The following is a 56,149-nucleotide window of genomic DNA, read 5'->3' on the forward strand; positions in this document are numbered from 1 at the left end:
TCCCCCCCTCCCCCGCCCCAAGGACACTTCAGCTATTTTTCAAGCATGGAGAGGCATGGAGCTCATCACATCTTTCAGGGTTGAAAAGAGGCAGAAATGCCCTGAAAAGAGGGAACTCTGAACACGGGCCAGCAATTGTGTCCAGAGCTTCTACCTCTTTCCACACTTTACTCCCATCTTTACAACTGAAAAACAGGTGGGATGGCAGCCATCAAAGTTTCCCCATCCTGTTTCATTGCCCAACTGCCTGCAGTCTCTTGTATCCTATGGGATTTGAGGCAGAAGCATAGGATCCCATGGAAAGCAATGGTTTTAACCTGGATCACTGCCTTGCTGGTGCTCCCAGTGGTGCAGTGGGTTAAACCCTTGTGCCTGCGGGACTGAAGACAGGTTGGAGGTTTGAATCCGAGAGGAGTGTGGATGAGCTCCTGTCCATCAGCTCCAGCTCCCCATGTGGTGACATGAGAGAAGCCTCCCACAAGGATGGTAAACCATCAAACATCTGGGTGTCCCTTGGGCAACGTCCTTGCCGGTGGCCAATTCTCTCTCACCAGAAGCATCTTGCAGTTTCTCAAGTTCCTCCTGACATTAAAAAACAAACAAACTGCTTGTTGTATCCTATGGCTTTTGATGCAGAACCATAGGATCCTGTGGAAAGCAATGGTTTTCACTTGGCTTACTGCCTTGCTGATGGTCAATTCTCTCATACCAGAAGCGACTTGCAGTTTCTCAAGTTACTCCTGACATTAAAAAAAGACCTGCCTCTTGTATCCTATGAGTTTTGATGCAGAACCATAGGATCCCGTTAAAGAACTGGTTTTAAACCTTTAATGTATGGGGCTTTGGGCCTTGCTTGGTTTTCGGATACTGTTGTTTCTCCTGATTAGAAACAAAGTAATACTGACCTTGCGATGAATGTCTGATGAAGGGACTCCCAGCTCTTCACTTTCCATGTGTGAGTCTGATGCCTCCAGAACTCCAAAGTGGGGGGGGGGGGGGGGGGAGAATTCTCTCCCTTAAAGGGACCGTCACCCATTCTTTCCCCTCTCAATGGGATGAGGTGGTTGGGGAGTCTAAGCCCCCGCTCTCCCGCGCGCTCTTGTTTTTTGGGCCGCGGCGCGTGGGCGGCCGGAGAGGGCGTGGCTTTTTTTGGAGAGGGGGCGCTCGCTATGGAACGCCATTGGACGGGAGGAAAAGCAGCGCCCCGCCCGCAGAGAGAGAGAGGGAGGGAGGGAGGGAGGGAGAGGGCTTCCGTGGCTTCTGCCTCTGGGCCCTTTTCGCGCAAAGTGAAACTTTCCAAAGTGGGGTCTTCTTTGTTCGCGGCTCTGAAGGGAAGAGTGGCGCGCGGGGGGGAGACCAAACCAGCCACGACAAGGGAGGAGGAGGAGGAGGAGGAGAAGGAGCCGCGAGGGGAGGCAGGGCGAGCGGAGGCTTCCCCTCGGCATCCGCGGCGATGCGCCTCCTGGCCCTGGCGGTGCTGCTGGTCCCAGTGCCCGGTAAGGAAGGAAGTTGCGCCCTCTCTCCTCTCTCCCCTCTCCCTTCTTCTTCCCAGCGCTTCTCTCTTGCTTCTGCCTTCAAGACCATCCCAGAGACCCAGCAGAGGCGGGGGCGAGGTGCCAGGCTTAGAGTGGTAGGGCAAGAATGCGATTGGAGCCATTGGAAGGCAAGATCAGGAAGCACCCACCCTTGGAGGGGCAAGAGAGGCAAAACAGCCCGGCCCTCCCTCTCTTCTGCCGCCCCTCTCTTCTTCCAAAGGGCTCCTCCCCAGGCAGTCCCCGAGTTACGAACAGATAGGCTCTGTAGGTTTGTTCCAAAGTTCGCTTTGTACGTAAGTCGGAACAGGTACATTTTAAAATCTTAACTCCATCTATCTATCTATCTAGCTCTATTATCTATCATCTACGCCCTCCCCATAGAGGTAAGATCAGCCCCCTCGCTGATGGTGTTTCGAAAAAGACTGAAGACATGGATGTTCGAACAAGCATTCGGTTAACTCGGTGCAATGAATCTGATGATCAAGGACTGGTAATCACAGACGATGAAATTGGACTGCGTTTTTAGTTAAGAGATGCATTGGTTCGATATTGGTGGCCCAATATTGTATATTATGTATGTGTTTTTATGCTTTTTATATTGAATATTGTTGACTATTGTAGTGTTGTAAACCGCGTTGAGTCGCCAATGTAGGCTGAGATACAAGCGCAGTAATAAATAAATAAAATAAATAATAAATAAATCTATCAATCTCTACCTATGTATGTATCAGGCATGTAGCCGGGGGGGGGGGGGGGGCTTGAGGGGCTTCAGCCCCCCCCCCCCCCGAAATTCTCATGGTGGTCCGCGAGAAGGCCTTACTGGTGCATTATTTAACCTGTTATGTTTATTCATATGATCTGATCACCATACTCAATATATCCCATATGCATGGGGGTATTGGGGTAATAATACAAAAGGTTTGCTAGGGTAGACCCTCTTTCACTCAGACTCAGCCCCCCCCGAAACTCAGCCCCCCTGAATCCCCCCCCCCGTGAAAAAAACTCAGCCCCCCCCCCAATCGAAATCCTGGCTACGGGCCTGGTATGTATATATCATCTATATATCATTATCAATCTCTTATCTATCATCAATTCATCACCTATCTCTCATCTATCTATCTCTATCATCTATCTATGTATCATCTATCAATCTATGTAACTATCATCTATATATCTCTATCATCAATCTATGTATCTATCATCTATCTATGTATCCATCATCTATCTCTCTATCAGTCACCTATCATTTATATGTATCTATATCTATCTATCTATATCTATCTATGTATTTATCTGTCGTCCATCTACGTATCTATCTATCTATTTCTATCATCTATCATCTATCTATCTCTGTCTATCTCTATATATGTATCTATCTTTTATCTATCATCTATCTATATCCATCATATCTATCTATCTATCTATCTATCTATCTATCATATCTCCATCCATCTATCTATGTATCTATCATATATCCATCCATTTATCTATCTCTATCTATCATCTATGTATATATCTATAATCTATCTATGGGCCCCCTGGTGGTGCAACAGGTTAAACTGCTGAGCTGCTGAACTTGCTGACTGAAAGGTTTGTGGTTTGAATCTGGGATGAGCTCCTGCTGTTCTGCCAGCTTAGCAGTTCGAAATGTGAGTAGATCAATAGATACTGCTTAGGCGGGAAGGTAACGGTGCTCCATGCAATCATGCTGGCCACATGACCTTGGAGGCGTCTATGGACAACAACAGTTTTTTGGCTTAGAAATGGGGATGAGCACCAACTCCCAGAGTCGGCCATGACTAGATTTAATGTCAGGGGAAATCTTTACTTTTACTTTACCTGTCATCTCTATCTGTCTTATCTAATCTATCTATTTATAATCTATCTATCTATATATCTGCATAACTTAGGAAGGGTTAACACTCCTCCTGTGTTTCCTTTGGTGCCTTTGCCTCTGTTCACAAGAGTTCATCTCACTTTCTGTCCCTGTGAGAACTGGATTTGGAAAATTCGGCTTGTTGTGGAAATAAGGATTTGGTGAGAAAGCTCCAGTAGAGACAGCATTTCCCCATCATGACTCTTACAGAAGTAAATTTCCCTTCCAAGGAGTAGATTTCTCTCACTTCCTGTTGTCTCACCCTCATTCTGAATTATGAGTTGTTTATAAGTCAGATGTTTTCCACATGAAAACTTTTTCAAGAGTGAATTTTTCTTCTGAGGGGCAGATTTCTCCTACTTCTTGCTGTCTCATCTGTGTTCTATAGAATAATAGAGTTGGAAGTGACCACGTGGACCATCTAGTCCAACCCCCTGCCATGCAGGAAAAGCACAATCAAAGCAGCCCCCACAGATGGCCATCCAGCCTCTGTTTAAAAGCCTTCAAAGAAGGAGCTTCCACTGCACTCCGAGACAGAGAATTCCACTGTCGACCAGGTCTTAGAGTCAGAAAGTTCTTCCTCATGTTCAGGTGGAATCTCCTTTTTTTTTGTAGTTTGAACCCAATGCTCCTAGTCCTTGTTTCACCCATCCTGTATCTTTGCATGGCATTTTTTTCTGCTGAAGTGTAGTATCCAACATTTGTCCTTGCTGAAATTCATTTTGTTAGTTTTGGCACAGGTCTCATCTGTTATGGTCATTTTGAATTCTGATCCTGTCCTTTGGAGTATGTCAGACAGATGTTTGTAACTCGGGGAGTGCCTGTAGTCAGAGGGAGTGGTAGGGAGAGACAGCATAGCTGGGGGCGGCCCCTTGGGATCTATCAATGTGGAGTTCACAAGCTCAAAGGATCAGATACAGATGTACATTTCTGCATCTGCATAGCATTTATTATATGGACACATTTTGCATGAAAGCAGCATGTAAATATCTCATCTTTGTTTCAAATTCATTTCCCATCTTGTATAAAGATGTGAGGGGAAGTCATAGGAAATTGCGATGGGTGGGGATGAGAGACAGGGCCTTCTCAGTGATGGTTCCTCGACTATGGAACTCCCTCCCCAATTTATTTATTTATTACTAGCCATCCCCTGCCACACGTTGCTGTGGCCCAGTCTGGTGATCTGGAAAAAAAAGTAATGAGAAAGTGTTGGTTTCTAATATCTGTAATTTCTTTATGCTTGTGGGTAAACAGCATTTGATTACATTTTCTTGCCCTGGTGAAGGGAGTTGGACTGAATGTCCTTAAGTATTTTCTCTTGGTTATGGAGGTTCTGTGTGGGAAGTTTGCCCCAATTCTATCGTTCATGGGCTTCATAATGCTCTTTGATTGTAGGTGAACTATAAATCCCAGTAACTACAACTCCCAAATGTCAAGATCTATTTCCCCCAAGCTTCATCTGTGTTCCTAGTTGGGCATTTGGAATATTCGTGCCAAGTTTGGTCCAGATCCATCATTGTTTGAGTCCACAGTGCTTTCTGGATGTAGGTGTACTACAATTCCCAAACTCAAGGTCAATGCCCACCAAAACCTTCTAGTGTTTTCTGTTGGTCATGGGAGTCCTGTGTGTCACCTTTGGTTCAATTCCATAATTGGTGGAGTTCAGAATGCTCTTTGATTGTAGGTGAAGTATAAATCCCAAGAACTTCAACTCCCAAATAACAAAATCAAAACATTTTGAGTGAAGGACATACATAGGGTTGTTAGGTGTATGCTGTCCAAATTTGATGTCAATTCGGCCACTGGTTTTTGAGTTCTGTTAATCCCACAAACAAACATTACATTTTTATTTATATAGTTATATTTGCGCCCAAAGGGGATACAGGGTGCCCCCCCCCCCAATCCAGCTTTCAGAAAAAAAGTAAAAACCTTGTCTATGGGACCAACAAGCCTCTGGGCAGTAAGCAATACAAGGAATGATCAGGGATTATGTGCAATTGAGATTTGATATTTGGAACGGCCTTGGACCATGATTTTTGAATTATGTGATTTTAATGTTTATATTCATATGCTTTTAACTCCACGTTTTAATGTTTAAATGTTGTTATGTTTTAATGATCTAATCAATAGTTATATGTTATTGCTGTTTTATGTTAGGTTTCATATATGTGAGGCATTAAAATTTGCCATGAATATGTTGGAAACAGCTTTGAGTCTCCTCCAGGGGTGAGAAAAGCAGTATACAAGTAAAGCAAATAAATAAATATATAAATACACAGAGGCATGCCGTCCCTGGTATTAGAGAAGAATTACACCAGCCTTACAGAGAAAATAATATTTTGATTTTATGTGTAAAACATTTGTATCTGTGTGTATATGTGTGTGAGAGAGGGATAGAGATAGAACTTCTGTTGTGATGAAGTTTTTCAATTAACCATGCCCCCAAAACCAAACAGGATAATAACAACACTGAAATGTTGCAACAAATCAACACAAAAAAACTCAGAATAAATATACAGAACATAATAATTTGATGATCTTGCTATTCGCCATCTGTCTCAGGAAGGGTGTTGGGAAAATAGGGTCTCCTTAGAAACAAAGTAAAATCTTCATGGACTAGCATCATTTATTGTAGACAGAGATCTTTCTCCTTTCGATACTGAAAGTCAACTTGAATGCATTTTTTCTCTTTTGCAGAGGTATGCAAAGCTCTGAATGTGACTGTCTCTCCAGGACCTAAACTGCTATACATGACTGGAGACAACGCTACACTATTTTGCCATGTTTCTCAAAAAAGACGACTAGAGAATCTGCTAGCTGTCCGGTGGGTCTTTGTCCTTCCGCCAACAAAGGAGTATTTGATGCTCAAAATGACTAAGTATGGAGTTGTCCAGTACTATGGAAATTATACACATCACTTCTATAAACAAAGACTTCATCTTTTGGAAGACAAATATAAGACAGTGTACACATTTTTGATACTGAATCTCCAGCAAGCTGACCAAGGGCACTATACATGCAAAGTTCAGGAGATTGGCAAGCATAGGAATAAGTGGACAGTATGGTCTAATGGCAGTGCATCTACAGAAATCCAAGGTGAGACTATATCAGCTTCTGTTGTAATCTGCCCTCTCTAAGTCATACCTGTTTGCCTCCCTGTGTTAGCTTAATCCAGAAAATGAAATCCAAAATTAGTATTACCTTTATAAATAGTCAATAATATATTTTGTGCTTCGAAATACTTCACGAATGTAGAAATTCAGTGATAAAGGCTCTGTAAATTGGAATGCAGGCTGTCGCTGAGTTACAAGCATCTGACTTACAAGCAACTCATAGTTAAGAACGGGGTGAGACAACAGGAAGTGAGAGAAATCTACCTCTTGGAGGAGAAATTAACTCCTGGAAGAGTTATCATGGGGAAAAGGTGTCTTCCCTGAGGCTTTATCATCAATCCTTGTTTCCACAACAAGTCGAATTTTCCAAAATTCAATTATCACAGAGACAGATAGTGAGGTGAAATCTTCTGAACAAGGACACAGACAGGGAAAAAAAAAACACCACAGGGGTGTTCACCCTTCCAGATCTATATAGATAGGCCAGAACTATACTTAAAAATGTACCTGTTCCAACTTGCAAGCAAATGCAATTTATGAACAAATCTATAAAATTCATATTGTTCGTAACTTGGGGACTATCTGTAGTTCATCAATCTTCTTCAGCAATGTGGTTAACTGATAACAGAATTATCTGCCATGAATCACTATATCAGTGGTTCCCAACCTTTTTTTGACCAGGGACCACTTTGACCAGGGACCATCTCCACCATTAGTACCGCAAGGGTTACAAATCAGTTTTTAGTAAACTTTAGATTCAGTTTGGTTATTTGGGGTCCTGTTTCAGAAAATTGCATTGGATAGACCACATCAGGTGTAGTTTCTGATACAGAACATATTCAAAAAAGTCATTGTTTGTTTTTTTTTATTTTATGAATGGTCCCATTTGAAATGCATAAGAATGTGGGTGATCTACCACTCCCATCATCCCATGTCTATCTGGCCCCAACCCCCACCAGGTCTATTCCCCCCCCATGCACCCCCCCAACCCCATCAATTGGTCATGATGTGCCTGCATTCCAGATTTAGTACATCTACATCATTGGTGGGGTTCACAATTCTTTCACAATGTGGGTGTATTGCATCTCCCATCAATCTGGGCCACTCTCCCCCAAATCCCATCCGTATTTATGGTTTTATATTGTTTTTATTGTTGTTATATTGTGATATTTGCGGCATCGAATTGTTGCCAGTATTAGCCGCTCTGAGTCCCCCCTCGGGGGTTGAGAGGGCGGGATAGAAATGTTGTAAATAAGTAAATAAACTTGGAAGTCCCTGAACAGACTCAGAAGTGGAGTGAGCAGATCAAAAGACAACCTGGCAAAATGACACTACGTAAAAGAATCCCATACCTTATGTGACTGTGGAGCAGAACAGACAACTCTGCATCTGTATGCTTGTCCACTGTGCCCTGCCTCATGTACAGAGGAAGAGTTATTGGAGGCTACAGACAATGCCATTGCCGTTGCCTGTTTTTGGTCAAACTATATTTAGCCGCCTGTGCACCTATTTTTATCAGTTTTATACTAATTTATGCAATGCTTTTGATACGAAATAAATAAATATGTACTGGTGTCAACTCAAGTGTCACCCACCTTATGTTTGAGCATCTCATTTTCCTGATCAAACTTAACATTATTCCTGTTTATTTTCGTTTTGTTTTTCCCCCAGTATTCCAGTAATTTAAAGTTATATTGAATTCTAAAAAGAAAACAGGAGGAGAATAAAGGAAAAAAGGACAATAGCAGCGTGATTAAAACTAACTGCTGTGCCAGTTCCTGAAAATGAGTGTGTACAGTGGGGACATATGGCCTGAGAAACAGGTCCCTGCATCCAATAATGGTGCTTTTGCAATATCAGCCCACTTCCTTAGATGCAATAACACAATGAAAAGAAACAATCTTACTTAATTCAGCCTGCAATGACCCATATCAGGAACACTAAGAACGTAAAACAATAATTTCTAAACCTATATAACCAAGCACTAAACTAGCCAGAGGAACCTGACTTTTCACAAGGCATGTTCTTCTGTTCCTTCAAACCTACACACATAATACAGTTCTGTGATGATCTGAAGGCTTTCTTCCACCATCTATAAATTAGAAATAGTGACACCAGTCAGTACAAGTGCTCACAAGCATCATCTCAGCCTCCACAATGTGATAATGGACCTTGGATGAATACACAAGATACTTTCTCAGCACTAGATGCCTCTGGAAGTCCAGATCATGGAACTGAATTTCTATATAACACGCTTTTGCCTCTGGCTGGACTGATATAATTACCAAGAAACGTAACTAATCACACAATCGTAGTTATATAAAATAGGATGCTATCCAGTTTCAGAAATAACTCCAACATTATTACAAAACAGGCTGTAAAGGGAGAAGTCATGATCATCATGAACAAATCAGATTGCATAAAGAAGACTGATGGGCAAGTGTCCAGTGCCATATTTTTACAAAATGCTGTATAAAGATCCCACAGATAGATATGTCAGTGTTAAATAAAGTCCAAATTAATTTTAAATGCTATTTACTCATATTGTTTCATCTTTCTCTCCTCTCAGACACATCAAAAAAGGAAATAATCTGCTTGTTGGATTTAATTAAAGTTGCAATCCCTCAGGCTTCTGCTCGAGCCTTTAAACAAATGTACACCAAGACGTATTCAGGAGAAGTGTGATCTTGTCTTTGAGGTGGTAGCGTTTCTTCAATCTTCATTAACCTTTATAGTGGATTCCCTATGAGAATCACTTTCCATGGTATGTTTCCACGGTGAGAGTTGGTGCCAAGGTTGTAGTGAGGCAAGGTATAGAACTGCATCCAGTTCTATACCTTTCATGCCCAGACTTTGCCAGTGTCATTTTTTAGGAATGTAGGTTTTCATCTTTACTAAAGGAGCACTTTTCACTGGTTTGGCAGTTCCAAAACCAGTGATCACGATTATCTACATCCCTTTCTTGGTGGTCGCTTCTGGTGTGAGAGAATTGGCCGTCTGCAAGGACGTTGGCCAGGGGACGCCTGGATAATTTGATGTTTTTATGTTTTTATCATCCTTGTGGGAGGCTTCTCTCATTCCCCGCATGAGGAGCTGGAGCTGATAGAGGGAGCTCATTCACCTCTCCCCGGATTCAAACCTGCGACCTGTCGGTCTTCAGTCCTGCCGGCTCAGGGGTTTAACCCACTGCGCCACCGGGGGCGCCTTCTTGGTGGTGCATGGTTGATTGAGACAATCATGCCAGTTTATTTATTTATTTATTGACAATATTTATATTTCTATCTTCTCACCAAGGAAGAGAACTCAGGGCAGATCACAATGCACACAAACACGGCAAACATTCAATACCGTTTTCTAGACATACAGACAAACAGACAGATAGAGGTATTTTTAGCATTTCTACTTTGATGCCTGGTCCCTGGAGGTTATACTCGATTCCAGCCACAGGGGGAGCTGTCACTTCATCCACTATGATGCTGAGTCATTAGATTGTATTTCCTCCTTGCTCTTTGACTGCTGGCATTTTTATGGTGTCGTAAATTACCTCCCCGCTTTAAGGTGTTCTTAATTTCTCTTCTCTGAGCTCACAGCTCATCTGTTTTCGAACTGCTTATGTGGACAGTAAGCTAGGCTTAACAGTCGGGTACTCAGTCCGACTCAGGCTTCAAATTTGTCACCTTCCGGTCAGCAGTGATCTATTGCAGTTGGTGATTAGGTGGTGATTAACCAGCTCTGCTATAGCCCAGCCCTGAAGTGATCCCATTGATGAATACGAAGGACAAATATTTTCCCATTGCTGTACAGAACCCAATTGGAATGTATACACCCCAGGCATCCCTGGTGGTGCATGGGTTAAACTGCCGAGCTGCTGAACTGGTTGACAGAAATGTTGGTGGTTCGAATCCGGGGAGCGGGGTGAGCTCCCACTGTTAGTCCCAGCTTCTGACAACCTAGCAGTTTGAAATGCAAATGTGAATAGATTAATCAGTACTGCTTCTGCAGGAAGGTAACGGCGCTCCATGCAGTCATGCTGGCCACATGACCTTGGAGGTGTCTACAGACAACGCTGGATCTTCTGCTTAGAAATGGAATTGAGCACCACCCCCCAGAATTGGACACAACTAGATTTAATATCAGGGGAAACGTTTACTTTTACACTCTAGGCATCTCTTTTATCAATTACCCAAAATACACATACCAGCTAAGTCAGGAAAGCCTTAACTGTTAGCACCATTATTGATGGGATTTCTGGATGTAAGAACCCGTGTCTCAGACCATATGTCACCAATATTGCAAGCTGTGTGAAGAATAAAGCAGACAATTTTGAGTGGAGCTACAGCACTTTTTACTTGGTCCCATTGTACTCACTCATAACTATTTCACTCTTGGGAATTGTTTTAAGTAATTTCTATCAAGTAGCCTTGGAAAGTTTGCTAAATTTTAAGAGTTAGAGAAGTGGTACTTCTTCTAGAATTGATAAAACTGGTATTAAGAGTCAGCTTGCACTTTGGGAAGTTTGAAAAGATAGCACATCATGAGTAAAATGTTAATTTTCATCACCATAATTCTAGCCAGACATTGCAGTGTTAGTTTTCCCCATCTCTAAGGTTGATTAGAGGTTAGGATGATGACTTGTACTTAAATTATATGGCTTTATTAAGGTTGGCTGATGGCATCACATCTTAGTGACTACAAGTCAAATATAAATCAGTAGTGTGACATGGTAATCAAAAAACCCAGTGCAGTTCTTAGCTGCATTGTTTCTTGATAGACGGAGCAAGGATGATGGAATGAGGACAACTTTTTAAAATTGGGAGAAAAAAGTTTGATGGCCAGCTTTCAGTGAGTCCATGATTATCTGTTTTACTCTCAAACCAAGTTTCATCCTTTACACATATGATTCTTCTAACTTAAATGGCATATCCCTGTTGCAGTTTCCATGATATGTGTGTGGGTTGGGGGAGATCTCATAAAAGCAATTTTGTGGTGCATTAAAAGGAAATGCTCTGGAAACTTCAAACCTTTTCACATGAATTTTGGAATATTTTTGTAATCCTAGTTTTCTAAAGTTCCAGCTATTCTGTCATGCACCTTAGATGTCATGCATGGAAATATGCATTTAACTCAATACATTTTTCCCCTTATGACTTTTTATTTTTTTTTCCATATTTTGATTTGCTCTAAAATATATTTTATTTGGATTATGCATTTTCCTGCTGTTCTTTAAGAATTAATGTTTTTAAAAATAATAAATAATTTGACCCTCAGTTAATTTAGCGAGCAGTAAATATTCCAGTTTATTATTTTCCAAAAAACTATATCCATTACCACTAGTTCAGAGGCATGTGGTTCAATGGAATTTAGTCCACTTTTCCTGCACTTGCAGAATCACACTCTAATTATTTGTAAAGCCTGAAATTGGATTCGAGCACAAGACAGGGATTGATTTGGTGGGTGACTTAGTCTGAGAACTTCTTTGATGCAGAGAGTTTCAGATAAAAAAGAAAGTAACTGAGTAATCTTTGCCATTGTGTTTGTGTGTCCTTTGCAGTTATTTCATCCCACATTTCAGACGAGTCCACTCCTGGGAAAAATCACAAAGCCTGGAAATTTTTTGAAGGTTCAGTATATGCTTTCCCTTTTATTTTATTTTAGAACATTTTTAGAATTTATTGAAAACTAGCCGTCTCTTGCCACACGTTGCTGTGGCCCAGTCTGTGTGTATGTGTTTTGTATGTGTGTGTTTGCATATATATGTGTGTGTGTGGTTTTGTGCATGTGTTGCAATGTAATTTTTGTTTTTTGTTTTTAAAGTCTCTTCTGCTGTGTTTTTCAGTGTTTTTATGAATGATGGTCACTCATTCGTCTGTTAGGGGTGTAGTGCCCAAATTTGGTGTCAATTTGTCCAGTGGTTTTTGAGTTATGTTAATCCCACAAACGAACATTACATTTTTATTTATATAGTTTTCTGTCGTGCAGGAACGATTTGAAAAGCAGGAAGGTGTTTCTAACTAATTGTATTTATAAAGTGTTTACACATTTATTTTTACCAAAAAGGAAACAGAATTTGCCTGAGGATTGAATATATAATCAGTATATTATTATGCATTTTGTGGGTTGGAGGGCAGAGGTTCAAGCTTCTTTGCCACCTGTATAGTTCGTATCCATTGTGTACCTCAAGGTCTTGTGCTTATGCTATATGACCATATCATGACTTTTTGCACAATTCAAATCCTGTGAGTATTATATTTGTCAGGAAAAGCAATTTTTGTTGTGTACATTGCTTAATTCTCACAATTAGAGGCCATAGTCAATGCATATTAGGTAACCAGGAGGTAAGTCATGAACCCAGCAATACCTTTGAGCCAAAACCTTTGGTACAGAACTTGGGCCACCTGAAGGAGGGCCCAACATCATTTCATTTCATTTCAGCCATGAGACTCAAAGAGAATATTTGCTTTGTAAAACCTCAGAAGAGAAGTCTCAAATTCATGGCAAAAAGCTCCTGTGATATGTATACAGATGGTGTGTCTTAGCATTATTATCAAGGTTGAATATCCCTTATCCGCCCCCCGCCCTCCCCAATTTTCTTCAGTTTTCTTCCACAACTGTCTTGCAGGCCTTACATGTTCTGTTCATTGAAAAAGTAATACAGTGGTACAATCCTCTCTCCCCCTTCCATCTTCTCTATTGGTTTCCCATTTCCTCCAACCCACTCCTCTCTACGTGGTCACTCCCTTTGGAAATGTCCTAATTGATCACAGGAAAAATAAGGCTGCTTTTTTGTGCATTCCCTACATCTTTGCCACACTTACATAAATCTCTCGGCCATGTTTTCATTCACCTGCTCTCACTAAACCTGTGCCTCAGTCAGCAGAAAGACCGGGCCACAAACTAGCTGGCTTATTTTTATATATCTGCAGATATTACCTTTGCCATCTCATTTTTGTTTTGATCACCCCCTTTCACTATCTTTTTATCCCAGAGAAACACACAACTCAGAATTTAATTTCAAAATAGTTATGAATGGATTTAAGTGACTGCTGGACAAAACAGGAAAGCAAAGTTGTCTCTTGTCCTACATCCCAATTTATTATTCATTTCACATATTTGTCTCCCGCCCTTGTCACTGTAAAAGGGGATTCAGGGTGCCCTTACAGCAGGCAGCAATTCAATGCCAATACATATAAATATAAAAATAAATACAATTACGACCATACAATTAAACATTAATTATTAAAACATCAATTAAAATCACTTAATCCAGATCGTAGTCCAAGGCCTGTCCAGTTGTCAATTACATTAGTCCATTGATGTATTGCCTGACTTTTTCAGTAAGTCAATGCAATAATTGCCGAGGAATTTGTAGGTTCATGTCTAATGGTCTTTTTCACATGAGAAAATTCGGAGAAATCAGGGAGGCTCTGAGCCATTTGTTCCTAATACACAAATAACCTATCCCTGTCAGATGTCAACAAGGCTCTTTCACCAGTTGACCAGTTTGTCCTTGCCTCAGCTCCCTCCTCTTGATTTTGGTCTCTATCCTCCATTGGTACTCCAAGGACCAAGGTGAATTCTGTCCTCACCAGTCAACAGTCTTACTAACAGTGGGTTGTTGTAGGTTTTTTTTGGCTGTATGGCCATGTTCTAGAAGCATTGTCTCCTGACATTTCTAGAACATGGCCATACAGCCCGAAAAACCTACAACAACCCAGTGATTCTGGCCATGAAAGCCATCGACAATACAGTCTTACTAACACTTGTTCCATATCAGTGTATGAGGGATCATAACTGACAAGCAAAATCTCTAGTAATTCCCAAATATTTAGGAGCTTAGAGGCAAATATCCCTTTGAGCTTAGCCTATTCCATCCAATCCCATTCATGCTATGGGTGATTTCCATGACATTTTCTCTTGCTGTACCCCTTGCCTTCTCTCCAGTAGAGCAGCAAATAGGTTGTTAAAGGACAAAGAACACAGCTGGATGGAAGGTAAGCAAACACTTCCTCCCCCAGAGGATACCACAGCGTTCCCATGGGAATGCCCACTTTTCACGCTTTTGTTGCTATGCCTTGCCTTGCTCTCGTGCTGGTGCTGATTGGGTATGCTGTTTCCCATGAGTACCAGTCATGCTATTGCTCCTCAGTGCTCATCATGCTGATGCCCATCAGTACAGCCACTTGGACGAGGCAAAAATATTCCTGGGTTCAGATCAATCCTGAATCAGCAGATCAGGCCTATAAACCCCTTAACGGTTCTGGTCCAGTTTACCTGTCCGAATGTATCTTCTGCTATGAACCACCTAGGACCTTAAGATCATCCAGGTAGGCCCTACTCGCTGTCCCCCCACCATTGCAATCACGGCTGTTGGGGAAAAGAGACAGGGCCTTCTCTGTGGTGGCCCCTTGGCTATGGAATTCCCTCCCAAGTGAAATCAGATCTGCTCCTTCTCTCCTGACCTTCCGGAAAAAGGTGAAATCCTGGCTGTGGGATCAGGCCTTTGTGGACTAGATCGACATGATGGTAGAGCTATGGTTTAATGGACTCTGATGGACTCGAATGGACTGTGTGTAGGACGATGATTTAATTCTGACGATTATTCTAAGGTTTTACTGTTTTTATGATGTTTTATACTGTTTTTACCTAAGATGTATATTTATGCTTTTACTGTCAGCCACCCTGAGTCCCTCTGCGGAGATCAAGATAGGATGGATATAAATGTCCGAAATAAATAAATAAATAATCTTTGTCGCCACCATCCCAGCCTCCAACTGGCTCTTGGGGTGCTCCAGTAGATATGCCACAGTGAACTGATTCTTTTTATTCCATATCCTGATTTGGTTTAAATGGCTGTATAGAACTGCCTTTAGTCTGGATTCTTAGCAACAGCTTATCTGAAATAAGAGACCATATTAGCAGCACTGCTACTATCAGCATAGTCTCTTGCTCCAAAGGAGCATACATGTGGAAATGTAGTTGTCAGTTCATCGGGATATGTGAATGTATGATGGCAAACTAAATTCAATGGGGATTACTCTGAATTATTTGAAACCAATACAATAAATGTTCCATAAAAAGCTAATACTTGTTTGAAATTTCAAATCAATATCCAAACAAACAAAGCCCTTGAAATCTATGAAATAACATAGAGATGGCTCTTGATATTTGTTAGGTTTGGTTTCAGGACCTCCTGTGGATACCAAAATCTGTGGATACTCAAATCCAATTTGTTGGGAAATCTGAGCTGTTAGGCTCAAAAATAACCCTCAGTTGGGGCAATTCCACCATAAATATAGCAGAATACCAGGAGTAAACTCCTTAACCAGCAGAAACTTATGCGTGGTGAGCTGGGATAAGCTTCTATTCCTCAGGATGGCACAGGATTGCAGAGGTTTAAAATATTTATTGAATTAAAAGAAATACATTCTTCATATAATAGGTCTTGGAGCTCACTAGCTTACTAAATCTCATCTTCTAAAGAAGGTAAAAGGTAAAGAGTCCATGCAGCTACATTTTGCCTAGAGAGAGGCAAAATGCATCCTTGTTGGAAGAAAGAAAAGCAGAAGTGTCTAAAATGGCGGAGACCGCATGGTCAACCAAGGGCAGTTTAAACTTAAGAGGAAGTTCCCTCACAGAAATTCCATTAAAGAGGGAGGAGAAAGTAGCTAGCAATAAAGCAATTTTGGGAAGCATGTATAGGAATGTGGGGGAAGGAATCCCTCGCATAGCCCTGTCTCTAGCATAGCTACTCATTGAGATCTAGGAACTTGATGACACAAGAAACTTGTGCAGTCCAGGGATGAAACCCAACACAATTATATACAATGCTGTAGTAAAATGGTTTCCCATATATAACAAAACAATTACTGGAGAGAGCCTGAGGATCTCTAAAATTCGGAGAAGCTATACCAATGTATGCTTACACATCAGCATGGTGCTTGCTATGCAGCAAAATAAAGGTTTTCTTCTTGGATTTAATCTATCTATCTATCTATCTATCTATCTATCTCTGATTCTCTTTTTCCACATTTCTTCCAGATATCTATGTGATTGCTGTTTTCGTGTGTTCCATAGGCATCATTAGTCTTCTGCTCTTCACTCTTGTAATCTTCTGCCAGACTTTGCTCAACAGGAAACAGTCCCGTGGTAAGTGATGAAGAAGTGCTGAGATAGGTGGATTCTACTTTTTTAGGACAAAATCCAAGCCATGGGAAAGTGTGAATGGTAGCAATGCCAAGTGGCATATTGTGTCTTTAAAATGTGGGACAGGCTTTTTTAGTTAATGCAGGAATAACACGAAGGATGAATGCTAGCTGTTTGATCCTGCAACAAGAAGAAACGAGACTGAGAAGATTTTTTTGATGGTGTCGTGATGAATGCTTAGCTTTGACATACTGAATAGATGCTATAAAAATATCCCAACTTCTAGTCTAATGATATTAGCATATTGGGGAATTTTGATCAGGGTTCACTTTAGGCAAAGCAAACCAGCCACCTAAGGCAGAAAACACTCCGGAGATTTGCAATTCTGATGTGCACACACTCAGTTGTCAGGGGAAAAGATAACCATGTTTTAATCCTATTAGTGAGAGGTAGCAGCAGCTTCTAACTACTTTCTTTTTCAGACAATCATCTTAGAGATTAAGACCTTCTGGGGAGGCCCTGCTTTCAGTCCCACCTCCTTCATAGGCACAGTTGGTTTGGCGCGAGAGACAGGGCGTTCTCATTGATGGCCCCTTGACTGTGGAACTCCCTCCCAAATAATATTCGATCAGCTCCTACCCTCCCGGCCTACAGAAAGAAAGTAAAAATATGGCTATGGGACTAAGCCTTCGGAGAGTAATTGCAGTGAAATAAATGAATATAGAATTTGTGCAAAGACAACTGGAATGGCTCCAGATTACAATCGTGGACTGTGTGGTTTCAATAATTGGTATAATGTTTAGATATTTAATTTTTTTGTTTAATGTGAGTTTAGTTTAATAGTATGTCGTTTTATGGCATTGAATTGTTGCTGACGTGTAAAGCCACTCTGAGTCCCCTTAGGGTTGAGAAGGGCAGGGTACAAATATGGTAAAAAAAATGGCTCCTCATCTTTTCTAGGGCCATGTTGTTTGTACATGCCTGACTAAAGATTAAGATTTGATGCATGTTGTTGCCTTTCCTCTGTCACCTTGTGGACATTTGGATATACTTGCACGTTGTTGGACTTTAAACTGTAAAAATTAAATATCAATTAACCATGTTTGGTTACCGGAGCAGGATATTAGCATGCTCCATTTTTTGATTTCTTCCTGTTTTCTGTTTTTCTTTTTCCCCTCTTCACCATTTTTCACAGTGAAACATTACTTGGTGAAATATTCCCAGAACAGGTAGGAAAAGGAATTTCACTTATAAAAGATTGTCACTTTTTAATATTGCATTTTATTCCATTTTAATCAAAGGAATACTTTAATTTGTTTTTCTAGTTTAAGAAAACTTATTATGGTACAGCTGAATACATTTTGGAGAGCTAGTTAATTAGTGATAAAAGAATCAAGGCTAGTCTTCAATTTCAAAGACTGTCCTGATTGCAACACCATGGGGAGAAGTTCCTCCAAGGTTTTTTAGACACTAGAGTCCCAACCTCACCTCCACCCACATTGGTGAAATTGATAATATACTCTTTGCCACCATTGTGTCTGTACAAAACCGTCTAACAACATTGTTTTTAGTGGTCAATGTCCAATTACACACTGACCTACAAAAAGAGTCTTTAAATGATTCAAAGATCCCCTTCTCATAATGTACTTCACATCCTCCTCCTTAGAAGATGTATTCTTCCTTAACCAGTGGAAGGTGGTTGGCAAGCATAAATGAAGCCCCCAAACTCTTATTCCCCTCCTGATTGTGAGACTTAATACTTACCTTTGAATACACACCCAAAGCAACTCCTCCAAAGGGTGATCCATGTTTGGTATTAATGAGAGATTCTCACATATCAAAAGGTGACATTATATTTCATTGTTATTATATAATTTCAACAGGTTGGAGTGTCAGGCTAGATTTAACAAAATGAATTTCAATATGGAAAAAGGCAAGGTATTATGCTTAGGCAGGTATGCAGCAGTCTTCCTGTTCCAACAGTCACACTCGTCTGAGCAGGCCTAAGGCCCTTCCACACAGCCATATAACCCAGAATATCAAGGCAGATAATCCACAATATCTGCTTTGAACTGGGTTAACTGAGTCTACACTACCATATAATCCAGTTGAGTGTAGATTTTATACAACTGTGTGGAAGGGTCTTTAGTTGGTCTCAATAATGGTGTTAGAGTCACCTTGGCTTCTTGTACTTGTCAAGAAGGATTTTGACAAGCTAGAACGTGTCCAGAGAAGGGCAGGTAAAATGGTCAAAGGTTTGGAAACCAACAAGGTTGAGAAGATTCTTTTGACAGTGTCTAGGCAATCACCAAGTTACAAACATCCTACTTATATTCCTTGTACTAATGTTGGGGGTGAGAAAACAGGAAGTGAGAGGCAATCTACCCCCAGGAAGGGAAAGTCACTCCTCTATCATGGGAAAAAAGTGTCTCCACTGAAGTTTTATCATCAGTCCTTGTTTCTACGACAACCCAAAACGTTCCAAATTCAGTTGACACAGGGACAGAAAGTGAGGTGAGATCTTCTGAAAAGGTGTGCAGTCCACAAAATAAATGTTACAGGTGTACTAACGCTTCTCTATGCTGTCCTAATGTCCTTAAGTGTAATGATTTGAACTGCCAGTTGCTGATCTTCTCTTCCAATAAAGCAATCCATTTGCACTTGCTGCAGATTTAGTTTGCCACATGATCCAACAAACAGGCAAACATCTCACAGGTCCTTTAGCTGCTTCTCCCCGCTCTGATACTGGCTCAGCCCTTAGAAAGGCCAAGTGGCCCAGCTGAGTCAGGTGACCAAGAGTCAATCTCTTCCCAAGTAGAGCTCACCTCCTGCTTCCTCTTCAGACACTGGATCTCTAACCATAGGCTAGAACACATTGAAAGATGATAACACCTATCTCTTACCTCTCTTTTTCATCTGAGTCCAAAGTTCCACCCACGATATTCCTCCAAATAACCCAGTAAAATGTGGGCTAGACCAGGACTTCTTAAACTTTCCCACTTCTGATCCCTTGAGTGTTTTCTATGAATAATATGTAATTTGCTTTAAAGTTGCTATTCATGATCCCATTTTTATACCGGTGACAGGACCCATCTCACAGGGCAAGGGATGGGGGGGGGGAAGGAAAAATCACAGTTTGTCAGTTCTGACATCTTCCATCTTGAAGCAATCACTTCACTATGCCTGAGGAGACTGGCACCCCTGTTCTTGGACTAAAATCTTTTTCCAAATGCATGGAATGTTGCCTTGATTGACAGTTTATTACTCATGTTTGAATAGTAAATTGTACTCAGTGGAGTGAGATACCATGAGAAACTCCTGTGCATCACAAAAATGAAAATAATTAATAGTCATCATCTTCACGTATATTACAATAGCACACACCTGCTTTATACTGTTCCCTCTCTACGCTCAGACTATGAAGCAGTGTAGCTGGACTCAATTGGGATTGGGAGAAATCATATTTCAAAGTACTGGGAGGGGTGGGGGAATTTACCATTTTACTAGTATCATTACTTTTAAAAAGTAAGATATCACTGATATTCCTAGTGTAATGTAGTGTAGTTTTCCCAATGTCTTAATATCTAAAACTTGATGAAGTGGTCTGGAAATTTGGGACAATTTTGTTATAATATATTTTAATATATTTTTAAATATATATATATATTTTAAAAAAGTAATTCTGTATTAATGAACAGCATGATACATTTCTTCTTTTCTTAAAATATTGCTTTTAAAACATGATCCTCCCATTTCTGGACCTGATGATACAGAAATATGGTTCTGTTAGCACTTTGGTGAGGGGAAGATTTTTTAGTTTTTTAAAATTATTATTCCTTCAAACTAAATATCCTGGATGTACGATATTGTATTGTATGCTGGGATTTCTTCCACTGCTCTCTCTTCACCAAGGTATTTCTTGCTTTTCAGCTTAGGAGAGACAGTCACTAGTGTGACAAGCTTGTCCACAGTTCAACCTATAAAAATAAAAAGGAAGAAAAAGGTTGAGCGACCTCCTGCTGTTCCAGGTAAAGGTATGTAATAGTCTATATGTAATAGCCTATAATGGCTTGTCACCCAGAGCAGCTTTATAAACACAATATTCCCCTGAGATAAATTCCTGGGAATCATCGTTGCTCACCAGTCTATCTAATACAATGTAAGGCTAGTCAGAGGGTGTAAGTTCCCTGCTGAAGCCAAAACAACAACAACAAAAACCAAAAACCAAGAGACCAGCCCCAAGGACAAGAGATTCTTCTTAACCCCAATATTACAAGATACACAGATACAATTCTAAATTTCCATCCCACACAAAATGTGCCAGTAGGTGTATCACTGAACTGTGGTTCTCCCCACCATCCATCACGATAGGGACCAGAATCCACTATATCTTCTATTCTCCATCAGAACCACAAATAATGACTTTTGTACCATGTCACAATTCACCAAGAAACAGCTCCACACCTAATAATTCAGGTCATTGGTGAGTAATTTCAAGGCAGGTGATGTAAATTCTCAACTAATTTAATAAGACATGTCTGACTTCATTATTGACTTGCTTACAAACTATATCAAAATGATGTACATCCACCCCCCCCCCCCCCGGGCATATGTTGCCTTAAGATGAGTAGATACTGGTTTGGTGTATGGCCAGTTATCCTGAATCCTACCAAGATCCTTTATAGTCTGAATAATAAGAGCTTTACCAGCCAAAAGACCCAGGTTGTTGCCCTCAAGATGGATAACCAAAACATGCAGAGATGGCTTACAGTGCTCCTGAAATAACAGGAGCTAAAGGCCATTCCAGCACGAGTCCCTCCTCCTGAACCATTCAACAGCAGCCATATCATCCACCCCAAGGTGATTGCCAAAATGACTCCTATGAGACTGACACTCAGCCCAATAGATGAAACTACGGCTGCAAATCAGGACTCACTGATATACGGGCACCGACAACAACCTGGAATCTGCAAAAGAAAAAAAGCCAGATATACTTGTGAAACATCGAGGAACTACAGTGCCCAATCAATTTAATGCCATGTGGACTGATGCTGATGGTACCTGTAGTTGAAGCTCCCCAATACAAATGGTGCCATATTTCACTCCCAATTTATGAAGGGCCCTGGATGTCTCTGACTAAAACTGGTACTTTGTCAAGAAAGACAGAGAGGCATGACAAAAGAAAGGGCCAGAACACACACTCCTCAAACGTATAAAGCATTCAAGAGCGCATGAGGGGCATAAATCAACATTTGGACATTGCTTTAATTTCAATATCAAACCCTCGCCCTTTTGATCTGTGTAAGATGATTGAATCCTCAGTGAAACAGTACTGCATGCTAAGGAAATATCTCCAAATTCCAGTGCTTTTCCTGACCAAACTCCCTGTACTACCAACTCGCAAAGGCGCACGGCTGTAAAAAAAAAAAAGGCTAACAAGGAAGCAGCATGAAACTCACTAGCTTTATGAAGTGACAAGCAAAGAAAAAGCCATAAAAGAGGTAGTCCTTTGAGAATACTGGAAGAAAGAAATTGATGAGTGTCTAAAACCTTACCTGTCTCCCTAGACTACTCCTCAAGTGCCTCAAGTGTTATTAGTACAGTCTTGATATTTTGAAGTTTTGAACCAAAAGGCTAAGATAGAAACATGCATCCAGACAGAATGTCCAGCCAGCCCCTTCCAGTGCAAGAAAACACAAAACTCTAAAACATGTTCAACACTGACAGACCAAATGTCACCTAATATTTCACTGTGTCCAAAACTACTAAGAGCAGATTGCCTGCCTGTATGCCTTGTTAGTACTAGGGCTAATGATAAGCCAATAGCATTTACTATTTCAGTGTGCCAAGATTCCATGTTTCTGTGGCCAACGGCTCTGAGTTGAAAGCAGTTTTTGGTGCCAGTTGCCTGAAGTTCTGCATCTGAAACTGGGAGTCAGCTATTCTGTTTTCCAATCTAGTCATGTATAATGTAGTGAAAAATATATAGCAATGCAGACAATGTAAGATAAGCTCTGTGACTAAAATCATAACCCTCTGAGAGCAGGATGTTAGAGTGTTAATGATATGCATGGTTGCACCAAAAATGCACAGCAGAGTTGGAAAATTCTGCTGACCACACTTTTAGTGCTACGAGATTTGGAAAAACTCCAAAAATGTGAAGTTGGAGGTGATTCCCAATGAGAACCAAGCCTCTAGCCAGTGTTGGCCACATCAGTGTCTGTAGAAATAAACAAGAATTTCAGAGGCATTGGAAGCAACTTGCTAGGCACTGTGTAATTTGACCTCCCCATTAAAAGAGACCCCCATTAAAGTCACACAGCAATGACTGACAGGTCAAAAGGTCTAATTACACTTCCTTTGTAATTCAAATTCAGTGATGAGGGAATGCATGCTACTGATAGCATCACAAAGGTAGTAGAGAAAAGCTTGGCTTGGAACAACTACTCGACATGCAAAATCCCCAATTAACTTAAAATTCCTTATGTGTAGCTTTGTGAGTGACAATAATTTGTCAACACCACTGAGCATGTCATCAATCTTGTTTAAAGGAAGTCTGGAGAACTGATTAACTCTCAGTTTCAATGCCCAAAAAATCAGTTTTTGAAAGGGGCCTTCAGTCTTTTCATGTGCCAGAGGCATACCCAATTGGTCCTTGAGACCAATAAATTGCAGAAGAAGATATGCACAGTACTCTGTTATATGCTGGCCTATAAGTACAAAATCACTGAGGCAATGAACTATGCCCTTGCTTCTGGTCTTGAATTTGATGGGCCATTCAAGGAAAGAGTTGGACTTTTTGAATGCCAAACAGAACACGGAACAAAGCACGATCCATATAGACCATATTATCAAACTCAAAACCTGGAAGCTCAAATCTGATGGATAAACAAGGAGCAAATGAAAGGCACATTTGATATCCTATGTCACTAGTTTAGCCCGGACCCCATCTCTCTGAACCTGATGCCAAAAATTTTGAGGTTTTCTGAGGGATGCCTGGCAAGATTTGCTAGCTGCGGATAACAAATCGGAAACCAAGAATCTCGCCAGGTTGAAGGCAAACAACAGAGGCTTTATTCAATTTTCCCAAAAGGGACACTCGTACAGCATGGATGATTGAAGGGTTCAAGTGTAAAGGCATGATTATAAGCAGACATTTTTATGCACATAAGTTTCCATCACTGTTTTGAAATTCCCTCCCTTTCCCCCAATTGGCTGGCACTGAGAAGGCGGCTGGTGTCCTCCTAGCTGCTGCTCACTCTAATTAGAGAAGGCGTCGATGATATAGCTGGAGATCTCTTCCCAGCTGGGCAGGGAGGCCCAGCTGGGAAGACGTTGGAGTGTAGACAACAAAGAGAAGTCCAAAAGCTGATTTGACAGGATTATGCAGATACCAGACCCTGCCAGAGAACACAATGGGAGTTGTTGTCCCAGACATCTCCCCATGCCAGGAGACAAAGAAATGGTTCCAAAGTTGTATATTTGTTGATAACCGTTCCATCCTGGACATTTGTCACACAGATATCTGAGACTCCTGGAGGGGAACTGCTGGGCAACTGGATTCCCGCTGAGATCCAGGAAAGTCCTTTGTTCCATGGATTATGTCCCATTTCTGGTTCTCACCAGACTTTTTAAGTATAACCTCATTGGGGATACCCTCAGAATTGTAAATGCAGAGTTTCAAAAGGACCTATGATTGATTTTCTTTCACTTCTTCATGATTTTGTTCTCTCTTGACTATAATCTCATGGCTTGTTCCTCACCCAGAAGTGCTTCCACTTTCCAGTGTAAGGAATCCTACATCTCTCAGGGAATCCTTTCTTTAAATATTTACCATTCCTAACATTAGGGTAAAAGGATAGCCAAAATAACGGGGTTTATGTCTTAAGTAGACTGGAATCCTTTGTGATATGGAAAGTTATTGTCTGGACTCTCCTTCCCTCTGGAGGAATCCTTCAAACTGCTTGACAGTCTGCATCCATGTGGACAGTGCCAAAGGGAGTGCAGGCTACCACAGATTGAGCAGGCATGCATTCATTTATGAGGTTTCTTAGAACAGAGTCCCTGTAGACCGAACTCCCAACAAATCAACCATTGTTGTAGAAAGGAGTTACCAGGGATATGCAGCTCCCTCCACGTTCTGAAGAAGATGGCTTCTGTCCACCTTTTCACCCATCGTGGGCTGGGCAGGTGTCATAATCTGCATAATCCACTCCCACAATTGAGTATGAATGCGTCCTAGCAGAGGACAGGATACTTAGCTGCTTTCATCTTGAAGAATTCATCTAACAACTGCTTTTTATCCCAGATGGCATAAATTGCTGGTCGTTTCTAAACACAAACTATGCTTGAATTGTAGAGTAGTTGCCTTCTTTTTCCATGCCTTTGGTTGGTTTATGAAAGTTAATAAATGCTACTGAATATCCTAGAAGGCATTCACTGTGATTTCATATTACAGCACCAAGATCCAACACGTTCTCAAACCCTAAGCTGTTGAAACCACAAAGGAAAATCCTCCTGGTGAGTAGAAGTGTTTCCTTACTTTATTTCAGTTTCATTTCAGTGATAGTAATGTTCTGTTCATTTATTTATTATTTATTTATTTCTTGCATTTATTGACCGCCCCTCTCAGCCCGAAGGCGACTCGGGGCGGTGAACAACGACAAAGAAAGACAGTATACAGTGAATCGTGACAATACAAACCGGACAAATACAACATAACATATACTATACTAAAAATCCGCTTCGTCAAGTCCTGGGGTCATAGCCGAAATTCGTAGTCCTAGTTCATTCCAGTGTCATTCCAAGATACACTCAGTTGAAGGCCTGCTCGAAGAGCCATGTTTTCAGGCCCCTACGAAAGGCCATCAAGGAGGGCGCCTGTCTAACTTCAGTAGGGAGGGTGTTCCACAGCCGGGGGGCCACCACCGAGAAGGCCCGCTCCCTCGTCCCCGCCAGACGTGCCTGTGAGGCAGGCGGGACCGAGAGAAGGGCCTCCCCGGATGATCTCAAGGCCCTCGTGGGCTCGTAGGCCGAGATGCGGTCTGCAAGGTATTTTGGGCCGGAACCGTTTAGGGCTTTGTAGGATAACACCAGCACCTTAAATTGGGCCCGATAGCAAATCGGCAGCCAGTGGAGCTGGGACAGCAGGGGCGTTGTATGCTCTCTGCGTCCTGCTCCCGTTAACAACATGGCTGCCGCGCGCTGGACTAGCTGAAGCTTCCGGGCCGTCTTCAAGGGCAGCCCCACGTAGAGAGCGTTGCAGTAGTCGAGGCGGGATGTGACCAAAGCGTGTACCACCGTGGCCAAGTCAGACTTCCCAAGATACGGGCGCAGCTGGCGCACGAGCCTAAGCTGTGCAAATGCTCCCCTGGTCACCGCTGAAACCTGGGGCTCCAGGCTCAGCGATGAATCCAGGGTCACACCCAAGCTGCGAACCTGCGCCTTCAAGGGGAGTGCGACCCCGTCCAGCACAGGCTGTAACCCTATACCCTGTTCGGCCTTGCGACTGACCAGGAGTACCTCTGTCTTGTCTGGATTTAGTTTCACTGGGACCTTTTGTGGATTTTATGCTAGTGCTGCAATGCATTTTTGTTGCTAAATTGTTATTGCAGTCTTAACCTTCTAAGAATACATATTTTACATACAGGCATGGCATGTCAGGCATGTTTTTCCCATTGAGCATAAATACTGCTTGAGAGCTATGCTCTGAAGTTTTACTATCTGAAGGTACTGCTGTTCGCTCTGCCACTGCCATCTTTTACATCCTCTTCCTTTTTGACTTATTTAAAACTGTCATGTTCCCAAAGGAGTAAATGTAAGATCTCCAGAAAGTGACAAGGAAAAGCTGTGTTACTTGAATCCAAGACTTTAGCAGGGTTGATAAGCAAGAACATGGCTCAGACAGCCCAAAATTCAAGAATTAATTCTCACAGCATTCAAGCCAAGAGGGGATTGTCAGAAAGGGCAGTCCAAAGGTATACATCGGAGATGTTAATCTAGGTTGGACACTGGGTTGAATGCAAATTATTCTATAGAAATGAAATGGTCTGTGCCGAGCTGATTTATAATCCTCCCATAGGATTTAATTACCATTGAGAACTTTACCAAAGAATTTTTTTAAAAAAACAACCTCCCTGGCAAGTCTGAATCAAGTAAATCAGTGGTCTCAAGAATTTAATTTAAAAAAAGTGTTAATTTTTTTTATTTACAGTATTTATATTCCGCCCTTCTCACCCCGCAGGGGTGTACATATACATGGTAAACATTCAATGCCATAAACACACAACATATATAGACAGACACTCAGAGGCTATTTAACATTCCAGCTTTTCAGGAGGGCATTCTAGCCACCATCCGTTTGTGACACTGATGAAGTACTTTGCATGCTTGCTGGAGATTTTTATGGCCTCATAAATTAGTTAAATTAGCCTCCCAGCATAAGCGGTACCATAATTTCCTACTTGACAGATGTAACTGTCTTTCGGGCTGCAAAGGTTGACAGCAAGCTAAACGAATTGGTCGAAAGCTCACTCTGACCTGGGCTGGCTTCGAACTCATGACCTTTTGGTCAGTAGTGATCTTAATGCAGCTGACGCCCAGCCAGCTGTGCACAGAATAATAATAATAATAATAATAATAATAATAATAATAAGAAGAAGAAGAAGAAGAAGAAGAAGAAGAAGGATCATCAAACTCTTTTGGGACTTCCAAATTCAGACAGACAGAGCACAATACTCCTGACCTCACAATAATGTTAAAAAACAAAGTATGGATCATGGATGTTGCAATCCCAGGTGACAGCAGAAACGAAGAGAAATAACTGGAAAAGTTGACACAATATGAGGATTTAAAGATCAAACTGCAAAGACTCTGGCACAAGCCAGTAAAGGTGGTCCCAGTGGTGATCGGTGCACTGGGTGCAGTGCTTAAAAACCTTGGCCTGCACTTAAACACAATATGCGCTGACAAAATGACCATCTGCCAGCTGCAGAAAGCCACCTTACTAGGATCCACAAGCATTGTTCGCCGATACATCACACAGTCCTAAACACTTGGGAAGTGTCCGACATGTGATCCAATACAACAGCCAGCAGAGTGATCTTGTCTGCTGTGGACTCATCTTGTTGTGTTTCAAATAATAATAATAACTTTATTTTTGTACCCTGCCTCCATCTCCCTGAAGGGACTCGAGGCTTGCCTGGGGCCAAGCCCAATCAAGACAATTAAAATGTAACACATTACAATACATAACAACAATATAAAACAAAATAAAACAACAGCATTATAGCAGTATTAAACAAGCATCAAAATCAACAACCAATAACAAAATTCAATTTATTGTCATGGGTGTGCAGACTGGTGCAACAATAACTTAAAGGGTAAGTCTAATAGATAAAGTGCATGGGTCATGAGGCAGCAGTAAAGTGAGAGGACAAAACTTAGGGTCCTAGCTGGGGCCAGCTATCTAAGGAATTATCTACTCAAAAGCACAGCGGAACGTCCACGTCTTTAATTCTTTGCGGAAGGTGGACAGAGAGGGAGAATGGAAAAGGAAGCTGCTGTTATAAATAAGATACTTTTAAGCTTGAATTATAACATTGTTTATTAAAGCCAGGCATTGTAACATTCACATTACACACATAAAATTAAGTCAACAAAGGATAACATTACAGTAAAATTTAGCAACAACATCCTAAATGAGAAGAATGTAACTGGTGCACCACTATCAATTTATTAATGTTCCGCTCTATAAAAAATTTTAAATACTTATTGCAGTAGCAATAAGTAGGGAAAACAGAAAATGAAGAAAAATTGCAAGAGTATTTCTACAGTCCCTAAATGAAAAAGGAGAAGTACCAAAATCATTCTTCAATTCTAACTAAAATTTTAAAAAGTAAAATAAATGTTAAAAACACCTAGCAAAAAAGCAAAACCAAAAAGTTTAATATACAATTTAACAATATGTGATGATGGTGAAATAAAAATTATAAAAGGAAATGAAACAATTACTACTTTTCTACTACCAGAGAAGTTACTATATAATATTATATAATAATCCAAAAAGGAGAAATCAAAAAGAATACTATCAAATAATTTACGTTTTTGTAAAACACACACACTTTTTTTTAAAAAAATGTAATGCAACTCAGAATAACAATGGGGGGGGGGGGGGGGAGAGAGAAACATCAGCCTAAGAATTCATTTGTTCTGACTTTGTCCAGCAGATGTCATTGCTTGCCAATATGTTGAGCTGGCTTGCAGACTTCAGTGCAGCTGTTCAGATAGACAAAATGTATCTTATCTCAGTCTGATAAGCATACAATAACTTCCTCCTCTTTCTTTCAACTCTATCAATATTTTATGTATTATTCTTGGTTTTCACCCATTCCAAATAAAATCTGACAAGTCCTTTTGCCAGTGTTTAGAATGAGTGTCTGGAATTAGTATTAGAATCATTTGGGAGGAAAACTATTTTAGGTAAAAATACTCCTTTTTATTACCATGTTGCTTTTTGTCAAGGATAACTTTTTTTCCCTTTCTCCTTTTCTCTAAATCTTTTAAATATCCTTCTAACACTTTATATAATTAGGCTTCTGAATTTATTTTCTATTTTGATACTCATAAAATTGCAAACATATCTTTAATTTTGCATTATATTGACAAAAATGTCATCCTCCTTTAAGAAAAAAAATGGTTTATCATCATTATTATTTTTTTATCTTGATCTGCTTTGGAAATTGAAAAAATATTAGCCAAGTTCCAGCTTTCAGGAATTTTCAACTCTATCCCCCACCTGGTAGTTATACAACTTGGCTTTATGACCTTGGATTGTTACTGATTCTTTTACTTGGACTTTGTTCTGATTTTTTGCCTCAGACACTTTGCTGTAAGATACTCTGAAGCTGGATCTACATTTTTTATAAAACCAGATCCACATTATCTGCTTTGAACTAGATTATATGAGTCTACACTGCCATATAGTCTAGTTCAAATCAGATAATCTGTATTTTATATGGCAATGTAGATGGGGCCTGAATGGATTGTTTCTGAATGCAGTTCTGCTTAGAGTTAAGAGCAGGACAGATTTTTTTCCAGTTTACAATGCCTTCTCAGCTATGGAGGATGTGCGACAACAGAATCAAGCTATGCAGTCTCAAATTGTGCAACTCACCACAACGGTGACTGCTTTCCAGAATCAGGTACCACATCTAGGAGCCAAACCATCACTACCTTCAGTTCCACCAAGATGTAAGATTCCTGTTACCCCTTTTGGAAAATTTTATAATGTCCTGGAAAAAAACTCCTGCCTTTGCTTCACAACGTGAACTCTCCATGCAGCTTTGCCCTGAGGAGTTTCTGGTGACAGACTTAAGATTAGTCTCCTGCTAAAAAGACACTCTTGTACCTTTTGCAGGCCAGGGTGCTTTTAGCCAGTTTATGAGGGTACAGAAGGCTGCTACTTCTAAGAGTTGGATGCAGCAGCTGTGCCAAGGCAGGGAGACTGCGGCCACCTATGCCAGTTCCTTCTTCCCCTTGAACAAGGATCTGCATTGGAATGAAACAGCTCTGGTGGACCAGTTCCAGGATAGCCTTGCAAATATTTTAGAGGAATTCTCCGGGGTGAAGCACCCTGGAATAATTCCTACCAACAAGATAACTGGATGGAATTGCTACCCATAGTTGAATTTGTGTACAATCTGCAACACTCATTGACTACACAAATTTCATTCTTTGCAAATTAAGTGTGTCATCCTAGGCTCTTCCTTTTCGACTATATTCAGACGCTTCCTGCACACTGCAGACCTGTTCTTGCAATGCAGGCCATCCTTCAAGAACAGCTTGACCAAGTCAAAGAGGCCTACAGATGATTTGCTGATGAGAAGCAGCAGCCAGGATTCTTCTACTTCAGTGGGCTGTCCACCAAATATCTTCTTTTGCATCATTCCAGATGCAATCTGGATACACAGTTCATTTATAAATTTGTTACTGTGGTCCAGATCAACCTGGTCAATTTTTGACTCCATCTTCCTTCATCCCTGTGCATTCACCCTGTATTTCATCAGTCCCCTTAGTTATCAGCTCACCAAGATCTTGGATGCCCGCTCTCATTGTGGCATCGGCAACATCTTATAGATTGGGATAGATATGGACCTGAGGCGCAATTCTAGGAAGAGGACTCTGAAATCCATGTTCCAGACTTTGTGTGGCATTTCCATACATTATTCAAGGAAACTAGGTCCCTTTCACTTAGGGGAGGTGAACCATGGGGAAAGGAGTGATTTTTTCTCTCCCCTCCCAAGTTCATTGCTTAAGGATGAAGTAGACCCTCCTGAACAGATATCTGATAGGCAGCAGTGTTCACTTTGAGAGCTTCTCTAGAGCAACAAGATTATCAATAGGAGGAGTTGGAAGTAAGACTACCAAACCAATGGGGGAGATGAAGACTGAGGTGGCTAGCATAACACACACACGCACACACGCACACACCCTTGCAGATGCAGCAAAAGAGCTTTGTGCTCACAGCTGCAAAACACCATGCTTTAATAAATACCATTTGGAATGAGGCCTTACTTGTTTTCTGCTGCTTCAGAAAACAAGATACAGAGCTACAAATTCAAACTACTGGAAAGGAAATTCCACCTAAACATTGGGACCGACTTCCTGACTGTAAGAGTTTATCCTTATCCAATTTTAATTTTGTTTTTGTGCTTTAAGAACTAGATTATCCCACTATCTTTTAAATTCAATGTTGGAACTGTCTATATTCTTTTTCAAGATTTTTTTTTGTCTTCTTTATTGTTTTCCACTTTAGATTTGATTTCCTCAATGGGAACCTTTATATGATTTATTTGAGTTTTTACTTCTTCAAAATTCAATTTAACTGCCAAAATAAAAGTTCTTCCTTCTGTCACACATTTCTTTTGATATTCCTGAGGAGCTTCACCTATTGAATCTCTTCATCTGGTTCCCAGCAATTCTTTGCCTTCCTGACTTTATTATATTCTTATTTCTGGTCTTAAATAGTAAACAGTTTCTGAGTTATCTACTCCATACAACACTCATGAGGAGATGGGTGTTTTCAAGATCAGTTTTGTGTATGATTTAAAATGTCTTAATGTATTTTTCTTTATTTTTCTTTGTCAATAGGGGTTTTAGCACCAATGTTTAGAGATACTTGAAAATACTTAATTTAGTTGCATTTCAACTTGATTCCTTTTTTAAATCTCACATCCAGAGCTAACTGAAATAAACACAATCCTTTCCTCACTGATTAAGAGCTTCAAAAGACTCCTGCCATAAATCAGATCATAATCAGATAGGAAACAATTTTTCCAGGGAGATTTCAGAGATCAATCCATTTACCACTAAGTTAATTTCTTTTTACTTTCCTCTGGGATTTGAATAAAATAGCTGTTTGGGGAACATTTTTTTTTTTACAAGAAGAGCTTTTAAATTCTGGAGGTCTTTGTCCTAATATTTGTCTTCTCAACCTTCAGCAGCAGGCATTATTTTCTTTTGTTGTTTGTCTCCATGAAGCCAATCTGTCTAGCTGCAAGGGCTATAATTATGTCTCTAACTAAGGCACACAAATTAGAAAGTCGGATTTAATTCCAGCACTGCAAGAACCACTAAGGCAGTGGTTCTCAATCTGGGGTCCCCAGATGTTTTTGGCCTTCAACTCCCAGAAATCCTCACAGCTGGTAAACTGGCTAGGATTTCTGGGAGTCATAGGCCAAAAACATCTGGGGACCCCAGGTTGAGAACCACTGCACTAAGGGGACAGTTTCCATCAAAGACTGTGTGATCAGCTCAAGCTCCAACTAGAAAGTTCAACCCCATCTATTCTTTTCTAAATGAATATGTCACTCAGTTGTTACAATCCAATCATAGGAGTCATCACACCAAGTCTCTATTATACATATGCAATCTTATTAACTTTCATGTACTAGACCTTCAAGTTCATCTTGTTTGTTTCCCAAACTCTGTGGATTGGTGTATAGACATCTAAAGTATTGGTTGTTATATTTTATTCTACTGTGAATTTTTCTGTGGTTCCAATTCTTTCTCTGATGACTTGTTTCTAGCAAAACTATTTCATAGATGATGATGATGATTATTATTATGATAATGATAATAATTCCGCTTTCTCTCCCCGGAGGGACTCAGAGTGATTGCATTTTACATATATAATGCAAACATTCAATGCCTTTTTGCACAGTAAACAACATCATGCAAGACAGACAGAGGTAAAGGCCTTCCCCTTCCATTTCGAGCATCTGGAGGTGATGCTCAACTCCGGACATGGGGAGGTGCTCTTGTTCCATTATTCTATGCCGAGGAACCTGCTGTCCATAGACTTCTCCAATTGTGTTGCTGGCATGCCTGCATGTCTGCATGGGGTGTCCTTTTACTTGCATGTCGAGATGGTACCTATTAATCTACTCTCATTACATGCTTTTAAACTGCTAGGTAGACAGAAGCTAGAGCTGACAGCTGGGAGCCCACCCAGACTCATAGCTTCAAACTGCTAATGTTCCAGTCAACGGATTTCATGCAGTTAGTGGTTTAACCCACTGTGCTAACATGGCCCCTTATAAAATTCTCTACATCATGAGATGATGTAGTTTCAGCAAGGATTTTTTTAAAAAAAATATAAATGTAGCATCTGGGCCAATAGCGGTCCAAACTATCATGTGGTGACATGCTATAATCCAGGTAAAAGCCACTTATCCAGTTAAGTATAGACCTCAGATGTTTGGAAATAGGTCCACCTGATAAAGTGTTGCCAACACTAACTGGAAGCAGCTCTTAAAGATTTCAGGCAAACTTTTTCTATCCCTTATTGGAGAACACCCAGGGCCCTTCCACACAGCCATATATCCCAGAACATCAAGTCAGAAAATCCCACAAAATCTGCTTTGAACTGGGTTATCTGAGGGCCCTTCCACACAGCCCTATATCCCAAAATATCAAGGCAGAAAATCCCACATTATCCGAGTATGGACTCAAATAACCCAGTTCAAAGCAGATAATGTGGGATTTTTTTGCCTTGATATTCTGGGATATAGGGCTGTGTAGAAGGACCCTAAGTCCACAATGCCATATAATCCAGTTCAAATTGGAAAATGTAGGATTTTATTCAGCTGTGTGGAAGGGGCCCCAGATTTCTTCATTGAGACCCTGTCCACACTGTAAAGATTATGAGTCAACACTGCCATATAATCCAATTAAAAACAAATAATCTGGAATTTATATGGCAGTATAGAAGGGACCTGAGGAATAATCCCTTAAAATGACATTTAAAAGCCGTTGAGAATTAAAAGCATAGTAAAGTAAAGGTAAAGCTATTCCCCGACATTAAGTCTAGTTGTGTCCGACTCTGTGGGGTGGTGCTCATCTCCATTTCTAAGCTGAAGAGCCAGCGTTGTCCGTAGACACCGCCAAGGTCATGTGGCCATCATGTCTGCATGGAGCACCGTTATCTTATTGCAGGAGTGGTACCTGTTAACCTACTCACATTTGCATGTTTTCGAACTTCTAGGGTGGGAGAAGCTGGGCCTAACAGTGGGAGCTCTCTGGACTCAAACCACCAACCTTTTGGTCAGCATGTTCAGCAGCTCAGCGGTTTAACTTGCTGCACCACCAGGAGGCATATAAGCATTTAAAAACAAAATTGCAGAGCCAACACATTCTTCTATGGTCACCCTTTCTCAGAATGTGTCCACTAAAAAGTATGTGCTGGACTTCTGTGTAATGCCATCTCATTTTAATGTCAAATCTGACATTAAGCATTGCACATGCAGTAGTGCCAACGCTGGCTGCCTCATCTGAAATACCTGAAAGCAATTAGCAGGAGTGAAAAGTGAAGACTGAACGATAGGGTAATCATGCCATAGCATAGCTTCTACAATACCAAGACCTCTCATATTCCCTTCCATCTTGATTGCTGTAAACTTTAACTGGAGTACAAGCATTGAAAGGCAATGTTGAACTATTATTAGCTAAATACTAGTTCGAATTCTGCAATTCTTCCCGCATATGTATGAAATACAGGGTAGCTGTAACTTTCTGTACCCCTGGGCAGTTTTTTAGATGCTTCACAGTCAGATACAATTTTAAAAAATTCCGTTTAAAGGCTTCTTTTTGATCACTAGCCGTCCCCTGCCTTGCATTGCTGTGGCCCAGTCTGCATATTTGTATTTTGTATGTATATGTGTATATATTTGTGTATATGTGTGTTCGCGTATATGTGTGTGTGGTTTTGCGCATGCATTGTAATGTAATTTTTGGTTTTTGGCTTTTAAGTCTTGTCTGCTGTGTTTTTCAGTTTTTTATGAGTGATGGTCACTCGTTGGCCTTATATGTGTATTGTATCCAAATTTTGTGTCAGTTCGTTCAATGGTTTTTGAGTTATGTTAATTCCACAAACAAACATTACATTTTTATTTATATAGATAGCAGTACCTTAAAATATATAGATATTCGTTACGTTTTTGTTCAATTGAAGCCATTTGATATCTAAATAGAAATTGAATTCTGCAAAGCATACAGATATATACTAAGACTGCCTTATTTTTTAATTGAAACCTATTTCCAATTAATCAAGCTTGCACAATACAATTAAAGATGCAAAATAGAGCACACCTCATCCTCTGATTTCTGCCGGAGAGAAGGAGTTGAAGAAACTGTATCTTCTATGTTCAGTTATTACACACGGCAAAGAACTGTATGTGCTTACCATTTTGAACCTCCTGTGTGTTTCCTCATATTTTCAATCAAGTTATTACATACTGGAAATATGCATAAGGGAAATTATTCTACACAGTTTATGGTGCACCATTGCTTGTAACAGTAATTGAAGTACCTTTTCCACTTATGAAAGTACTAATGTTATTTGCTTTTATTGCTTTTCTTGATGTGATTATTTATTTAGGGTGTTTTGGCTTCATTAAATTATGTTTACTATAAGAACATCATAAAAATGTATGAAAGCAAAACAGCCAATGCTACCCTGTGACCTTTATTGGAGAAATCAAGTGTTATTTTTCACATCCAAAGTTAATACAATAAAATGGGAATAAAGAGATAATCCCCACAATGAAACAATGCAATTTCCAGATAACATAATAATACACCTGGACAATATGATTTCATAAATCTTAGTTCTAAAATTTGCATGAACTGGGTATTATGGAGCATTTTTCGGATTCATGGTAGTTCCGAATGAGTTCCGAAGAGAAGGGATACATCTGTTTTATTTGGTAAGAGCAGAAGATAGCTGCTAAAGTAAGCCATAGAGGGTAATTGAATCCAGGCTCCCAAACCTTGACTTCTGCAGTCCAGCTAGACTGCAAAAGTTTGTAATTTACATGGCGGAATATTATTCCATACAAAGGAAATTCATCATATAATATGTTAAGCAGAAGGATTCCCACCTAACCTTTCTCTTGAAATGCCATATTTCTAGGGGATGGGGTTTTGAGTAAATACAATTGTATGAATGCCCCCCTCTTGATTACACATTTTGAAGTGGAAAACACAGAGGGCCCTTCCACACAGTCATATAACCGAGGGTGCATCCAGAAAGCCCCTTTATTGCAGTAACTTCTACAATTAAGAAGGCGCTGTCCAGACGACGTCCTGGACAATCCCGAATTAATTTGCCACAAACCAGGAAAACTGTGCTCCAGACCCCAGAAATAGTGGGTTTATCCCATGCCATTCAAGAAGGCACAGAATAAACCCACTATCTAACTAATTCGCCACAAACCAGGAAAACCCTGGTTTGTAGCGAATTAGTTAGATAGTGGGTTTATTCTGTGCCTTCTTGAATGGCATGGGATAAACCCACTATTTCTGGTGTCTGGACCACAGTCCAGACACCATTCCCACAGTTTTCCGGACTAAATTAGTCTGGAAAACTGTGGTAATATCTACCTCTCCCCCCAAAGCCCTTTGAAAGGTTAAGAAAAGTTACCTGGCCTCCAGTACAGTGTTGCAACAGCTCTCCCAGTGTGTAGAAATGACGTGCCAGCAGAGTGGGGGGAGGGGAGGAGTGATTTTCTTCCTCGCTCCCCTTCGCTTTCCTAGTGCGTAATTTCTACATGCCGGGAAAGTTACTGCAGGACTGTACTGGAGGCCGAGTAAGTTTTCTTTACTTTTCAAAGGGCTTTGGGTGCTTTGTGGGAAGGGGGTAGGGCTCCCAGATGTTCTCGCTGGCCAGTCCCATGAGAGCATCTGGACACCCACCCCAGAAAGTGCGCACTTTCTGGGGTGGGTGCGGACAGGCCCCCAGGAACATCTGCGTTTTTAAAACTGGGATAACTGCCTATCTGGAACCGCCCCCAGAATATCAAGACAGAAAACCCCACAATATCTGTTTTGAACTGACATATATCCCAATCCAAAGCAGATATTGTGGGATTTTATTCAGCTGTTTGGAAGGGACTAAAGTTACAAGCTCAACCTCAAGACTTTGGACATTGCAGTACAAGTTGGATTTCATCCTTGAGCTATTTAGAAGAATACTGCTGCCTCTTTAAAAAAATAAAGAAACTCATAAACTCCATCAGCAAGCCAATGTGCTATTAGCACTTCACTTCTATCCTCCCTTAGGATTGGATTAATCTTTTCGTAAAGGGCCCGTGGCACCAAGATTTGTTAATTTTGGAATATTTGGGATCCCCTCAAAACATGTGCCAAAGTTTTGTATTTTTTACAACATTTTGGAACAAAAACACTTTGTAAGGTCCCCAGAATGCAGACTCAGGGGCCTTCCACACAGCTCTATACCCCAGAATATCAAGGCAGAAAATCCCGCATTCCATGAGTGTCGACTCTGACAACCCAGTTCAAAGCAGATATTGTGGGATTTTCTATAGGGCTGTGTGGAAGGGCCCACAGAGACATCTAATCAAGCTAAATGCCCACAAACCCAATATTATCTTATTTGGGTTGTTGTGATTTTTGCCATAGATGTGGGCGAAACGTTAGGTGGGAATGCTTCTGGAACATGGCCACACAGCCTGGAAAACTCACAACAACCCAGTGATTCTGGCCATGAAAACCTTTGATAATACATTATCTTACTTACTCCAAACCTGCAACAAAAAAGTTGAAATTATTTTGCAACATTTTGTAACTAGAATTGTGTATTTTGCAACAATCCAAGAAGGGAAAAGTGGAAGTCTCAAACTAGTAAACCCCAAAATTCCAACATTTTTTTTCTGTGGCATTCCTGGAAGAAACTTGACTGTAGCAAAATACAAATATAGCAAAATACTATATTCCACAGCACACACAATCAATTTAATCTTGGCTGGCATAACACATTGACATTAGTGGTCAGAGGAGGCCTGAGAGCAGCTAGGCAGTGTCCCATTGTGATTCTGCACCCAGATGCAGATGAAACTTGAGAAGGCTGGGATAGTGTGTCTTCTTTGATAATATCCTCACCCTTCTCCATCCACTAAACATGCATATGAAGGAAAGATAAACTTCCTGCAAAGGGAGAGCAAACTTTACATTAAACAAAGTGAGGTAGTCAAGCCAATAACAGAGAAAGGTTTAGTGTATGTATATGTAACCTCAAGTCACATGTTGATTTGTGATGGTCTCATTAATTTCATATGGTTATCTTAGGCAGGGAACACACAGATGTGGTTTTGCCAGTTATTTCCCCATAAATATAGCCTATAGCATTTGACATTATTCATTGGTGGTCTCCTGAGAACAAAGCAGATCTGACTGGTTAGCTTTCAAGATCAGCCAGCATTTTTCAATTAAGATTTTAGAAAGAAATCAATAATTGGCATACACTCCGGAATAAGAACATCCAATCTCTCCAAGCTTCAAAATATAGGATGTTGTCATTTCGATCCCTTTCTCAAAATCCGTAAGAAAAATACATTCAAGGGCTATTTTTGACTAATGTAACAGTTTCATGTACGTACTTGGGAAATACTGCTGTTTTCATATTCTTAGTTTACAGCGGTTACATTTTTGTATAGTTAAATATTGTAGAAGCCGGTTTTTTATTTATGACTAAGATAAATATCTTAGCAAACAATCCTGTGTACCATTTTTACCAAATCCAATTGAAGTAATGGCATGCAGTGTTCATGCTTCTAACGTTTGTCATAAAAGAGGTTCTTAGCCTTTCAAATTGGTCCAAATTTGCAAAGCAACATGAACAAAGATTTTGTGGGCGGTGGGGGTATTTCTACAGCAGAAATAGGTACACCCTTTGAGAAAAAGTCAACGTTAGAAAAGGAAACATTTGAGAGTCCATCATATATCCCCCTTTTACATATTGTTCTTCATTTAACCAAATAATAATAATATCTCGTTTGCTGTGACATACTGTGCTTTTGTGCCATAATAATAATAATAATAATAATAATAATAATAATAATAATAATGTGGCTCACAAATGAATGTGGCTCACAAATGGAACTTTGAAAAAGGAGACGGAGGGCCTGATTTTGGCAGCCCAAGAACAAGCCATTAGAACAAATGCCATCAAAGCCAAAATTGAAAAGTCAACAACAGATCCCAAATGTAGACTCTGCAAGGAAGCAGATGAAACAATAGATCACATCCTCAGCTGCTGCAAGAAGATTGCATAGACTACAAGCAGAGGCATAACACCGTTGCTCAATGATTCATTGGAACTTGTGCCACAAATACCATCTGCCTGCAACAAAGAACTGGTGGAATCACAAGCCGGAAAAGGTTACAGAGAATGAACATGTCAAACTCCTCTGGGACTTCCGGATTCAGACAGACAGAGTTTTGGAGCACGATACTCCTGACCTCACAATCATGTTAAAAAACTAAGTATGGATTGTCGTTGCAGTCCCAGGTGACAGCAGGATTGAAAAGAAACAACTGGAAAAGCTGATATGATATGAGGATTTAAAGATCGAACTGCAAAGACTCTGGCACAAGCCAGTAAAGGTGGTCCCAGTGGTGATCGGCACATTGGGTGTAGTGCCTAAAGACCTTGGCCTGCACTTAAACACAATCAGCGCTGATAAAATTACCATCTGTCAGCTGCAAAAGGCCACCCTACTGGTATCTGCATGCATTATTCGCTGATACATCACATAGTCCTAGAGACTTGAGAAGTGTCTGATGTGTGATCCAATACAGCAGCCAGCAGAGTGACCTTGTTTGCTGTGTACTAATCTTGTTGTGTTTCAAATAATAAAAACAATAATAATAATAACAACTTTATTTTTGTACCCGACCTCCGTCTCTCCAAAGGGACTCGGGGTGGCTTACATGGGGACGATCCAAGTCAACATAGTTAAAATAATACATTAAAATTCATAAAAACAGCAACAAGTGAAATAAAACAATGGCATAACACAATATAAAATAACCATCAAGCAGACAACCAGTAACCTGAGATAGCAACCATGCAGAAGAACATCAACAGTTAGTTCAAAGCCTATCCTCTGGGTCTGCTTTCTATAAATGTTCCCAAGTGGTTTGGAAAATGTATCTCTGTTTTGAACAATTTATCATGGCAGATAATACTGCTAGAGTGTGGGAAAATGTAATAAACAGGAACCTTAAAAACCTGTTTGCTTTAAACAAGAAATTCATTACACAGTTGTAAATCAAGGATATTCCTTTCTCTGCCAGTGTGTCATCTGACAGGATGGAGTCAGAGATAGGGAGGAAAGGGGTCTTCTGTGGCTACTGTGATTTTCCACTTACAATGAGTGGGGTTTTGGATATCCTAATTCAGTCAGTTAGTCAGTCAGTAGCCTTTATTTTAGTCAATAAACCTTCAGCTGAAGTCAAGTAGGAATAAACTGCAACTTTTGAAGTCAAGTGTGAATACATTACAACATTACAACAAGTAATTACAAATTACAATATACAAAATTTGAATCATAAATAATATCAAGTTCTGACTTATGGTGTAACGATAATAAGTAAAGGTTTTCCCTTGACATGATGTCTAGTTGAATTTGATTCTGGGGGTTGGTGCTCATGTCCATTTCTAAGCCGAAGAGCCGGTGTAGACACCTCCCAGGTCATGTGGCCAGCATGATTGCATGGAGCGTTGTTACCTTACTACTGGTAACTATTGATCTACTTACATTTGCATGTTTTCGAACTGCTAGGCTGGCAGAAGCTTGGTCTAACAGTGGGAGCTTACCCCGCTCCCCGGATTCGAAACACCGACTTTTTGGTCAGCAAATTCAGCAGCTCAAAGGTTTAACCTGCTACAAGTTGAGTAACTGTCTTTATATCATAGGACTAGTTAAAGTTCTAGATTAAGTCTCCTTAGTGCTCATTATTCCTATTCTACCGTTACAAGTTGTTCATGAAGCACTTGCGGCTTTTGGCTACTGCAAAAAAGAATTTGGCCACCTGCTCTGTCACCTTTCTGTCAGTGTCACACAGTAGGTATCTAAGGTACCATTTTAAGGTTCTTCCAGGACACTTGGTAAGTAAAGGGGATATTATCCCTTTGAATCGACCCACTAGCATGGCTGATTTGATTACATTGAATCTGGCTCTGCTAAAAACATGGTGAAATTTTGGGATATTTAAATTTTCCAGATATTTTGCGCCTCCCAAAGAATTGAATGTTAAGCCTAGACTCGGTGAGGAGCATGTGGAACTCACCAATGTCACTGAGGCCTGTTTACTTATATCACTAATTCATTCAGCTATTATCTTCATTGGCTGTTTGTACTCCATACTCCTCAGGAAATTATCTGAAAGACCCAGCTGCCTAAGTTTCTCATTTAACCACTTTGATATGATGGGATTTGAAGAATTTTTTTGAATCAAATATATATATATATACCGCTTCAGGCCCCTTATATACACTCTCAATCCAGTATCCCTAGAGCCCTCCTCCAGGCTATTGATTGCAATGAAGCTGTTCCTGTTTCCAGTTTTAAAACTGTGGAGGGAACACAGTTAGCAACAGCAAGCAGTTTTCTGAGAAACCCCGATAGGACCTGTTCTACTGGAGATGAGAAGCCTGAGATCCAAACCGGTATTGCGTATAGTAGTTGGGCCATTACCTTTGCTTGGAAAACCCTTATCACAGCTGGTATATACTGACCACCTTTTGTGTAGAAAAAATGAATTATAGCTTTTCCCCTGCATAGAGCACTTTGTACTGCCATTTCTTGGTGACATCTCTAGGATCCAGAGGCCTGAAAAGTAAACCCTAGGTATTTAGAGCTGGATACTTGTTTTATTGGGTTCTCTCCTATATACCAGTTGTACTTAACTCGCTTTTTAAAAAAAAAGAAAATCATGATTTTGGTTTTATTATAGTTTATGTTTAACTGTTTGGGTTTTTTTTGTTTTGTTTTGTTTTGGTTTTTTTTTTTTTTTTTTTTGCAATATTGGTAAAAAGCCCTCATGGCTCGCTTTAATCCTACCAATAAGAAGACAGTGTCGTCTGCATACAGCAGTGGTCCCTAATCTTTTTGTGATCAGGAACCACTTGATTAGGGACCACTTGACCAGGGACCACTTTGCTCAGGGACAACTTTCAAACATTAGTACAAAAAGGGTTACTTTTGGTCAACTTTAGATTTGGTTTGAGATGCTGATTCAGAAAATTGCATTGGATAGACCACATCAGCTCTAGTTTCTGATACAAAATATATGCCATGGTCAGCGACAGGAAAGAAGTGGCAAGTGGTGCTAAAGGAGTGGAAATAAAATAAAATATATAAAATAAAGAGGAAGGAGCCTTGCGGACCACATTTTCATTCTCGTGGCCCACTGGTGGTCCATGGTCCACAGGTTAAGAACCACTGGTGTACAGCAATATGGGTGTGTTTTACTGAGCTATTTATTTATTTACAGTATTTATATATTGCCTTTCTCACCCCTGGGGGCAGACTCAAAGCTATATATAGGCAAAGAAGGAATTCTGGCAGAAACATTCCAACGCCTTCCACAACAAAATCAAAGGGGAATTATTGACAGACTGACATTATTACGGGTAGTGCTACTAAGTAGGATGAACAAGGGGGTAAACATTCCCTTCAAACTAGAAGACTACATAGGAGACTTGTTTGAGAAGGGCATGCCCCATGGGAGGGATAGAGGTGGGCAACAAACAGAGCCAGTGTGATAACTGACTATTTAAGGACAGAGTAAAGAATGAACCCCCCCCCCCCCCACACACACACACATACACACTCAGTTTCAATATAAGAATTTCTAAATTAAAGTGGCAATATCTCTAATTTTTATCACACTTTTTCAACCTTTAAATAATTGCATTTTAGAATCTGGTTGTATAACTGATGAAGTCTTGACTTTAGGCCACTGTTTTATTATGTTCCTATTCTTTTTTTTAGTATATTTTGTATATTAATTGCTTTTTGACCACTTATTTTTACCTTTTTTTTTTTTTTTTTTTTTTTTTTTGCTAATGACTTTTCTAAATGTCTTTTTTTAGCCCAAAATTGCTGAAGACAATTTAACCTATGCAGAACTGGAACTCATGAAACCTCACCAGGAAGCAAAAGACGTTCCTGCTATGACTGTCTATGCTCAGATTCTCTTCGAGGAAAACAAGATATAAACATAATATTAAAACACGTTTAAGCTTTGCCATGCAGTTTGTATATAAAGTGCCATACAAATGTGCTTTTGAAAACTTCCTCTCCTGTTCTAATTTTATAGATTTGAATTGTATTTTAAAGGGACACATTTGAGGCCAAGCAAAATCATCCCTTTCATTTTGCAGCTGGCTGTATCACTTGCTTTTGTTTTTATGTTAATATTGTGTTATTTATGTTTTTGTCATCAGTTACCAGAGGAGCAAAAGCTCACCATTCTCATCTTAACCAAAGGGCTAAATCAGAAACACAATTTTGTATTTTCCTTATATAATTTGCAAGTTCAGAAGGGAAAGGCTTGTCAGAAATCTATTATCATTTGGGAGCTGTTGTCACTGGGTCATGACAATTCCCCCTGGTTTTTTGAACATTCGAATACTGGAATAATACTATACTTTATTTATATTCTGCTTTATCTCCCTGAAGGGACTCAGAGCAGATTACAGAATACATTTATGGCAAATATTTAATGTCATTACACAATTAACAAAGACAGACAGTATATAGACAGAGGCAAGGCTTCCCTCTCTTTCTTTTCATTTCTGGCATTTGGAAGCTATGCTCGACTCGGCCAAGGAGAGCCTGTTGCCCGCGGACGCCTTGCCAACATGTCTTCAGGGTGCCTTTTATCTCTCAGTGAAAGCGGTACCTATTTATCTACTCACATTGTTGTTGTCAAATTGTTAGGTAAACAGAAGAGCTAGGGCTGATGGCGGGAGCTGCCAACATTTCAGTCAGCAAGATTTACTGTAGCTGGCGGAAAAAAGACTAAGATCCCTTCTACACTGCCAGATAAAATCCAGATTTTCTGCTTTGAAGTGGATTATATAGCAGTGTAGACTCATATAATCCAGTTCAAAGCAGATAATGTGGATTTATGGCAGTGTAGAAGGGGCTTAAAAGATGGACTGAGAGAAAATATGGACTATCCTTCATGCAGTCAGTAGTGTTTCATATTGTAATATTTATTTCTCATCAAGACACCACCTCTTTTAGGTGTGCCTGAGTCTTCTTGTGTTTTGATTTTTATAAGGAAAGGCCATTCACACACTAAGTATTTTTATTTTGCAAACTGTTCACTCTGAAATTGATGAAAGTTGTGTAGTATTCTGTTTGTGGAGTCATTCGTGCACATCTATCTTAACCCCGTTTGGACTTTAATTCTAAAGGCTTGAACATTAATTCTAAAGTGGATAGATTAGCTCACAAGCACGAGACCATAATATGTATTTGATCTTTATATAGTAAAGAACATAAATACTAACATTTTAAATCTTTATTTAATGTAATACCTTATCTCATCTGAACTAAATAAATCAGCATATTGATAGCAGAGGTGCTATCAATATGCTGATGACACAAAAATATATTTCTTTATATCATCAAAAACCACTTTGGATAATGTTAGCATGTCTCCTCTGAATGAATGCCTGGAGGAGGTAATGGGCTAGAGGAAGAAAAACAAATTGAATCTGAATCCAGACCAAACAGCTGCTTGCTATCAAGGCTCCTCGTCTGGGGATAGAGGTGTGTCATCCAGTCCTGGAAAGGGTTTACACTCCCCCTGAAAGACTGCATCCATAGCTTGGGAGTGCTCCTGGATACATCTCTCTAAATCTCAGCGCAGATGGATGTGATGGGCAAGACTGCTTACTACCAGCTTCAGCTGATATGCCTGCTGTGCCTCTTCCTAGAACTAGAGAACTTAAAGATAATAGTGCACATGCTGATAACCTCAAGACTGGACTGCAATGCGCTTTACACTGGGCTACCTCTGTACCAAGTTCAGAAACTGTCAGCTCGGAAGATCTATCTCTTCCAGTACGCCTACCCAGTCAGTTTTAATTATGAATTTTAAAATTGCATAGCTGTATTGGAATATGTTATATTTTGATATGTGTATGTTTTTAGATATGCTTTAACTATTAACTATTTTAGTACGTGTTTTTATGGATGTATGTTATATGTTTTGTACCTTACCTCAAGTCATAAGGAGAGGTGGATAATAAATAAAAAATTATGATAATGACGATGAATAAATTGGCCAAGTGTGTATTATGGACTGGGAATCTTCTGGAGATGGAATCATGTGTATTGATTGGCCCCAGTGATATTTGGGAGGAAAAACCCTTGTGTTGTGGGACTGAACAAAATATAACCATAGTTTAATTAACAAATCCCAAGATGATTTTTGCCTCTTCGAGAAGAGAGCAGTGATCGTCTAGATGCCTGGAGTCTGGGCTATTTTGTCCCAATCTGACGACCACTGTCCAGGGTAAAGGAAATTTAACCCTCCCTCCTTAACATACTTTCTTTCTTAAAGACATTAAAGACAAATTATTTTCTTACAGTTGTTCTGACTGGAATGCATGTGCTTACTAGAAAGTGAGTGAGCCTCCCCTGCATCCTACATATTCAGTGCAGTTAATGTAGTGTGTCAATTAGCCTGTGTTCTGTCTTCTGGTTGACACTGAGCAGCATGACTGAGCAACAAATTAGACAAATACTAGCCAAAATCCCTGACTACAGGAGACTTCTCTTTACCAGATTATGTGCAAAATGTGCTTCTCTTGCTCCTTCATGAACACAGTCGTTCTTACATACATAATGTCAGGGCTGAAGTGGGATTGCTCTCCTTTTAAAGGAATCAAAGCCCATAGTTTGCCCCTTGAAAAGAGATGAGTACTGGTATTATGCATTAGACCTTGGATTTTCATCCCAGTGCAAGCAAGGACATGACACATCTGGAAGCGGACCTCTGCCAGTGAACCCAAGGGAAGCTCATGAACTGCATACAGAGCAGCTTAGGCCACACATTTAGGATGCTTTTAGAAAGCCAAAGTGCTATTAGACAAATTTTTGGCCTGCAAAGTAAATGAAATGGGAATTCTACCCTTCCCAAACAGCTGGCATTGTTATGGTTGTGATTATGATTCCATTTTCTTCTTTTAAAAGACTCAAAGCATTCAGAAAGGCTTCATATACATTCTTCCAGATGTTGAGTCAGTGCCGTGCTTACGAGACACAAACAGGTGCTTTTCCATCTACTCAGTCTTTGACTTTCCTTTATGGCACATCCTTTAACTATAGATGTGGCATTCATTAAGGAACTATTTTGGTTATAGGGATTCATGTGTTATGAATTATACTCAGTAAATATGAATCGCAAATAGATTTAGATGTGTAGGCAGGGAGCTGTCTCAGGCAAGTCTGCACGCATTGCAAGAGGCATGCTGAAAAGGCAGAAGGTGAGAGTCTGGATTTCTGTCTGTCTTGGAGCAGCCAAGCCTCATTTTAAGGTACAAAACTGGGATTTCTCTCCAAAACCAACTCCCTTTCACTAACAGGGAAATGGTCTCGTTCTTGCATTCAGGAAAGCAATCACTGCTTAACTGTCTTGTTTACCTCTACTGGATGGAGACCCTACTGAACCGATTCAGATTGGTACAGATACACCCCATTGTAAGTTATTATGCAGTTTCCAGAGATTTCAGGCAATCCTGTATGGATTTGAAAGAGAGCAAATGTCTGAACTTGATAGGCTTTGTCCCATGTGTGCAACTCCGTCGTTCATCTCCCCAGATCATGTATGGGTCATTACCAATGCTCAGAGAGTGACAGGCAGAAGTCATATTCACATCTGCCATTTACACAGAGACCAAAAACATTTGCACACAGAGCATAAGCTTTCAATTCATCACTTTAAGCACATGGGATCTTTTTTAAACCCCCCACAGAATACCATCAAGGTCATGCTTTGCCTCACCCAGGGGTGTCCCCTTCACTCCACGTGACAGCTGACAAGGGAAGGATTTGTGCGTGAGAAAGAGACTGAGACAGAAGAAGATTCCCTTCATTTTGAACCCTCCATTCAATCCCCTTCCTCAAGAAACTTCCTCCCTGCCTAAGAATTGATAGTGCTACTGTTACTTGGGCATCCTTACCTGGGCTCGTCTTTGCATCAGAGGGTGAGGAGGATTCATGTGTGTCTTGCCACCTTGTCACATGTGCCACCAGAATCATCAGGTATTGCCACGGAGCGCAATGATCTTGGTGGTGCCCAACCAGGGGGCATGGGGACCTGTTGCCCCGCGTTGCACTCCGTCCAGCTTCCCCCCCTGCCTCATCACACAGAAATCCAGCTCCTGTAGTCTGCAACTGGCAATCTTTTTTGGCAATGGCAGCAGTTCAGCCATGGAGCTGCCCCAGAAGTATTTCTCCAGGGTGTGATGGGAGCCATTGGGCTCTGTGGCTGAAGTACTGTGCATGTGTTGACACTGCTGAAAAATAAGTAAGTGTAAAGAGGTCCTTACCTATTTTTCAGTGGCAGCGGGTGCTCAGTATTTCACCCATGGAGCACGAAGTGTGAAGAGGTCCTTAGGGTGCATCTACTTTGTAGAATGAATGGAGTTTGACATGACTTTAAATACTTTAAATGGCTTTGGAATCTTTGTAGTTGTAGTTTGGTGGAGCACCAGCATTATTTGGCAGAGAAGGCTAAGTCAATATAAATAAAAATGTAATGTTTTGTTTGTGGGATTAACATAACTCAAAAACCACTGGACGAATTGAGACCAAATTTGGATACAATACACTTCTCAGGCCAACGAGTGACCATCACTCATAAAAAAATTAAAAAACACAGCAGAAGAGACTTAAAAAACCACAAAAAATTACAACGCATATGCAAAACCACATATATACACAAACACACATATATACACATATACACAAACATATACACACATATACACACACAAAACACATATACGCAGACTGGGCCACAGCAACAGATGGCAGGGGACAGCTAGTACTTTGTAAAAGTACAATTCCCAAGATTCTATAGCATTCCACCATGGCTGTTAAAGTGATGTCAAACTGCATTCACTCTACAGAGTAGTTGCATCTTTAAGATTAGCTGCACCTGCTTAGCCCCTTTCGAGTGGTGGTCAGAAATAGAGTTTCTAGCATTTTTTTAACCCAAGAAAAGCACTGCTTTGAAAAGCTTTATGTTATACCCATGACATTAATTTTCCTGTATTTGGATTTCTCTCATTGTGTGCACTGGTCCTCAACTTTATTTCCCTCCATTTTTATTATCGCTCCTCTGTTAATTGTGAGTTTTTAGCAGGTAAGGTCCTGTAGAGAGTTAGTGCCCGGGAGAGCTTTTCCTCAAACCAGTAAATCCAGTACACATGCTGCTCATGCTTCCAGCATGTTCCTGTTCTAGAAAGGGTTTTAGTTACTGGAAGTGTGTGTTTCTTTCAGTGGCAGCACTGAAAAGACCAAATTGTCTACAAGAAGACAATGTAATCAAATGCCTAATGAGCAGGTAGGGGGCCAAAGGCCAAGCTTATGTATCACTATAAAAAATAACATTAATTAGGATGCTCAACCATTTTGTGAACAACTCATAATTAGTTAGATAAGAAACTAGCAGTGTCTAAGAGATATAAATGTCTAAATTAAGTTACTTTGAATGTTCCCAGTACTTTGACATTTAAGAGTTCACAGTAATTGAGATATCGAGTTAAAATTGCTCCTGTTATTTAAAAGATCATTATCTTTTTCCGTTAGACAGATAGAGACTATTTTCCACTCTAGTGAACCGTTCTGTTTGGGTCAATTAGCCAGGCTTGAGTAGATTTCCAAAGACCTGACTCCCACTTATCACATTTCTGGCCGTGACACAGAAAGGTTTGTGTACATACGCTCAAACTACTCAATCTGTATTCAGCTCACAAGCAGACACCAAAATCCTTCACATGTCAGAAACTCTGAGGCCAGATTTTAGACAGTCCTCACATAGCTCTTGAACAATAGGTGCCATAATGTAACCCATTGAAAAGATGAAAGAAAAATGAGGCCAATCAGGGTCCCGTTTGTAATTCCTTATCACGTATTGTTCTTTCTTGTTTTTTCTCCATAAATAATCCATTTTCACTGGGTTGTTGTGAGTTTTCCAGGCTGTATGGCCATTTTTCCGAAGTATTATCTCCTGACGTTTCGCCTGCATCTATGGCAGGCATCAACAGAGGTTGTGAGGTCTGTTGGAAACTAGGAAAATTGGGTTTATATATCTGTGGAATGTCCAGGGTGGGAGAAATAACTCTTATATGTTTGAGGCAGGTGTGAATGTTGCAATTGGCCACCTCGACAATGACCTAGCAGTTTCAAAGTCTGGCTTCTTACCACTTGGGGAAATACTTTGTTGGGATGTGATTTGGAACCCATTTTCAGGTTTATCACACCAGTGAATGCAGTTCTTCCACACTCTGTTTTTTAAAAAAGAGAACCTGGGGGGGGGGGGGGGGGGAGGGAATTCTGAGAATGCCAGGGCTTTTCCCTCCCATCCTGCTGCTCTGGAGGAGAAGGGAGGCACTGATTTATTGCATTGGCAGTAGAGAAAGGGATAATGTGGTACTAGGTGTTCTAAAGCAGAGATTGTGCACTTTCTTTTCAATGTTATGTGCGCTCCCGGAAGCTTTCCAGGAGTGTGAATTACCAACCTCTATTGCAAGAGAACACATTTACCCTTGGGACAAGAATCACTTGGCATTACCTACTGAGCACAAAATACAGTTTTCTTCTAAAGTTTAAATAATAAACGGCGAAAGCAAACAGACAAGCAGATGTAATGAAGCAGAAGGTCATCCAGTGTACCTGATCGAATGCACTTGGGCTTTTGGACTTTGTAACTTTGTACACCAAACACAACCTCTCCTTTTCATCCAACTTCAGTGAAGGATTTAGGTGTTAAACCAGTGTCTTTTGTCAATAATAGACTGGACGGGAGGAAACTACTTTGGTCATACCTCACCTGGAATACTGTGTAGAGTTCTGGGCACCACAACTCAAAAAGGATATGATCAAGCTTTTTGGAAAACGGCATACATAACCTTTTGGGAAAATTAGGAATTTTAAAAGAAAAGTGTGACCTTGTTAGAGATTGTAACTTTTGTAAAGTATATATCCTGTTGATCTATCTGGCTACGTAATAAGTTACTTACTGTAGAGCAGGCATTCTCAATCTGCGACCCTCCAGCTGTTTGGGCCTTCAACTCCTGGAATTCCTGACAATTGGAGCAAGCTTGTTAGGACTTCTGGGAGTTGGAGATCCAAACAGCTGGAGGGCCACAGTTTGAGGATACCTGCTGTAGAGTGCTATGTTATTCATAAGCATGATTAGTATATTAATAGTTGTAGCTCTATGACAACAAGTGTAGAAGTTGCTAATGGGAATTTGAATGTGTTGTAGAAGCTGCTAGTTAGAAGCAAATTGCCCAGCAGAGGCTGATACAGTGTGTCTTATTAACTGAGCACAGATAACATGACAGGATGAGTTGCGAACTTGTTTTGAGAATGGCAAGCTGCCCAAAGTTTTCCTCATATCAAAGGTGGGAATGAGACAATGTGTAAATCGCTTGACCAATGAAAGAAAAAGTTGTGAAAAATATAACTGACAGGGCCTTTGGACAAATGAGAAAATGGCTCATGAAGTGTTTCAAATGTACAATCTACACTAGTCTCCAACTTGCAAACAAGGTAGGTTCTGTAGGTTTGTTTTTAAATTGAATTTATAATTCGGAACAGATACTTTGAAAAGCGTGACACCAGCTACAGATAGATAGTTAGTATTGGATAGCAAAGGGAATGGTTAACACCCGTGTGTTGTTGTTTTGCTGTCTGTGCCCGTTTAGAATATTTCATCTCACTTTTGGTCCCTGTGATAATTGGATTTTGAAAAAATGGGTTTGTTGTTGAAACTAGAATTGGTGAGAAAGATTCAGTGGAGACACCTTTTCCCCATGATGACTCTTCCAGGAGTGACTTTCCCTTACTAGGGGTAGATTTATCTCACTTCCTATTGTCTCACCCTCCTTTGTAACTATGACCCTTTCTACACTGTCATATAATCCAGATTATTAAAGCAGATAGTCCACATTATCTGCTTTGAATAGGATTACATGAGTCTACACTGCCATATAATCCAGGTTTATTTCCGTGTCAGGAGTGACTTGAGAAGTCTCTTCTGGTGTGAGAGAACTGACCATCTGCAAGGACTTTGCCCAGGATATTTGATGTTTTACAATTCTTGTGGGAGGCTTCTCTCATGTCCCTGCATGGGGAGCCGAAGCTGACAGAGGGAGCTCATCTGTGTTTTTCCCGGATTTGAACATGTGACTTGTTGATCTTCAGGCACAAGGGTTTAACCCATTGCGCCACCGGGGGCTCATAAGTGCAAAGCAGATAATCTGGAATTTATATGGCAGAAAGGGCCTATCGGTCATTTGTAAGTCAGATGTTTGTAATTGTATAAATATTGTAACATCACAAAATTCTATCCGTTCTGAGCATAAAATGACGTGGTGGCTTGCTTCTGTTCTTTTTAAATAAAGCTTTCCTATCCCAAGGGGGCTTTTCTAAAGTCAGAAAAGGCTAGCATCTAACAAATTATCAATATTTTTTTATTTTTCTTCATATCCTTTTACGACTGTGTACCATGCAGTAAGGTTGTACTTGTACATTCAGTGTGGAAGAGGAGTCACAGCAGATTCCTGAGATGGATAATAATAATAATAATAATAATAATAATAATAAATCTTTATTTGTACCCCGCCACCATCTCCCCAAAGGGACTCGGGGCAGCTCACAAAAGCACTCCAAATACCACACGCAGACAACAATATATAAGCACAAACACAATGACACAAGTACAATCAACAGCGCATAAACATCTCATCGATAAAATCACAAAAATTTGAAATCCATAAAATTCCTTTAAAAACAGAAGAACCTGCAGGGGGATCTTTTGGTTCTGTAACTTTGAGTCATAATTGGAAATATATGACAAAGGGTTGACTTATAAATCACACAAACAAATCAAATAAATAGTGTGACCTCTAGTGGTCAGTGCTGGGAACTACTTTTGACAGTTGGAATTATTTTGCTAGGCATCTTTGATGATGTCACAATGATATTTAGTTTCTGATTGAGATTAAATGGACATTTTTCTTCTTTGTCTGTTGTGTGCATGGAAAGAATATATTTTAAAGGCTGGGGGAGATCTCATGTTGGAAAATGGGGAGCAGCAAATATTATTATTTATAGTCAGCAACTTGTTAACTGAAAAAGAAAAAACAGACCCTTTTGCCTCTGCCAAAAGGACCTGTCCCAATTGAATTTGCAGGCTATGATAGTTACATGTGCTGACGTCTGGCTATATCAATTGTAGGCTAAATTGGATTTTTGTATTATTGCTTTTTAAATTGCATGCCTAGTTCAGCAGAATTGTTCATCAGTGCTTACTATCTAGTCCTTAATAAGAAGCCCCAGAATACCTTGCTGCTGACATATAATGCAGCCCTTAATTGCCCAGTTAAAACATATTACATGAAGTCCCGATATTATCAACTCATCAAAATCAGTTTATAATACAACCAATAATTAAATGCCAAGAATGTTACATAAAAATGTAGCTCAGTCATTGTTATCTCAGTCTTTTAAAAAATCTTGTATTGTATTAATATTAATGTTACGAAGCATACTGGAACATATGTGATCCTGAAAACACATTAAAAGCAATAATTTGAGAAGACACAATGGCTTCTAAAATTATGTCTGATTGTTTTTCATGTCAGGAGCAACTTGAGGAACTGCAAGTTGCTCTTAGTGTAAGAGAATTAGCCATCTGAAAGAATATGTCCAGATGCTGAGTTTTTTTTATGTTTCACCATCTTTGTAGAAGGCTTCTCTCATGTCCCCTCATGAGGAGCTGGAGCTGACAGAGGGAGCTCTTCTGCACTCTCCCCGGATTCAAGCCTCCGACCTGTCAGTCTTCAGTCTTGCCGGCATAAGGGTTTAACCCATTGCACCACCGGGGTCTCCTAATCATACTAATCAGTACTAATGTCTGATATGTTGTGCTAATATGTATAATCTCCCTAAGGTCTGACTAGCATTGAGATTCAAGACATAGCTCTACTCAATATTTTAAAGCCAATTTGAATAAATAGTTGTAGTCCAACGTATAACTGATGGGCATTACCTGGATTGCTATTATTGGTTATGATGTCATAAGATAGAACTGTGTCTGCATAGTTTTTTGTTCTTCACATTTACAGTTACGGTACCATTGCAATGATTCCTGAAACCTACCTTATTTTAATAAATTATTTATTTATGTGCTTACTTATTTATTTAGAGTATTTATATTCGACCTTTCTCACCCCAAAGGAGACTCAGGGTGGATCACAGAATACATATACAGCAAACATTCAATGATGTTATACACAGATAGGACAGTCAACAGTATAGATAGAGGTATATAGGCTTTTCCCATCTTCGGTATCTTGGAGATTGTGCTCAATTCCAGCCACAGGGGGTGCAGTCGCTCCATTCTCTATGTCGATGAGCCCTGTTCACAGACTTTCTCCTTTTTCGATTGAATCACCAGCATTTTCCGGTATTTCCTTACTGTGCCATTAAATTATCTCCCCCTCCCTTAGAAACATTCTTCCTCAAAAACATATTCTACCCATCTCATCCAGGGTTTTATCAAATTTTATCAACTTCATTTTTAACATATCTGGCCCTCCCACCGTGTCTTGTTTCTTTTTATGTTATTTTAGACCTGTTATTTTATTTCATTATGTTATGTATTTATTTGGATAGTATTTTGCTTATTTGTATTTTATTTGCTATATTTGTATTTGTTTTATTATAATTTTGGGCCTGGCCTCATGTTAACTGCCCTGAGTCCCATTGGGGAGATGGTGGCAGGGTATAAATAAAGATTATTATTATTATTATTATTATTATTATTATTATTATTACTACTACTATTATTATTAAGTCTCTTCAGCTCAGCAAATCATGTATGTTAGAAGATGCACCTGTGATTAGAAATCTTTGCACTTTGTATTGTCCAAGGCTTTCATGGCTGGAATCACAGGGTTGTTGTAGGTTTTTTGGGGGCTGTATGTCCATGTTCTAGAGGCATTTTCTCCTGACGTTTCGCCTGCATCTATGGCAAGCATCCTCAGAGGTAGTGAGGTCTGTTGGAACTAGGAAAAAGGGGTTTATATATCTGTAGAATGACCAGGGTGGGACAAAGGACTCTTGTCTGTTGGAGCTAGGTGTGAATGTTTCAACTGATCACCTTGATTAGCATTTCATTGCCTGGCGGTGCCTGGAGCAATCTTTTGTTGAGAGGTGATTAGATGTCCTTGTTTGTTTCATCTCTGTTGTTGTGCTGTTCTAATTTTAGAGTTTTTTAAAATACTGGTAGCCAGATTTTGTTCATTTTCATGGTTTCCTCCTTTCTGTTGAAATTGTCTACATGCTTGTGGATTTCAATGGCTTCTCTGTGTAGTCTGACATGGGGTTGTGAGAGTGGTCCAGCATTTCTGTGTCCTTTATTTTGCACTTTACTTGCATTGTAAATAAGCACAGAAACCCATTTGAATAATAATCTGCTGTTAAGTATTAATCAGTGTAAGATAATGCACACAAATTGGATGTTGCATAATGGAATAGGAAAAAGTTTTCAGCATGCATAACAACTTTCACAAAAATCACAATTACAAACTGACATGTGTGTGTGCTGATGTATATTTGTACACAAATATAAATATATACAAAAGAAGGCTGCTGGCAGCAGATGGAATTTTTAAACACATTTTTAAACAAATGCTGGATTAAAAATATGCTTGCATCATCATTAATGTTTCCTATGAGCTTAACTGTGTGTTTTTAAAGTAATTCAACACAGTAGATAAGAGCCACATCCACTGTTTTAGTGTGATGAGATGTGTTCCACACTGGGCATGCATACTCAGCAGCAGAGTAGCATAGCGCAAGGGCAGATGTCTTCACTGTGTCTGGTTGTGATCCCCAGGTTGTGCCAGTCAGCTTTCGTATGATGTTGTTTCTAGCGCCCACTTTTTGTTTGATGTTCAGGCAGTGCTTCTTGTAGGTCAGAGCACGATCCAAAGTGACTCCCAGGTATTTGGGTGCGCTGCAATGCTCCAGTGGGATTCCTTCCCAGGTAATCCTCAGAGCTCGGGATGCTTGTCTGTTCTTAAGGTGAAAGGCGCATGTCTGTGTTTTAGATGGATTAGGGATCAGATGGTTTTCCCTGTAATAGGAAGTAAGAGCACCTAGAGCTTCGGAGAGCTTCTGTTCTACCATCTCAAAGCTCCCTGCTTGAGCAGTAATGGCACGATCATCAGCATAGATGAAACTCTCTGTCCCTTCTGGCAGTGGCTGGTCATTTGTGTAGATGTTGAACATGGATGGAGCAAGCACGCTCCCCTGAGGCAGGCCGTTCTTCTGTTTCCGCCATCTGCTTCTCTGGCCCTGGAACTCAACAAAAAAGCTCCTGTTTTGTAGCAGGTTTCCTATGAGGCGGGTGAGGTGGTAGTCCTTTGTGATATTATACATTTTTCTCAGGAGGAGGCGGTGGTTCACAGTATCATAGGCTGCTGAGACATGAGACATGCCGCATTATCACGGGGTGTCTGCGACCCACACCACTGGAGAAATTACACTGCTTAGCTGGTATTGCACCACCTGACATCCGCCGGGAAGTAGCAGCCAATAGTGAAAGGACCAAGGCAGAGACATCTCCAGCTCATCCCCTGTTTGGGTATCAGCCAGCACGTCAACGACTTAAATCAAGACATAGTTTTCTTAGAACTACAGAGACACTCGCTGGAACACCCCAGCAAGCGAGAGTCCAAAAGTGGCAGGCCCAAACCCAGCACCTCAATTTATGGGTGATACCAGATGAGAGACTCCCCCCTGGGCACTCAGAAGACTGGGCGACTTGGAAGGCGCTGAACAGATTGCGCTCTGGCA

At 40.3% G+C, this 56,149-nt stretch overlaps 1 protein-coding gene across 1 annotated transcript; it reads left to right on the top strand.

The window, feature by feature from the left end:
- Nucleotides 1-1,248: 1,248 nt before the first annotated feature.
- Nucleotides 1,249-44,003, top strand: VSTM4 (V-set and transmembrane domain containing 4). The gene is made up of 8 exons (XM_060769319.2): nt 1,249-1,496; nt 6,109-6,507; nt 12,076-12,144; nt 16,563-16,670; nt 17,863-17,896; nt 20,598-20,701; nt 25,126-25,187; nt 43,126-44,003. The coding sequence occupies exons 1-8, from the start codon at nt 1,454-1,456 to the stop codon at nt 43,249-43,251; spliced, it is 945 nt and encodes a 314-aa protein (XP_060625302.2). The 5' UTR covers nt 1,249-1,453; the 3' UTR covers nt 43,252-44,003.
- The last annotated feature ends 12,146 nt before the right edge of the window (nt 44,004-56,149 follow it).

The sequence above is a fragment of the Anolis sagrei genome, chromosome 3 (assembly GCF_037176765.1).
Source record: "Anolis sagrei isolate rAnoSag1 chromosome 3, rAnoSag1.mat, whole genome shotgun sequence".
Taxonomy (NCBI): Eukaryota; Metazoa; Chordata; class Lepidosauria; order Squamata; family Dactyloidae; genus Anolis; species Anolis sagrei.

Excerpts from the sequence above, each read along its gene's own strand:
- VSTM4 (XM_060769319.2), top strand. The coding sequence starts at position 1,454 with ATGCGCCTCCTGGCCCTGGCGGTGCTGCTGGTCCCAGTGCCCG. Across the intron at positions 17,897-20,597 it reads GTGAAATATTCCCAGAACAG|CTTAGGAGAGACAGTCACTA; the intron begins GTAGGAAAAGGA and ends CTTGCTTTTCAG. Across the intron at positions 20,702-25,125 it reads TCCTGCTGTTCCAGGTAAAG|CACCAAGATCCAACACGTTC; the intron begins GTATGTAATAGT and ends TTCATATTACAG.